Below are 72,089 nucleotides of genomic sequence, written 5' to 3'. Positions count from 1 at the left end.
AAAATGAGAGGATATTTAGTTTGGGTAATTTTTTAAAATCAATGCAATAAGTGCAGATATCTAAATAAATTACAGTATTTTACTAGAAGATGGGTAATCTATATTCTCTGAAGCAGACGTAATTGTTCTACAATTTTTTTAACTTTATATTATTATGGAATGAACCTCAGATTGATGGGAAAGTGAACAAACTGTGGAACATTAATATATTTGTAGCATAATTAATGTGTGGTTGATGCCAGAGGTAAGAATATTAGCTTATAAATGGACACTATGCCAATAATTTATTTAGCTTAGAAGTTTTCATTTATAATCTAATTATTTAACATTCATGTAAATCATTACTACTTGCTGTAGAAATTATAATTATAATTGAGCAACAAGTACATTTAAGACACTTAATTCACAATTTTCCAGTAGATAACATATATGGCCTAACTCAAGACAATTATCATGCACCTCTCCTTTTTGACTATTACAACCAGGATTTGGCAATTTACTGAATATAAATTACTTCAAATTAATAGTAGTCATATATGATTTGCTCCAGCTAACTTTCTAATGTTATAATTTATACTAATGTATTTTTAAAAAATTAACCCTGGTTATATATGTCTTCTGAGAAGGCAATCTTGGCAATGATTGACAGGCATTAGCATGCACAGTAAGTGTATTTTATTTAAATATCTCCCATGTGAATCTTTAGCAATGTTGTGCAGAAGTGCTATTGTAGCCATAATTGTCTATTATATACAGAGAGTAGAGATGGCATTCACTTCTTCCTAAAGAAATCCAAATAGGGAAGATTTCTGCTTATAAAAAAGATGTAATAGACTTATTTTAAACAAATACAGCTAGCTATGCTATTTTATCTGCAGTAATTATCTATAGAAATCTTATGCATAGTAAAGTTTAATATTTAAAAAGTCTACAATTCTTGAATACAGTTTTTGTAATTTTTCCTATTCTTACATGATTAAATATTATATAATAGCCTGTGATAATACAAGTAATTTAAAGCACAAATAACAAAATATTCAATCAACTTTAGGAACTCTTTGGTCAAACCTTATTTTGACACCTGAAATGTCACCAGTACCTAACAATGAAAGTAAATTGGTAACATTTGTTCCAAATCCTCTTACTAAGAAGAGAATGAAACTCAGAATCAAAAGTATGACGTTCAATCCTTTCTGACAATTTATTTAAATTTTCTCTATCAATTTACCTATGCTATAGTACCCAGTTATTTAATCAAACACTAATCAAGGTGTTTTTGTGACAGCATTTTGTAGAGGTAGCTAAGTAAAGGAGATTACCCATGATAGTGCGACAGGGCTCATCTAATCAGTCGGAAGGCCTTCTGGGCGAAACCTCAGGTTTCCTAGAGAAAAAATTCTGCCTCAAGACAGGAGTACCAACTCTGGTTTCCAGAATATAGGCTTGCCCTACAGATTTCAGACTGACCTGCTCCAAAATCACAAGAGCCAAATTTCCTTAAAACAAACTCTCTTTGACATCAGGATACATAACAGGTTCTATTATATAATATAGGACCTCTGTTCCTATGGCTCCCTATTTCCCATAAGGAAAGGTGTTCCTGTCCCAACAGTGGGCAAAAGTGGAGAATTCAACCCAATCTGAGAAGGAGTTTTGTGATGGGCGGGAAATATGCCTGTCCCTTTTGAATATGAACAGGTGTAAACAAGAGTAACTACAAAAGACATCAGATAACTCAGATAACAGAAAGCAAAGGTTGCATTAGGCAGGTGGAAATGCTTGCAAGCATGTTTTGTGTATGCCCAAAACTCTCTAAGTAGTCCAATATTACTAAACCTCAGGGTTTTAAGTTCATTCATTCAACAAATACTCATTGGTTGTTTAATGTGCTGATCCCCTGTTGGCTGACAGAGATACAAACTGGACATCAAGACCTCTGCTCGCATGGAAATTACAACCTAGGGGGAAAGACAATTAATAAAGATATAATTAAATAATGGTTAGTACCATTTAAAAAATAAAATACCATAATGGAAGGATTCAGGTTAGGAGAGCAAGATGGAACTTCTACAGAAGGGCCATAAAGGTTGGAAGATGAGAACGTCAGGAAGCTTCAGGCAGAGAAAACAGCAAACATCAAGGCTCTGAGATAGGAATGTGCCTTCACTTTCAGGGAAAAGGAAGCCAAAGTGGCTGCAGCAGAGTACATAAGGGTCAGTGGTAAGAGATGAAGTTCTAGAGAAAGGCAGGAGATAGATCATGAAGATCCTTCAGGCCATGGAAAAAAATTTCTCAGATGAATTCTAGGTGCAAGGGAAGTGAGTCTAGGATTTTAAATAGAGGAAAACCATAATCCAATTGATAGTTTTGAAGAGATCATTTTTGCCTCTTCTATTCCTTATGGAATAAGTAGTAGAACGTTCTGGAAGCAGAGAGATCAGTTAGGAGATTATTTCAGTGTTCAAGGCATAAGATATTAGAGAGTAGCAGTGTGGCTGGAGATGCATGAATAGATAATAAGATTCATGTTGGAAGTGGAGTCAGTAGGACCCAGTATTTGACTTGGGAATTCCAGAGGTTATCCAATGTGATCACTAAGCTTACCTGAATTAGGATAAACTCCTAGCAAAACTGAGGGTAAAGAGAAAACTTGGGTTCTACTACCAGGATGCCATCTGAGAGGCTTTGGGCAATTATTCTACTCTCTGGTCCTCAATTTCCTCACGTATAAAATGAAAGAATTGACTAAGACAAATTCTAAAGCCTTGCAGAGCCCTGACTTCTCATGAATCTGCAGAAAGGTTAAAACTGCAAGCACATTAAAGAGAGACCTTTTAAATATATCAACCTCAAGAGAAAACGAAGTTCACCAATCTGGTCCTTGCTTTATTTTCATAATAATTCTCTTGCTAGCAGGTCAGACTATACTTAATAAAAGGAGAAGTAGCCTACTATCTATCATTCTGAATCACCATTCATAACACGTGTAAACACTCTCAAATTAGCATATAGGTGATATGTGAGTAATATCAGAAGAATAAACCAGGAGAACTATTCTGTACTACGGTACCCCCAAAAGAGCAACAAAAACCATCATGGGTGAATTCCCACAGTTGACTCTAAACATCAAAAAGGCCATTTAGAGTTTATCTCCTTTTATTAAAAAGTCCAAATATGAAAAAGCGAAACACCTTTGCCATTCTACAAAGTCCAACATTCACTTAAAGCATCAACAGATCCATATTGTGCCCTGCATTTGGAGTGATCTCAGAAATAGCCTGTTTCACTGAGTCACTCAGATGCTATTTTCCAAGAGACATATGCTCTTCTTGTTTCTGGTTTACAGGTTGCTGATTTCTCTTAGCATCCAAAAGGGATCAACACAGCATTAAAAATATAAGCAGTTGTAGAGCTGTACCCAGGAGGATGTGGTTTCACAGCTACACTGTTTTGAGACATATTAAGGATAACTACTTACAGGAGAAAGAACTAAGCAGCACGGGAAGAACAGCATATGAATAATTCTTAGTAAAAGCCAACTTCTTCCTGTCCCTTTTTGGGGGGAATCCCTTTATAAAAACATTTCATCCATGACTCTCAATTTCTTAATCCTATGAACAAATGTAACTCCCAGAACATGCCTATGTGTACAAGGGACTGGAAGATTGAGTAGAGGTTTTGTTTTTGTTTTTTTTTTAAAGATTTATTTATTTATTTGACAGAGATCACAAATAGGCAGAGAGGCAGACAGAGAGAGAGGAGGAAGCAGGTTCCCGCTGAGCAGAGAGCCCGATATGGGGCTCGATCCCAGGACCCTGGATCATGACCTGAGCCAAAGGCAGAGGCTTTAACCCACTGAGCCACCCAGGCGCCCCTCGAGTATTGGTATTTTTTTTAAATATTTATTTATTTGACAGACAGAGATCACAAGTAGGCAGAGAGGCAGGCAGAGAGAGAGGAGGAAGCAGGCTCCCCATGGAGCAGAGAGCCTGAAGCGGGGCTTGATCCCAGGACCCCAGGATCAATGACCTGAGCCGAAGGCAGAGGCTTTAATCCACTGAGCCACCCAGGCACCCCGAGTAGAGGTACTTTTTATTTTTTTTTTTTTCAGCATAACAGTATTCATTATTTTTGCACCACACCCAGTGCTCCATGCAATCCGTGCCCTCTACAATACCCACCACCTGGTGTCCCCAACCTCCCACCCCCCACCCCTTCAAAATTCTCAGATCGTTTTTCAGAGTCCATAGTGAGTAGAGGTACTTTTTAATGGCATATTTTCTCCTGTGAGAAACACTCACTGAGTAGAAATATATTCTTATTTCTATCTGTAAAGAAAAGCAGCATGAAGTAAAGCCAGATGAAGATAAATGGAAAATGGTGGTAACTTGCTCACATTTTTATCTGTAAAGACATGCTTAACTTAAAATATTTTCTGAAAAAGATACTGAGGATAGTATGTGACTAAAAGCAAGAGCATTATACACATTTGGAAAACAGTAATGGAGAAGGACTCTAATATGCTATCAATTTGGAGAATAAACTTAAGATTTCAAAAGGTAGTAAAAATAACTGATTAATACAAGTGATCAATTTCAATAACGGGTCTTTCCTGGAAGTTAGTTTTACAGAGAATGGATCTTGGGAAGGGTCCCTTTAGTCAAGACAGCTCACCAAACAGGTTTTCCCAGTGAAAGCGGTATCTGCAGATTCCCTCCAGCTAATCAAATATAATGTGGAAGTTGAGCCTCAGGGTAAACGGGGTTGAATCTTTTACTGCAATAATGGCAGCACAACTAAACATGCAAATAATTGCTGAAGCAACTGATTAACTCCTTCACTGATCTTAAAGAGCTTTATTTTTTCTTAAGATTTTATTTATTTATTTGAGAGAGCACATGCAAACAAGCACCAGCAGGGGTAGGGGCAGAGAGAGAAGCAAACTCCCCACTGAGCAGGGAACCCAATGCCAGGCTTGATCCCAGAATCCGGGGATCAGGACCCAAGCCAAATGCAGACATTGAACCCACTAAGACACCCAGGTGTCCTCTCAAATTGTTTTATAAAATATTTCAGCAATTCTTAGAATTCCATGTTAGGGCGGTGATAAAGTTTTCTCTCTATATATAAGCATACCAAGGTTTGGACTCTTCATGAAGTGGAATCGACTACTCATTCTAGAGCTGAGTAAATGATCCTGAAATCTGAACTACTGTTTCAGTGTGCTAGCCATAAAATCATGCAGTATTCCCTGATACCTGTCACAAAGAAAAAAGAAACAAAAACAAAACCAAAAACCTCTGCATTTTAAAGTAGGGAACTATATGTTAACAATAATGAATGAGAAAATAAACTTGATATTGTAAAGAAAAAATAAAAATGACTAAATAATTTTTATTATGTGTTAAAAGATATGAACAATTTACAACAGAAGAAAGGTAAATGGTTCATACACAAGAAAAAATGTGAACCTCGCTAGTAATAGCAACTTAAAAATCAAACAAATTGAAACAAGGTACATTTTATCTACAAAACTGACTAAAGTTTTTTTTAAATAATTTTACCACATGATGGCCAAAACAGGTTATAAAACAATATGCATCATATAATTCCACTTGTGTTAATCAACAATTGAACACAGATTTAGAGAGAGACTAAAAGAATTTAGATAAAAAAAAATTTTAGATCAAAATGTTAACCCTGACTTTATCTAGATAATGGCACTTCATTTAAATTCTATATTTTTTATTACAGTTTTTCTCATTTTTCCAAACTTCCCAGAATAAGAAATTTTATGGTGAAAAAAACACTCTTTAAAAATTGGATTAACTTGGGGCGCCTGGGTGGCTCAGTGGGTTAAAGCCTCTGCCTTCGGCTCAGGTCATGATCCCAGGGTCCTGGGATGGAGCCCGGCATTGGGCTCTCTGCTCAGCAGGGAGCCTGCTTCCTCCTCTGGCTCTCTCCGCCTGCCTCTCTGCCTACTTGTGATCTCTGTCTGTCAAATAAATAAATAAAATCTTTAAAAAAATAAAATTAGATTAACTTAACAAAAAATCCAGTCAGCCAAAGCCTATGATGTCATTTATATTTATCAACATTCTTAGATATACATGTTTATCAATACAAATAAAGCACTTTTAATTACGGGAAAAGATATGCATTCCAAGAGGGTAATTTCCATTTGAATATTTACCTCATTTGGTGAAGATCATCCTAATAGAAATCCTCTCAACTTTATGAAGATACATGTTATAAAAATGGTCACTAAAACACTTGCTTACCTTGTTTAAGCATTAAAAACGCTGCAGCTGAATGTGATTCCAAAGATATTGGAGATTTATAAATGTAATGACAAGCTAATATCACCTGGTCAGAGTAAAAAATAAAAATTGTTTGCTTTTTGGCTCTTACATCAGATGTTACTGTCCTAGGCAGAGAATCCCCATTGCTTTTTTGAAATGATAATAGGACTATAAGAGTTCACCTTAAGATGATCTTAAGAAAATAAAGAAAAATGTTCTTAGGCAAACTAAATAAGAAAACTAGGAGATATGATTAAATTACCAGAGGGATTATTTTAAAGATTTTAAGACATTGTAGGTAAATAGATGAAGAGGTTTCCAAATTAAATACATCTTTATGGGCGCCTAGGTGGCTCAGTGGGTTAAGCCGCTGCCTTCGGCTCAGGTCATGATCTCGGGGTCCTGGGATCGAGGCGCGCATCGGGCTCTCTGCTCAGCAGGGAGCCTGCTTTGCTTCCCTTCCTCTCTCTCTGCCTGCCTCTCTGCCTACTTGTGACCTCTCTCTGTCAAATAAATAAATAAAATCTTTAAAAAATAATAATAATAAATAAATAAATACATCTTTATTGGCATAGGTTCAGTATTACTTCAAATTGTTTTTTTAAATGTTGTTCCAGTTCTATATGATAGAAAAAAAAACACTTTATAAATATTAGCATATCACACTGACCACTTCCTTGATTAGTCTTAATAAATGGAATTTTAATATATGCACAGAAGCTCCCCAATAAGATGGATAAGTTGTGATGGTATTAAAAGAAAACAATGCATCTGTCTAAAACGGAAAAAAGTTATATAGACATACATATACACACACCTCAAATTTAGATATGTTCTAACAAAGTATTTTATATCTCACCGGAATCACAGGAATGCAAAATAAAATAATGTTATCATTATATCAAATAGAAAATTGGAATACAAAATTATATAAAAGATTATCTTATATAATTCATATTACATATTATAAAATTTTTATATATTATATATTATAATATATAATTATAATATATTATAAAATATAAATTATATTCTATATACATATAATTATATAAAATATTTTATATAATTATATAAAATTTATATTTTATATACAGTCTGTGTGTTTGTGTGTGTGTGTGAAAGACTAAATGAAACCACCATGTTCACAGGTTGGGATAATAGATATTATGGAGTTTTTTGTTTTTTAATGTGTTAACTTATTCAAAGAATATGTAATGATCATATATTTTAAGTTTTGATTTCAATTCTAGTTACTTAACATACAGTATTATATTAGTTTCATGTATGTAATATAGTAATTGAATACTACCATTCATCACCGTGTGCTCATCATGACAAGTGTACTTTTTTTTTTTTTAAAGATTTTTATTTATTTATTTGACAGACAGAGATCACAGGTAGACAGAGAGGCAGGCAGAGAGAGAGGAGGAAGCAGGCTCCCTGCTGAGCAGAGAGCCCGATGCGGGACTCAATCCCAGGACCCTGGGATCATGACCTGAGCCAAAGGCAGAGGCTTTAATCCACTGAGCCACCCAGGCGCCCCTGACAAGTGCACTTCTTAATCCCCATCACCTATTTAACCAATCCATTCACTCCTCTCCCTCTGGTAATCACCAGTTTCTTCTCTATAATTAAGATTTCTTGATCAGTCTTGTTCTTATTTTTCCTCTTGCTTCTTTTGTTTCTTAAATTCCACATATGAGTGAGATCATATGGTATTTTTTTTTCTCTGACTTATTTTGCTCAGCATAATACTCTCTTGGCTCCAACTGTGTTGTTGTAAATGGCAAGATTCCATTCCTTTTTATGGCTGAGTAATATTCCATTGTATATATATATACCACAACTTCCTCTCCATTCATCAATCCATGGATGCTTTGGCTTATTCCATATCTAGGCTACTGTAAATCATGGTGCAATAAACACAGGGATAAAGGTATCCCTTTTAATTAGTATTCTTCCATTCTTTGGGGAAGTGCCTATAGTGGAATTACTAGATCATATGGCAGTTCTATTTTTAATTTTTTTAGTAACCTCCATACTGTTTTCCACAGCAGCTACACCACTTTGCATTCCTACTAACAGTTTATGAGCATTCCTTTATCTCCACATCCTTGCCAATTATTGTTTCTTATGCAATATGATTTTAGCCATTCTGACAGGTATGGGGTGATATCTCACTGTAGTTTTGCTTTGCATTTCCGTGATGGTAAGTGGTGATGACTACCTTTTCATGTGTCTATTGGTAATCTGTATGTCTTCTTCAGAAAAATGTCTATGTATTCTGCCCATTTTTTAAAGTTTTTATTTAAATTCTAGTTACTTAACATTTAGTGTCATATTGGTTTCAGGAGTAGAATTTAATGATTCATCACTGACATGTAAGACCCAATGCTCATCGCAAGTGCTCTACGTAATACCCATCCCTATTTAACCCATTCCCCTGTCCACCTCCCCTCTATCAACCCTCAGTTTCTTCTCCATAATAAAGAGTCTCTTAGGTTTGCTTTCCTCTTTTTTCCTTTCCTCTAAGTGCATCTGTTCCTTAAATTCAACATATAAGTGAAGTTATATGGTATTTATCTTTCTCTAACTTCTTTTGCTTAGCGTAATATGCTCTTGCTCCAACCACCTCATCTCAGATTGCAAGACTTCATTCTCTTTGATGGCTCAGTAATATTCCATTGTGTGTGTGTGTGTGTGTGTGTACACACACATGCCACATCTTCTTTATCCATACATCAGTGGAGGGACATTTGGGCTCTTTCCATAATTTGGCTATTGTTGATAATGCTGCTATAAACTTTGGGGTACATGTGCCTCTCTGAATCAGTATTTTTGTATCCTTTGGGTAACTATGAAGTAGTGCAATTGCTGAGTCTTAGGTTAGTTCTATTTTCAACTTTTTTTTTTTTTTTTTTAGACTATGAAAGATCACAAGCAGGCAGGCAGAGAGAGGGGGAAGCAGGCTCCCTGCTGAGCAGAGAGCCCACTGCAGGGCTTGATCCCAGGACCCTGAGATCATGACCTGAGCCAAAAGCAGAGGCTTAACCCACTGAGTCACCCAGGTGCCCCTATTTTCAACTTTTTGAAGAACCTCCGTAATTTTTTCCAGAGTGACTATACCAGTTTGCATACCCACCATCAGTATAAAACGGTTCCCCTTTTTCCACATCCTTGCCAATATCTGTTGCTTCCTGAGTTGTTAATTTCCACTATTCTGACAGGTAAGAGGTGATATCTTGTTGTGGTTTTGATTTGCATTTTCTCTGATAATGACTGATGTAGAGCATCTTTTCATATGTTTGTTAGCCATATGACTGTTAGCCAGTCTTCTTCGGAAAAAAAATGTCTATTCATGTCTTCTTGCCCACTTCTTAACTGGATTGTTCTGGGGGGCATTAAGTTTGACAAGATCTTTATAGATTTGGGATACTATCCCTTTATCAGATACATCATATGGAAGTATCTTGTCTCATTCTATAGGTTGGTTACCTTTTAGTTTTATGATTGTTTTCACTGCTGTACAGAAGGTTTGTGTTTGGATGTAGTCCCAATACTTTATTTTTACTTTTCCTTCCTCTCCTTGCCTCAGGAGACATATCTAGGAAAAATGCTGCTCTGACCTATATCAAAGAAGTTACTGCCTGTGTTCTCTTCTAGGACTTTGGTGGATTCCTGTCTCACATTTAGGTCTTTAATCCATTTTGAATATATTTTTGTGTACAGTGTAAGAAAATGGTCCAGTTTCATTCTTTTGCATGTTGTTGTCCAGTTTTCCCAGCACCATTTCCTGAAGAGACTATCCTCTTCACATTGAATATTCTTTACTGCTTTGTTGGAGATTAACTGGACACATAGTTCTGGGTTTATTTCTGGGTTTTCTATTCTGTTCCATTGAACTATGTCTAATTTTGTGCCAATACCATACTGTTTTGATTACTACAGCTTTGTAACATACCTTGAAGTCAAAAATTGTGATGTCTCTAGCTTTGCTTTTCTTTTTCAAGACTGCTTTTGCTATTCTGGGTCTCTTTTGGTTCCATACAAATTTTAGGATTGCTTGTTCTAGTTTTGTGAAAAGTGCTGTTGGTATTTGATATGGATTGCATTAAATGGGTAGACCATTTAGGGTAGTATAAACATTTTAACAATATTTGTTCTTCCAATGCATTAGTACAGAATATCTTTCCATTTCTCTGTGTTGTTTTGAATTTCTTTCATCAGTGTTTTACCATTTTCAGAGAACAGGTATTTCACCTTTTTGGTTAGGTTTATTCCCAGGCACCTTATAATTTTGGGTGCAACTGGAAATGGGATTGTTTTCTTCTCTTTCTCCTGCTTCATTACTGGGGTATAGAAAAGCAACACTGATTTTGTAACCTGCAACTTTACTGAATTTGTTTATCAGTTCTAGGATTTTTTTTGGTGGAGACATTAGGGTTTTCTATATAGAGTATTATATCATGTATCATCACAAAATAATGAAAGTTTTACTTCTTCCTTACAGATTTGGGTACTTTTTTTCTTTTCTTTCTTTCTTTTTTTTTTTTTTTTTTTTTTTTTTTTGGTCTGATTGCTATGGCTAGGACTTCTAGTACTACATTGAATAGAAGTGGTGATAGTGGACAGCCCTGTCTTTTCCTTGACCTTACAGAAAAAGTTCTCAGTTTTCCCGCATAGAGGATGATGTTAGTTAGCTGTAGGTTTTTCATATATGGCTTTTATTATGTTGAGGTATATTCTCTCTAAATCTACTTTGTTGAGGTTTTTAACATGGACGAATGTTGTATTTTGTCAAATGTTTTTTATACTTTTATTGAAATGTTAATATGGTTTTTATCCTTTCTCGTATTGAAGGGATATATCACTTTGATTGATTTGCAAATATTGAACCACCCTGCAACCTAGAGATAAATCCCATTTGCTTGTGGTGAAGTAGTTATTTAATGTATTGTTGAATTTAGTTTGCTAGTACTTTGTTGACGTTTTTTGCATCTATGTTCATCAAGGATATTGCTCTGTAGTTCTTTTTTTTAGTGATGACTTTATCTGGTTTTGGTATCAGGTAATGCTGGACTCATAGAATAAGAGTTTTCCTTTGTATTCTATTTTTTTGTAATAGTTTAAGAATAGGTATTAACTCCTTTCTTTAAATGTTTGGTAGAATTCACCTGTATAGTCATCTGGTCCTGGACTTTTGTTTGTTGGGAGTTTTCTGATTGCTACCTCAATTTCTTTGTTGGTTACCAATCTGTTCAAGTTTTCGATTTCTTCCTGTTTCCGTATTTTTTTTTTTTTGAAGATTTGATTTATTTGACAGGCAGAGTACAAGCAGAGAGAGGGGCAAATGGAGAAAGAGAAGCAGGCTCCCTATGGAACAGGGATCCAATGTGGGGCTCAATCCCTGGACCCTGGGGATCATTACCTGAGTCAAAGGCAGAGGCTTAATCCATTGAGCCACCCAGGCGCCTCTTCCTGTTTCAGTTTTGGTAAGTTAGAGGTTTCTAGAAATTCTTCCATTTCTTCTAGGTTGTCCAATTTATTGACATATAATTTTTCATAATATTCTCTCAGGATTATTTGTATTTCTGTAATGTTGGTTATTACTCCTCTTCCATTTGTGATTTTCTTTCTTTCTCATTTTTTCCTGATAAGTTTGGCTAGAGTTTTATCAATTTCATAGAATTTTCTTAAAACAAACAAACAAACAAAAAAAACCCCTCCTGGTTTCATTGATCTGTTCTATTGTTTTTCAATATCTATGTCACATATTTCTGCTCTAATCTTTACTATTTCCTGCCTTCTGCTGGTTTTAGGTTTTGTTGTTCTTTTTCTACCCCCTTTAGGTGTCAGGTTAGGTAGTTTGAGGTTTTTCTTGCTTTTTGAGGAGTTATGTATTGCTATAAGCTTGCCCCTTAGAACCACCTTTGCTGTACCCCAAAGGTTTGGGACTACTATGATTTCATTTTTATTTGTTTCCATGTAGTTTTTTGTTTCTTCTTGGATTTCCTGGTTGGTCCATTCCATTCATTGTTTACTAGTATGTTACATAACCTCCATGTATTCGTGGTCTTTTCAGATATTTTCTTGGGGTTGACTTCTACTTTCATAGCACTGTGGTTGGAAAAGATATCTGGTATAACTTTGATATTCTTGAATTTGTTGAGGCTGGTTTTGTGAGCTAGTATGTTTTCTATTCTGGAGAATGTTCTGTGTGCACTTGAAAAGGATGTGTACTCTGTTGTTTTAGATTGGAATGTCCTGAATACATCTGTTAAAGACATTTGTTCCAGTGTCACTCAAAGCCTTTGTTTCCTTGTTGGTTTTCTGTTTAGATGATCTGTCCATTGCTGTAAGTGGAGTGTTAAAGTCCCTTACTATCATTCTATTATTATCAGTTCCTTTGTTAATGTTTTATTTATTTGGGTGCTCCTATGTTGGGTACATAAATATTTACAATTGTTAGGTCTTCTTTTTAGATGGTCCCCTTTATTATGCCATAATGGGAATGTCTTCATCTCTTGTTACTTTGTTTTTTAAAGCCTACTTTGTATGATAGTATTGCTACTCCAGCTTTTTTTTTTTTTTTTTTTTTGACATCTATTTGCTGACAGATGTTTCTCCATCCCCTTAGTTTCAATCTGCAGGTGTCTTTAGGTCTAAAATGAGTCTCTTCCAGATAGCATATAGAAGGATCTAATTTTTTTTATCCATTCTGCCACCCTATGTCTTTTGATTTGAGCATTCAGTCCCATTTACATTCAAAGTAATTAGTGATAGATATGTACATATTACCATTTATTACTTGTTTTCTGGTTGTTTCTTAAGATTTTCTCTGATCCTTTCTTGTATCTCTTTCATGGTTTGCTGATTTTCTTCAGTGATATATTTGGATTTCCTTCTCTTTATTCTTTGGATATTAATGGCTTTGATATACAGTTACAATCAGGTTTGTATATAACCTCTTCTACAAATAGCAGTCTATATTAAGTTGATGGTTAAGTTTGAACCAATTCTTCTTTCGTCCCCACATTTTAGGTATATTTTATAATTTATATCCTTTTATGGTGAATTCTTTGAGTTCCCTTTAATATATCTTGCAGGGCTGCTTTAGTGGTCACAAACTCCTTTAGTTTTTGTCTGGGAAAATCTCTCTCTCCTATTCTGAATATTAGCCTTGCTGCCTGAAGTATTCTTAGCTGCAGATTTTTCCCATTCAGCACTTTGAATATATCATGCCATTGCCTCTGGATTTTCAAGTTCCTGTTGAAAAATATCCTGCTAGCCTTATGGACTTTCCCTTGTAAGTTACAGACTTCATCTGGCTTTCTGCTTTTAAGATTTCTTTCTTTATCACTATATTTTGCAAATTTAATTACAATATGTCTTGGTGTGGATCTGCTTTTGTTGCTTTTGATGGGAATTCTCTGTGCCTCTTGGATCTGGATATCTGTTTCTTTCCCCCAGATTAAGGAATTTTTCTATTATTTCTTCAAATTTTCTGCCCCCTTTTTTCTCTTCTTCCGGGACTCTTATACTATAAATGTTATTACGTGTGACAGAGTTCCCTAACTGTATTCTTGTTCTGTATGATTTCTTTTTTCCTTTCGTTTAGCTTGAGTACTTTTCATTACTCTGTGTTCTTGGTCACTTATTCATTCTTTTACTTGTTCCACCCTGCTTTTCATTTCATCAAATCTGTTTCTCATTTCATTTATTGATTTCCTCTATCTTTGCTATGTTGTTCCTTAACTCTATGTTAAGGGCCTCATTCATGTCTTCTACTCTTTTCTCAAGTCCAGTGAGTATCCTTACAATCATTGCTTTACATTCTCTATCAGGCATGTCACTTATTTCTGTTTCACTTAGATCTCTGGCCATGGCCTTGTCCTGTTCTTTCACTTAGGATAAATTTCTCTGTCTTCATTTTTTCTGCCTGTGTATGTTTCTGTGTACTAAAAAAGTCAGCTAGGTCATCTGCCCTTAAAAGTAGTGACTTTATGAAGAGGAGGTCCTGGAGTGCCCTGGAGTGCAGTATCCACTATTCATCAGAACCGGACGCTTGAGGAGAATATACTATGTCTATTGCTTATGCCCACTACTGTGTCTGAGTCACCTTTTCCTTTCAGTGCAGTCTTCTCCCTGAGTCTCTGTTACAGACTATGCTCACATTCTGTGCTGTTAGTGGGACCCTACTGGGAAATTTGGAAGCCAACCAGTGGTATTAGCAACATTTGTGCTGGGCCACTACTCCTATGCCAGATCCCCCAAACTGCTATAGCACCTGGGGGATGCACACCAATGTGGCCAATGTGCAAGGCTGAGCACAATGTGCAATGATGTTTGGGCATGGCAGGGCATGGCCGGGCATGGCCTGTGATGGTGGCTGTGGGTGCTTGGCTGGGCATGGAGTGGTGGCTGGCATGACATCCAGCAAAAGCTGTGCACCAAGTCGTTGGGCAGGGTGTGTATGCAGCTTTAACAGAACTTCCCATGAGCCCTGGGATGAGGTTACAAGTGTCTGTGCATCCCTGTGTCCTGCAGGTGGCTTTACATTTGTGCTGGGGACAGGGAAAGAAAATGGTAGCTGCCAGCTCCCTCCTTTTCAAAGAACTCCCCCTATAGCGTCTGAAATCAGTATGAACTGATCTGTCTCCCCTTTGACCCCGGGGATGTGTAAACTTTCATTGGTATGTTGCCTAATAACCTAATTCTATAAAAACCTCAAAATGTTTCCTATTAATAGCCCTTTCTATATTCTGATATGGCACTTTATTTGGGAAGTAAAGAAATATTAAAATAAGCATAAAAAAGTGATTATAAGCAATGACTCATATCAGAGACACTTGGTCTGACTCCTAATTCTAGGGTCCTTAGTTACCTAGCTCCCCTAACCATCAGCTTTCTAACATGTAAAATGAAAGTAATAATATTACACAATAGAATCAGAAGACTAAGATCATGTATACATAACACTTAAATTACACATATTCTATATAAAGCAAGCAAAACTATACTAACAATAATGAAACAATAGCATTGATTCCTTCCCCCGCCCAATTGAGGGAAGTAATTAAAGAATGCTTTGGCCTCTGAATAATGGTCAAGTTTCTCTGTTTAACATATTTTTATCAGAATAAGTCAAAGGCAAAGAAGAAATTAATCACGAAGTCTGAGGACTGTGCAAGAAGGCAACAAATTACACTATAACTGAATCATGCAACTTAGGTAGAATCGACAGATTTTAAAACCTAATTTTGGGTTGGGGTAACAAGTAGGAAAATATGACTATTACGTAGGTTTCTCTGTGTCTCTACTGAGATCCACAAATTCTCACAACTTATGGTGACTAAACAAGTATGCATCACTGCCATCAAGAATGGGAAATAAAAACCATCAGGATAACTAAACTTGGTTCATAGCCAACAGTAAATATCTCTAAGAAAGGAGGTTATAATTCAGTACTATTCTCTCCTAAGTTTTGATTTCTCACTGAGGTGCCAAGAAAAATGGTTAAATCTGGCAATTCCATGAAACACTGACATTTTCAAGGCATGACAGAATTTGGACCTTCCCAAGTTTCTAAGTCCACATATTGATAAAGAAGCATACCACAAAAATAGATGTGGATAGTGGCAAATCACTGTATTAGAACACTAAGCCTGATTCAATTTCAGCCAGACATTTTATATTCTGCTCAGGCAGTCTGTCTCAGACCTTTACCAAGAATAACATTTCATTAATACTAGGTTGAAAATGGCAGGTTTACCCTTACTGACCCTATATAATCACTGGTTTTGAGAACACTAGGAACACTGTTGATTCTGTATTCCTTATAAGGACTTACTCACTGATAAGTCAGGTTTCTCCTTTAGAATCATACTCATTACAAGAAACCAACATTTCTGAGAAGTCAGGACAATTTGTCTTGCCAAATCTTTAGGACCAGGGATTACAAAAGGACACTTAAAAACACACTCTACCTTCATTAGTCATGTTTTGCTGTTATCAAAAGAAAAACTCTTTTTCTCCTCTTTTGAACAAGTGGTGGTTAGTTTACCTGAATACAGAATAGATTAGCCTGACTAAAACAGAATGACAAGATGGTAGAGATAATACACACATATAAAAGACTGAGCTAAAACTTTCTGGTGTCTTTATCCCAAGTTTCTGGTCAGTCTATAATTTAGAACTAATGTATATAAAAAATGTGCTAAAAATTTTACTCTATACTCCTTAACTGCATGTTCAATCTAGTTACTTAGAGCAAAATTTTTCTTATACTCAAAATTATTTTTCTAAAATAACTTTACCTGTAGGTTGAAAAAAATAAATTTTCTTTGTAACATGGCACAGAAAACTACTCAAAAAATTAAAATATATCTATTGATAGTGGAATAAAATTTCTTGAGTGCCTATTATATGACAGAGACTTTTCTAGGTCCTGAAAACAAAGGTAAACCAAACCCAGAAACCAAGTTCTTCAAACACTCAAAAACCTGGAATCCGGGGCACCTGGGTGGCTCACTGGTTAAGCCTCTGCCTTCAGCTCAGGTCATGATCTCAGGGTCCTGGGATGGAGTCCCAGACTGGGCTCTCTGCTCTGCAGGGAGCCTGCTTCCTCCTCTCTCTCTCTCTCTCTCTCTCTCTCTCTGCTTGCCTCACTGCCCACTTGTGATCTCTCTCTGTCAAATAAATAAAATCTTTAAAAAAAAAAACCTGGAATCCCTTAATTATCCTGGTCATAAAATTTGTCCCTGCAACCCAAATCCCACAGAAAAGCAAAACTAATGATTAGCATGTCATTATAATAAATCTGAGTACTTTAACTCCTATAAGCGTGTCTGACACACAGAAGGTTATACCTAAATATTTGTTGACTGAATATACAAAACAAGAGGTAGCCTGCTATATACAGCAAGAAGTATCAAATATACAGGTTAGATAATTTCTGATCAGAAAAAAAGCAAAGCTAGGTTTTAAAATGTGTAAATGTTTGTTTTGCTAGGTTAGCAGGCAATACAGAAATTATTGGTTCAGTACCTTGGATAGCTCCATGGAGGCAGCCTCTCTAAAGTCCCAGATATACTTTCCTTACTTGTGTCTTCCAACTGAAATCATCTTATCAAAGGATTAAGTCATTTTTATACCAGATTCCACATAAAAACAGAAGACTCCTCAACCCTATGCCCACCTCAACACATATGAAACAAATATGCATACATAGAAGTCTGGCCTGTTTGCTAAAATTCTGTCCTGATCAGGGAATAAACACTTGTCACTTTAGAAAATGGATCCAAGGAATCTTGCTTATATCTTGCTATGTGATAGCTCATCCTAAAAGTGCTTGATTCCCCTGATCTAGAGCAATAGATTTACTTGCAGGATCTTATAAAGTGGCTATTGGAAAGTTGGAATAAAATACACTACCAAACTTAACTCAGTGTCATAGTTTTAAATCAACAAATCTCTGTCTGAGAAAGACTCAAGAATGCTTATGGAGAAGCATGTTACCCCTCCATAAACATTCACAAAGGTGAAACAACCACATGTTACCTGCAACCATAAAGTAATGATAGTGATTTAAAAGTAACAAGAATGAAAATAGAGCTACCCTATGGCCCAGCAGTCACACTACTGGGTATTTACCCTAAAGATACAAATGTAGTGATCTGAAGGGGCATGTGCAACCAAATGTTTACAGCAGCAATGTCCAAAATAGCCAAACTATGGAAAGAACCTAAATGTCCATCAACAGATGAATGGATAAAGAAGATGTGGTACACACACACACACACTGGAATACTATGCAGCCATCAAAAGAAATGAAATCTTGCCTTTTGTAATGACATGGTGAGCAAAATAAGTCAGTCAGAGAAGACAATTATCATACGACCTCCCTGATATGAAGAATTTGAGAAGCAACATGGGGGGTAGGGAAGGAAAAAAATGAAACAAGATGGGATTGGGAGGGAGACAAACCATAAGAGACTCTTAATCTCACAAAACAAACTGAGGGTTACAGAGAGAGGAGAGTAGGAAGAAGGTGGTTGGGTTATGGACATTGGGGAGGGCATGTGCTATGATGAGTGCTGTGAAGTGTGTAAACCTGGCGATTAACAGACCTGCACCCCTGGGGCTAATAATACATTATACGTTAATAAAAATTTAAAAAAATTTTAAGGAATAAAATGGTAGACAGGAAAAAAAAAGTAGCAAGAACTGTAAAATAAGAAGACATTATTTACTATGTCTCAAAACTATACAGAGCTAAAGTAAAACACTGACAAATACAAGATCCTCATCTTTACTAGTTTATGTCTCTTGCTTGCCTACTGAATTCTTAAATCTTTTCTTCTATACTGTAGCCATCATCTTAGGGTGGAATATTCATTTGCATAGTTTCTCCCATGTGAAATCGGAAATTCCTTGATAGGATGTGTCATGTCTCATTCACAATAGCCAACAGTATCCTAGATATAGTAAGTGCTCAATAACTGTTTATTGAATTAACCAACTGAACTCATCTCTGCCTTATGAAACTTCTGTTCTAAGGGAAGTATAAATGGGATCTATCCCAGTACATAACTGTATTACTATAGAGAAAAAAAGAAATGCTGTTGTTTCTAATAGTAAATATAACAAAGAAATTTGAGGCATCTGGAAATATTTACCCCATAAAGAATCCTATGAGACAAAGTAATACAAACCATATCTTGCTGCTGAAAAATCACAGAAGATTTTGTTTTTGTTGTATTTTTAAATCTCCAAAGACTGTATTATGAAGAATGAGAGAAATATAAAACTGACCTCTTGGGGAAAACGTAAGGTCCAAGGAAGAGATTTCCTTTAAAGAAAGAAAAAGGAGGCAGAGAAGAATAAAAATGAGGCAATGGGCAGAGGGAGATAGTGATGGAGGGAGAAGGAGGGAAAGGAAGGAGAAAGGAAGGGAGAGGAAGGAAGCAAGGAAGGAAGGAAAGACGGAATGAACTTGGTGCAGGTCATGAAGGAAGATGCTGGTAAAAGATGGTCCTGGGAGTAACCAAAATTCTATCTTGACAGACAGTGAGAAGGTTAGAAAAAGCAGCAGCATTCAAATTGTGCAACTAGAAAATAAGCTTATTCTTGTCTGCCCATGGGTATTATACAAAATAAAGGAATGGTGAGTATCATTTTGCTTTTGTTTCTTGGGGTTTTTTGTTTTGTTTTTTGGAGAGAAAGAGGAGCTTAGAAAATTGTTTCTTGGGGAAATATTTCCATGATATGCATTGGGAGACTTCACTTAGATTGCTTGCAATAGATTCGCAACTTAAATAATCTCAATAATTAAGATTTTCCAACGGAAATTCACCTTATGTGTTTAGTCTTACCAAATTCAGATATGATGTCAATTTTTATTCTTATATAGGATGTATCCTATGTGAAATTATCCAGTGTTTGAAAGGAGTTATAGGGTTTGGGGCACTCATTTTAGAAAATTAAGTGTTACTAAGTGAGATCCTTTTTCATTTCAGCAGGTTTTCCATTTCACTGGGAATCAATTCCATCTGGTGTTTGTAATCTAGCACTTAAAAGTCATCCTTCGAGTCCTCTGCTCTTGTTTAAACACTAAAATTGTTCAGTACAAACCCAAATTTCCACAAAAGTGACCTTATGGTTCCATTTCATTCTCTCCTCCATCTGCAAAGAATAATTTTGTTTTGTTTTGTTTTCTACCTCAGGAGCACCTAATTTATACATTTTAAGAAAAAGAATTTGAGGGTGCCTAGGTGGCTCAGTCAGGCAAGCATCTGCCTTGGGCTCAGGTCCTGAGCCTGCTCAGCAGGTAGTCTGCTTCTCCTTCTCCCTCTGCCCCCCAACCCATTTGTGCTCACACTCTCTTGCTCTCAAATAAATAAGTGAAAGTCTTTAAAAAGAAAGAAAAAACAGAAACAGACCTTGAGTGCTTTGTTGCCAAGAGCTTCATTATAATAGTTAGAATACTCACCTGTGAATACTAGTTAGTGCTACTGCTTATTAACATATGCTTTTCTAATTCAAATGCAATTAGTCATAGGCTAGTCACTGAATATTTAATATACATAAATTCCCAAACTACCTGTGAACAGAGCTATAAGTTAAAGGGATGTGAGAATCTGAAACAAAGTTTTTTAAAATGTTGTTGCTGTACATTTAACATCATTCTAAACTTGTATCACCTGCTTGCTGTGGAACCAGAAATCATTCTGAAGGTGCCTCCAAGTCTAGATTTTAAACTGAGCTGGAAGTTGTAATAGCCTCACCATGAATGTCTGGTATCTTCCCACTTCCCTAAGGTTGAAAATAATGTAGAAATTGAGATGGAGTCGGGAACAGTAGAATCTTCAAAGTAAAATATAAGTCCAGATACCACAGAGAAATCAATGTCCATTAGAAGCTTCAAGAAAATAAAAATAAAATCTAGAACAGTACTGGCTTGCTAAACATCAAAATGAACATCAGTATTTTTACTAAACTATGAATAAAACATTTAAAAAAAAAAACCTAAGTACTCAGTTTAAAAGTAAATCAAATTTTTGTAATTCTAAAACCACTGATGGCAGTGTGGTGTAAGTTAAATACACTGGACCAAATACTGGGATGTTCTGGACTTTTTCTTTCTATTGTGTTTTTTCTGACATGGACCATTGAAAAACTCACTTAATCTTCCTAGACCCTGAGCTTCAATTTCTTCATTTGTAAAACAAAGAATTTGGACTAGAACCAAACTTGCTTACAGAAATAGGCATTTCATTCCATTTGAACTCAAATTTGACTTGTATTTGAACAGCTCTTAAAAAAAAAAAAACTATGCATCTGTTATGTGTTTTAGGTTTCAGAATTTAAACTAGTTCCTTGTAACATTAATGTGTCTTCTTTTTCTTTCAAATAATTCCAGATGGGGATGAGCTCAAAGACCTGGATCAATGAAAAAGATTATTTAACCAGTTCTAGAAGACCCACCCATTTTCTTCCAAAATCCTGCAAAACTGTAGGAAGTGGAGGATAGGGGTCAGCACAGCTCTGCTGGTTCAAGGTATGATTCTTTCACAACTCCCTTGAGTAGACCAAGGAGCCAGAGTATGCCAGCTGTGGGAGAAAGCGTCCTCCAAAATCATATATCAGAAAACCCATATCTGGGAATATAATTCAGCTGCTGAAATTAGATATAAGTCATCAGAACCACAAAGGACAAGCCATCTGCCTTTCCTCTCCCACTACATTTCACTGTCTTCCATTAAGAGGCAAAACTAGAGCCAGCCTATGTTCAGGGCTGTGGTCCTACCCTGGCAGTCTTAAGAACTTAGTCAAATAAGACACACGATGCTAATAATCTACATTTAGCAACATAAGAAATGAGAAACAGCTCAGGAAAACCCAATGAGGATCCAAACCCTGAGAATGATGTATTTCCTAATCAAATCTATGTTTGTTCCACTGAGACATATTGCTTCTCTTAGAATACAATACCTTAGACAACAATAAGTGATATCGTGAGTGATGGCACTTACAAGCAAGACAGAAGAAATACTGCAAGTTTAGCCTCAAGGAACAAGTGTAAAGAATAGCCTGTATGCTATCCCCAATGCTGTGCACACAGCAGACAGCACTAATCGGTAACAGTAGTCTTTTCTGTAGTACCTGGGTCTCTACTTCACAGTCTGTCTCATCAGGCTGGCCCTACCAACTGATCTGAGTTGGCATGAGAAAGCAAGTCCATTTATCATCTTTCCTAGAGAAGAAAAAATAAATAAATAAAACCTCTGTACGGAGAATCATGAGGATCTGCTCCTCCGCTGGGCTCTACTAACAAGCAGACAGGTAAGGAACTTCATACCACTAAGATCTCCTCACCTTTATTGATAAAGATCTAAATAATTATCTAATTGATAAAGTTCTCCTCACCTTTATTGATAAATATGAGACTATAATATGGGACTATGAGTAAACTCTAAGTTTCTTAGTGTGTTCTAGCCCTAAATATCTATAATATTAAGCAATGTGGAGTATCTATGAATGATGTCAAAAAGTGTGCCTACCATGTATGTAAGTCTAGCAAATGAAGTTACTCATTTAAGTTACAAAATATTATTGTAATTTTTTTTACCTCTTAACGAAGCTGCAGATACTAATTATAAGATTCTTTGTCCAACTGTGGTTGCTTAAGCCAAGAAATATATTCTAGTTCAACACCTTTACAAATGAGGAATCAGAAGTTCAGAAGGATTAACTGATTTGCATAAAATCATGTAGCTAAATCTGCATACCCAGATTATGATTATCAACATCAAGACCATTAGCACAATTATTAGTTTTTACTCACTTTAGAGAGAGGATTTCCAAACTGCAAACCCAAATCTACTAACAAGCCAGTATCTCTCCTCCAACACTATTAGTCTCTAGGCTTTCTTGTTTGTGATTTTTTTATACCTGAATACGTTTATGGTACCTACATTCTTTCTTTCAATTCCTTAAAATTTCTCTTGATTCCTTGTTCAATGAGCACATGTATTTTAGTCATTTTTTCATACTTGCATTTGCAAGTTTCCCAACTTAGAATCACTGAAATGTTCACTGGCGGGTGGTATATGCTTGGCCCTTGAACAACATGGGTTTGAACTGTGTGGGTCCACTTACATGTGGGCTTTGCTAAACACATGACAGTACTTTAGATGTATTTTCTCTTACAATTTTCTTAACATTTTCTTTTCTCCAGCTTTTCTTTATTATAAGAATACAGTATGCAATACATATGACATACAATATATGTGTTCAACTGACTGTTTATCTTATTGATAAAGCTTCCATTTAAGAGTAGACATTAGGAGTTTTAGGGTAGGGGCACCTGGGTGGCTCAGTGGTTTAAAGCCTCTGCCTTTGGCTCAGGTCATGATCCCAGGGTCCTGGGATCAAGCCCCACATCGGGCTCTCTGCTCCACAGGGAGCCTGCTTCCTCCTCTCTCTCTGCCTGCCTCTCCACCTACTTGTAAACTCTATCTGTCAAATAAATAAATAAAATCTTAAAAAAAAAAAAAAAAGAAGTTCTGGGATAGTCAAAAGTTACATGTAGGTTTTCAGTTGCATAGGAGGTTGATGCCCCAACTCTTACACTGCCCTAAGGTCAACTTTGACCTTTCAAACTTCCTTTACTGCACCTTAACTATACTAAGGAAAACTTCACCTAACAGAAGCTCTGTGGAATCCAAAAGGCAGCCATTCACTGCTACCTTTTTGTTTACTGACCTATTTTTCTGTCTGCATGTGATTGCTATATAAGAATCTGTGAGCAGTAATGATTTAACTCACTTAAAAATAATAATATACCAAATGATCTCAGTATGTCACTATGTTTGCTGTCTAATTTTGAATCTAATTTTCAAGTGCTTTATGTTGATTTAATAAAGATGGCAGAGGCATTTCAGTTGTGTATGAAATACAATGGACACAAATTCACCTAGTGACAATACACTTATGGTATTACAATCCAGGACCATCCAAGCAATGGAAACAAAATGAGGTATGACATTTAACATAAGTAAATATAAGTGAGAAGTTAGATATGAAGTTGGGGGATCTGAATTCCACCCTCAACTTTCACGCTAAAGTTATAGACTTGCACAATTGCCCTCACTTCCTTGAGCCCCAGCTATAAAGTAAGAAAGTTCAGCTGCTTTCTAAGATCACATTCATATTTGTTATTTTATGACTAGTACTGCCACAGGAAGCCCCAATACCTCTTTCCCATGGGAAATCTGCGTAATTTCCTCTGGGCCTCTGCGTAATTTTTAACATGGCAGCCTACAGCAGTCTCTGGTCCTGTGCTTACCCAGAATGACTCACTACCAGTCTGGATGCAGAGCCTCCTGTTCTGTGACTAATCCCAAACATCCTAGGCAGGATTTGGTGGCAGCCTGTTTTCAATAAAAAGGAAGAAAACAAAACTTCTGGTCTCCACTTTCAGTATTCCCACCACAAAGTTAAGAACCTATGCACCACTATGTCCTCCAGTGCAAAGGGCCAGGCCGGCTGACACAGGAACACTTTATAAAGCATCTGGAAAAGTCCCACAACTCCATAAAGCAGATGGAACCACACTAAGAAGGAATCTTATGGATTTTCACATTTTCTAACCCAACCCTTTCATATTACATTGAAGAATGGAGTGGAAATGTCAGGAGTAGAAGAAGTAGAGAGAATGCTCAAGCATTCTTGAGCCAGGCCAGTGTGCTCACATGGGGAAAATATGAAAGAATAGGGAGAACTAACCATTTATACTCTCAATGGGTTTGGGTGTGTGGCTCTATAAAGCATCCCAGCATACAGTGTTTTCTTAACATTCACATTAAAACTTTCAGAAATCTCCACGTATTTATTGTTATAGTGAGGCAGTATAATATGAGAGAAAAGTTAGTTGTTCAAAAATTATGTGTCTCCTTCACTTAATGATTGTTGGCCAAGTTAACTTCTTTGCAGTTCACTTTATCATCTGAAAAATGGCACTAAAAATGTCTTTATCAGATTTTGTTGACAGATAACTAATGTTACCTAGCATTACTAGCACCACATGTTTCACACACTCCTTAACATGTTCAAAAGGTATGTATTGTCTGCTCGTCACAATAAATCCTACAAATTTAAGCATCTCTTCAATGTGACTTAATACCAAAGTCAGTCCTTGGAATAATATCCTAAAATGTGCTCACTGTGAAGACTCTCAAAACATTTTCCTACAATGAAGGACACTGTGCCCTCAAGACAGTGAGAGCCATCCTACACTGAAACATTATTGGGGATTTGAGAAGAAACTGTCTTATTTAAACTTGTTTTAAAACAATGAAATAGAAGAATGTTCTTATTTTTGTGAACTCAAGGTGGTATAGGATAGGTTTCAAATCTACCAATTCCTGATGGTGAAGTAGAAATAATACCTGAGAACATTAATCTAGATATAGCAATCTGAATGGACACAGTATCAGCCGCAAAGGTATTACTAACATAAAAATCAGACTTTTGTACACATGTATCTTAAAGGTCCACTTCCACAGAAAGCTGTTGAGCTTTAGTATACTTTAGTATCTACAGCTTTTAGTCCCAAACTGAGAGCAAGCCACATAACACATTTGCAAGGATATTTCCATTTGCAAATGATATCATGGTGGAACCCAAATGAGCCTTTAAGACGACCTAATACAAACTTTTCACTTTACAGATGAGTAACTGAAGGGACGGAAAGGTTATGTGGCTTTTTGCTGAAAGTAAAAAGCAAAAAAAGGCTGAGACTAGGTTAGAATTGAATGCACACCACTAGACTTCTGGCCAGGACTCTTCCCTGGAGCCATGGGGTCTAACTTACACTATATCAGAGGCAGGGTTAAGAAAGACCCACCTTAAAAAAAAATCACTCTACCTTAGAGTGAGCCTATTCTCAAAAAAAAAAAAAAAAAAAAATTCCTCCTATCCTGTCAATATTTTATCTTACTTCTGCACAATTAGTATAGCTTTTTAAATGGTTTTCTTCTTTCATGACTTTTTTGTAAGTATCATTTAATTGCATCCTGTCCACAGGGTTTGTAAGTGCTCAGAAAAAGTAGTTTCAGAAAGATTATACATTGTTCTTCTCTTCTCCATTATCAAATATGTCCATAACTCTAAACATGCTTTTCTCAATAGTTTGGGCTCTGACCTCTGCAAGTAATCTGTCTAGATAAGATTTACAAAAACAAAAATGTGCGATGGCTCTATTTTACTGCAATAAGGTGCTGAGAGTTTTGCCTTAACCTATGGATCACCAAAAATGTTCTCCTAGGAACTAGACCAACTATGAATAATATAAAAAAAAAATCAGCATAGGGTTATTGGGGTCAGGCCAGGGAGGAAGAACAATATTTTTGTTGTTGTATTAAACCAGAGACAGTAACTTCTCATCTCAGATCAATATAAAATATAATCCTAGAATCAAATTATAATGCTTGATTTGGAGAAACTGCTTTGTCAGTGGAACCTCTGAAATGATATATGGAACTATATTTTTATGCACTTTGAGTTTATAATTATCAAAATCAATAAAATTAAATAATTGCCCATGCACTATTTTACACATGGATTAATCACACATAAAATAAATAATGTAAAGTGTTCTTGAAAAATTCAAGGCAAGCTAGATAGTTATAAAATAAATGATACATGAAAGAACCTTAAAAGTTCCTTAAAGGAATGCCATTATTTTGCTGTTATTATTAAGGACACAAACTCTTCAGGATTTTTCATTCTAAAATTTGTATGTAGTAAGTGTCCTGTCAACCCCAGTCAATGAATCCTGTATCTTGGTTAATTAGCAACTTTATGAGAGAATTACTTAGATTCTGCACATAAAAACCAATACAGATGGTCCCAGACTTAACAGTAGTTTGAATTAATGATTCTCAACATTATGATGGTGTGAAAGCAACAGCATTCAGAAGAAACCGAACTTTGAATCTGGACCTTTTCCCAGGCTAGCAATATGTGGTACGACTCTCTGATGATTCTAGGCAGCGTCAGTGAGCTGTAGCCTGCAATCAGCCCCACAATCATGAGGACACACAACCAATACCCTGACAACCATTCTGTTCCTATACAACCATTCTATTTTTCACTTTCAGTACAACAGTCAATAAATTTCATGAGGTAGTCAACATTTTATCATAAAACGGGCTTTCTTTTAGATGATTCTGCCCAATAGCTTATCGAGCACATTTAAGGTAAGCTACACTATGATGTTTGGTTGATTAGGAGTACTAAATGCTTTTTCAACTTAAGATGTTTTTAACTTAGAATGGGTCTAAAATGGGGATGTAACCCCATCATAAGCCAAGCAAGATCTGTATTCCATATCACTGGAGTAGAATAACATATACTTAATAATGATATCGGTGATAATTCAAGCTAATATTTATAGAAGGCTTACCAGAGCTTAGACACTATGTATCTTTACAACTTCATTTTATAGTTAAAAAACTGTGAAGCTCAGAGAGGTTAAGTAACTTGCTCAAAATTTTGCAACTACAAAGTAGCAAATCTAAGCTTGCAATTTAGGTCCATATGACTCCAAAATGCATGTTCTCAACTACTACACTTGCCCACAATTTGATCTTTCATAATGACTTTAACTCATCATTGAGAACACTAATCATTATGAAGATATTCAGAATCACTGGAAAGAGGTAGTACTACTGATAGATTGATGAATCAAATCTTGTGGTACCAGTTTTTCCACAAGGATTGTTATTTGTATCATCTGAAATGAATACGGGAAAAAATTCTGCTCAAAAACAGCATGTTATGGCAAAAACACACTAGATCCAAAATCTTAACACAACACAAATGGTAAACATGGCATTTTCCTAGATGACTAGACACATACTAAATGATGAGGCCTTTCAACATCAGCTGAGCCATCAGAGAAATTTTTCAAAGACAAATCATTCACTGAATCTGACTCAAAATAACAAATACCACTTCAGACTGAAATATTCTCTTTGTCAACCTTCCTGAATATAAATTATACTTTTGAGGAGCACATAAGCAGATATGGCTAAAGTAAACAAACAAATCTAAAAGAGAAAACATAAATTAATCAATTACATTTCTTTTTTTTTTGTTTTGTTTTTTTTGTTTTGTTTTTTTTTTTTGTTTTTTGTTTTTTTTTTAAAGAAAGGGGAGTCAGAGAGAAAGCAGCGAGCCGGGTGGGCAGAGGTGGGGTGGCACGGGGTCTTCTTCTTTTTTTTTTTTTTTTATTTGTCAGAGAGAGAGGGAGAGAGAGCAAGCACAGGCGGACAGAATGGCAGGCAGAGGCAGAGGGAGAAGCAGGCTCCCTGCCAAGCAAGGAGCCCGATGTGGGACTCGATCCCAGGACGCTGGGATCATGACCTGAGCCGAAGGCAGCTGCTTAACCAACTGAGCCACCCAGGTGTCCCAATCAATTACATTTCTATTCTAATTTCAAATAAATTATAATGTTTTATACTACTGCCTATTAGTTTTTATGTTTCTACTACAAACCTTGATTCCTAAAAGTAAGAGGTAGAAAATCATCAAATACTTAACAGGGGAACATAAAAAGTATGGAACATCCATAACTTAATACAGCCATTTTAAAAAATCACATTAAAATAATACTATGGAAACATTTCCAAAATATATTACCCTAAATAAAAATGTTACATATTATTGGACGCCTGGGTGGCTCAGTCAGTTAGGCTGCTGCCTTAGGCTTGGGTCATGATCCCAGGGTCCTGGGATTGAGTCTCACATCGGGCTCCCTGCTCATCAGGGAGCCTGCTTCTCTCTCTGCCTCTGCCTGCCACTCTGCCTGCTTGTGCCTTCTCTTTCTCTCTCTGACAAATAAATAAAATATTTTTTAAAAATGTGACATATTATAATGTAAACATCATACTCAACAGTGAAAAACTGAGCGCTTTTCTTCTAACATCAGGAATAAAATCTCTACACTCACCACTGTTGTTCAACATAGTTCTAGTACTCCTACCCACAGCAATCAGACAAGAAATAGAAAGCATCCAAATTGGTAAGAAGTAAAACTGTCACTATTTGCAGATAGCCTGATGCCATATATAGAAAACTCAAAAGACCACCAAGAAACTACTATAACTGATAAACTAATTAAGTAAAGTCCCAGGATACAAAGTTGATAACTGTTACATTTCTATTCACTGATAACAAAGTAGGAGGAAAAGAAATTAAGAAAACAACCCCATTTACAACTGCACCAAAAATAATAAGATACATAGAAATAAACATAACAAAAGAGGTGAAAGACCTTTACTTCAAAAACTATAAAACAACAATGGAAGAAGTTGGAGATGACACAAATGGGAAAATATTCCATGCTCATAAACTGGAAGAACCAATATGTCCATATGACCCAAATCAATCTACAGATTTAATGGAATCTTTATCAAAATACCTACAACATTTTTCACAGAACCAGAATAATACTAAAATTTACATGGAACCACAAAAGATCCCAATTAGCCAAAACAATCTTGAGAAAGAAGAATTGGAGATATCACAATCCCAGATTTCAATATATACTACAGAGCTGTAATAATCAAAACCGTATGGAACTAAATCATAGTATGATCCAAATTTTGTGTAAATATGAAAAGAAAAAAAAAACTAAGTGTGAACAGCTCAAAATGTAAACAGAGCTCTCATCCAATGATGAAGTGGTCTTTCTTCCTTTTGGTCTTCCTTTATTTCCCACACTTGCTGCTTTCTCACATTCTTTTACCAATATGTATCATCTAAAAAGATCCTCTAAGAAAATTTGACTTGGTTAGTACTATCTTTATTGACACAAGGTAGAACTGAAAAGCACCAATCTGTAATCCTAACTACCCGGATTCAAAGTCTGACTCCATCACTTACCAGCTGTGTAACTGGGTCTTTACTTATGCCAGTCTCATTTTCACAGCCGCTATGAGAATCACATGAGTTAATATATGCAAAGTGATTAAAACAATGCCTGGCACACGGTCAGGACTCAACATACGCCAACTCTTGTAGTTGTTGTTGATGTTGCTAATTCTATTATTGGAGAATACTGATTCAACCAGTGGCCATGCTGCAAAACAGCAACAACAACAACAACAAAATCCCTGTATTTTAATCAAGATAAATATATTATTAAAAACAAATGACTGTCCCAACAAGAGAAATACATCGATGACACAGCCAAACATGTACCGAATCTAAATTATTCTCTACTTATGAAAATAAATTTGAGAATTTTAACAATATCAGATTTTTTCAAACAAACATTGCTATTTTTCTGTTTTTTTTATTCTTATCCCATCATATATCCATGAATGATCCTTTGTATACTTCTCTAGGTTTGCCACAGTCATTCTTTTCTTAAAACAAAATGATTCTATGATTAGGTAAGTAGTTTAATTAAAGGCAACAGAAAATGGATGCTAGCTTTGTGATATATGCAATGTCAACCCAGCAATGTCTATGAGTAAAGGGATAAAGAACTTCACCAGAGCAAAGACAATGTTCAAGGTCCATCATTACCACACCAGAAAAATCTATGGCATGGGCGACTTACTTGGCATTAATAAGGGTGATCGAACCCATCATAAAAAATTCAATGGACATCTCTCTGGTACAGTAACATTCACATATAATTCAGGCTTTCTTTTTTCTTCCTACTGAAATAGAAACTTCCATGATACCAAACCTCCCCTTGTCATGCCAGGGCTTACCCCAAACATATATAATACAGAGCATACACTTTTCCTTGCTATGTCTCCTAAGTGAAAAATAAAACTCAATTTTTTTTCAGGAAAAGGCAAGTGTTACTTTGCCTCCCTACTTCTACCTTAACGCAAAACCACTAAACATCATTGTTTGGCATACAGTAAGCTTTTTTAAGTTAATATTTTCTGAATGAATTAAGCCTTCTGATTTCTCACATTATTCTGAGATGTAAGAAACTGCAAACACATGCTTCCTAGATACAAACTGTGAAGTGTTATTTCTTCCAATCTGAAACATTAGCTCCATATCTAGTCCTAAAGGATGTTTTGAGTGAGAAGTGAGGTAGTCTGCCCAGGTTCCACAGTTTGTGGCCAAGAGGAAAACTACATAGAGTTATACATAACTTCACTGGACATCATGTGATAGTCTTTCCCAAAACAGAATTCTTAAGGTCATTTCTTTGAATATGTGATTAACTACAAGAAACTAGATTTGACCTTATGTTTAAGTAAAAACAACTCAAAATTGTTTTAAGCACACGTAGAAAGTAATTTCTACATTTAATGATTTGATTATGTTGAATCAAATGAAATGATAGAGATTTGAAAACAAATTTGGCAAGGAGACACACCTCAAATATTACCTCTTTCAAATGTTGTTTTACATTAAAACTATGTTTTAGTGAAGAGTCAAAGGCAATCAGTTCCAATATATTGCCTCCTTTAATCCCTATGACACTAGAAGAATACAGGTGTCTTCTCAACTCTCTATCTGGTCCTTCTCCATTGCTTTACAGGCTTGCTGTTCTTTTGTGCACCTGGACTTGTACATGGCTATGGGGGAGGGGTCTTCGCAATTCCATGTTCAATCTTCTGTCCTGTTTGTTGACAGTAAAAAACACATTCATTCTCTGGCCAGTGCTTCAGCTGTCAATCCCTGGCAGGCAACTCCCACTCCCAAACATAGGGCCCTGTGTGTACTTCTGAACCACAATCCTTATCCCCATTTGCCCATTCTAGGTTCATTTAAATGTCCTACCATCTCACTCAAGTTAAAAATGCTTAGCACCAAATTCGCCACATTTCCTTCACTGCCTTTTTAATACAGATTTCATCTTTTCATCAGACTCAAAAAGTCTGTGACAGGCCTTTTTGTGAACTTAACGCAGTGCCATTTTGAGGAGTGAATGAACAGAGTCTCTATTCTCAATAAGAAATTTGCAGTCAAAGGAACTGAAATGAGGGGGAAATGTAATAAAGATAGTTCACATTTATTTGAATATTTCACAATATTGGGGGCTTCCTTGTATTGACTGCCCAACATCTTTGGACATATTCCTACATTTTGGGGTTTTCTCATACTGAAAGTTCAGTTTTAGAAGCCAGAAAACTGAGAGACTACTTTATACCTGGACGCCAAACTAGAAGAACCGGGTTTCTGGCAGGAGTGGTTGGGGAGGCATTTGGTTCTTTAGCTTCCAAAGGCACATACCTGGCATCACAGGTTATGAGAAGCCATGTGATCAGAGAGAAGTCCTTGGGTATGACTAGGTAGCCCCAGCACCAGGCTGTCTGGCACCCTCCCAGAGATTTTGGAAGCTCACTAATATCTGTCAATATGTTCTTCTTTCTGATTAAACTAGCCTATGCATATTCTGGTGTGGGCAACTAAGAGGCCTGTCCAATACTCACATTTAAGTATTGAAATTCTGTTCGTTCACAGAAGCACAAACTGAGCATTAAGAAAAAGTGGTCAATTTCAAAAACAGTTGCATTTATCTTCACCCTAGGCCATTTTAGCATACTAACCTATGTTTGCCCTGCTAGAGAGCCACATAAAATCCATGCTTCCATGAAATGGGAATGCTGAAGCTCTTAGCTCGTATGAATAAAAATTTCACCATGATTAATCAAGAGTATTTAGTGTTTCTTCTGAAAAATAACTTAGAATAGTTAATTAGCTGATAGAAGTTTATAAAAATCTCTTTTCTTTACCCCAAGGGTATATTGAACCAAAGAACTTTAAAATCTAGTTCCCTAAACAGATGTCCCAAGGTCACCAGTAATCAAGGTGTTATGGTTATGAGTACAAGAGACCAGTCAGTAGCATGAGCTCTAGTATCAGGAGATCTAAATTTGAATCCCAACTCTATCACTCATTAATTTTGTCACCTAGAATATAAGCCATGTATGTACACATCAGCTTCTTCATCTGAAAAATAAAAATAAAAATTATAGGACCTACTTCAAATAAGTTTTTAAAAGTATTTCCGCTACAGAAAAGATACGGAAGGTGCTTAGCACACTGACCAGAATATATTAAGTCCTAAGTATCATCCACTGGGATGTCTAGTAGCTTCACTGGCAATCATGATGACAATGATACCATAACAATGCAAGGGAGTCTAGCATGTAACACATTTGACTAAGCCCTGTACTAGTAGTCTATTATAGTAGAGTCTTTTAATATTAAACATCTCAGTTCTTCCAAATGTCTTCTCTTGTTCATTCAGGGGATTATTACTTCTGATTCTAAACTGCCCACTCTCCTTGCCTGAGAAAAACGCACCTGGGGATAAGTTGCCTGACTGAAAATCTGTGCAGCTCTCGATGGGCTGTTTTTTGCTTTGTGCCTGAAAACAGCTTTTCTATACCAGTGGCCCGTTGAGGGTATTTTGGCCTCAGATTAGAAGGACAGTGAGCTACTGCAATGGCATTTTATAGAGAGCCTCAGAGTTTCCAAATATTCATTTTTAGCCAATGTTTCCAGCTGGGGTCCATTTCCAGTGTCTAGGGGAAAACAAATATTTGTCTTGGGATTGTAGGGTTCCAAGCATTTTGCAAATGTTTTCACCTAATACTTCCCACGGAAAATATCACCTCTGGTAAACGTTAACTTAAAAAGTAAGTTGTTTGTTTAGCAAAAAAACTGTTGTAGTAAAAACACAATCTTGTAAAGTATTTGCAAGCATATATGCGGGTTTTTTTCACCATTGTAACCGTGGTCATGACGCGCTTTGGTTTGATACCTCAAGTTTCCTTTGTTTAACATCATCTGTTAAAAAATGGCTGTCAGGCCTTGTTTAGTATTATCACCCCTTTGAGAATCAGATGTATGTTGTCTACCATTTCCTCAGAAAAAGAAATTGCCAGATACATAATGTATGTCTGCCTACAGAACAACGATGCGTGGCTAACGATTTAAAGTTCTATTTTAAAATGCATAATAAATTACCTGTTTATTGGCATTCTGTTCATCAGAAAACTCCAGAAAGCAGTTTTGTGCCAGAACAATGACACATATTCAAAATAATGACCCTGCCTCTGTGACCCCTTGAATCCACCTGCGGATATCTGCCTTCAAGCCTTCCTACTCAAAGCACAATCCTTGGACCAGCACCATCATCATCACATGGGAGACTGTTAGATATGCAGAAGCCTGGCCCCCAACTCTCCAACCCACACCTGCTGAATCAGAATGGGAACTTTTTTGTGTACTTAGTTATTTATATATGTATTTATTTATCTTGTATTATGTTCAATTAGCCAACATATAATACATCATTAGTTTCTGCTGTAATGTTCCATGATTCATTAGTTGCATATAACACCCCGTGCTCATCACAACATGTGCCCTCCTTAGGCACTTATAAGAAGATACCCTACTGATTCCTATGTACATTAAATCTTGTGAAACACTGCTTTGGGTGTATGAACAGTCCTTTAAGAACCTCTGGTCTCCAAGATTCTTTCAGTGTTGAGTCACAAGTTAAATTCTAATAGTGCCTTCTAGAAGCCCCCAACATAATGTATATGAACAAATACAAATTAAATGCTAACAATTTCTTCATTTTCTCAACAAATATTTACTGAGCATCCACTGTGTGCCAGGCATTGCTCCAAGGCTCCATCCTCATTCTACAGGGGAAACACAGATAAACAAGTATGCAAGTAAAAATGTAATCTGTCAGATGCTCATTAGCGCTATGATGTAAAACAGAGCAAGATGGATATGACAGAGAATGCTGGTGGTGACCAGAAAAACTGTGGGTAAGATGGCATCTGAGCAAAAACCTGGAGAAAGTAAGGAGTGAGACTTGTACTACAGGAAAGAAGAGCTTTCCAGTAGATGGCGAAGTAAAGTAAAAACCCTGAAGCAGGAAGGTATTTGGTGCATCTGAAGGTTCAAGGAGGGGGTCACTTCTGGTGGAGTAGAAAAACAAGAGGGAGCAGGTGAAAGCAACGAGGTGGGATAAGGGTGGTCATGAAAGTACTAACAATCACTGACCATGGGTACCAATTGCTTACAACATGAGGAAGAACGGTGTGACAAGTCCAGATGGGTTCAGTGGAGGGGAAGACTGCCCCCTCTCTACCACTCAGTCAGGGACAGTCTGAGATTTTGGTAGGGGGTTCAGAGCCTTTTTGAAATACAACTTACTCCCATCAGAAAGCAATTTATTCATCTTTATTTTGGGGGGGAGGGATTTAGGGTTAAAATATAGTTGTTAAGGACCTCTGGCAAAAACCAGATTCTGTTTCAGAGGGTCTGGCACATACTTGGCAGGAAACACACTAAACTGGAATGAAACAATAATCCCATGGCTGGCTATAATTCAGAACCCTATCTTGGCTACCTTTTTAGGCTTATGTTCATAATTATTCTAGACCACATTTCGACAGTATCCTAGCCATCTTGTCTGAACATCTGTTTCAGGAACTCTTCTGCCTTTGGCCAGTGTGTGCTCTCATTGCAGACAGCACACCAGACGACCAGCGCCGTCCCCTTCATATTGTGCATACACATCTTGCGTTTTTGAGTCTATGCCAAGTTCCTGTTGGGAGACACAAGGTTTTGGTAACCAGGGATATGTGCTTCTCTTGTTGCCACATGTAAACCACATGAAAGGAATCATGACTCTATTGCTTAAGAAGTAATGCCAGTAACTGTAAAGATCAGCCTAGCCTACAAATAACGGCTATCAATTTGTACAACCTTTGTACATGGGATAATCTAATCCATGCTAATCTCTCTCTGTTATGGCAATGAAGATGCTATAATCACTCCTCACACAGAAAGGTTTCAATCACATTAATGTTTCATGTCAGCTCTATCTTAAAATATTTCCTTTTCCTCATCCAGCATGAAAAGTGAATAAATCTGTCTATGCTGAATGAGCCTTCCCAGGATTCTCGATTTAATCTAGCCAAAATGGAATTTACCAGTCAAAATATCTAAATAAAAACAAGGACGAAGGGAGGCCACTATTCACTCAGAGAAAGGTTTAATCCGCCTTAATAAAATTAAATTACAAAAAGAAAAATCATGGGATTATTTACAGAAAGTTTCCTTTTCCCACTCAATTATTTGTAGCATATTGGAGCCAGATAGGACCAATGAAGGTCATCATTTACAGTGAGAAAATGGTGGCCGAAGGAGGCAAAGCGATCTTGCTCAAAAATGAAACACTCTGTGGTGACAGAAAAAGCACCAGACCAAGGTCCTTCATCATCCAGATAGCCTGCCACCACACACACACTCCCCAGGTCTGTCCTAGGGGGACATAGGAGGAAGGAAGCTTCTCTGATTTGTTCCAATATATTTTCATATATATCATTAACTGTGGGGGGTGGGGCGACCACCCATAGTTAAAATGGCAAGAACCACTGCTAATCAAAAATCAATTAGAAATGAAGATAAAGCATTTTTTGAAATTCTAATACAAGTCGATAGGTAAATCAGATTTGATTTTTCAAAATTTAATTCTCACAACTCTCAAGAACATGTCTCTTGTACCACAGGAGGCACCCTTCTAATGTTAGTGAATATTTCTAAGGAATCACCTAGTCCCTCTGTTCCATATTTGACCTATTTTCATTCTGCAGGTGGTTGCTATACAGAGATGGAAAACGCTGCCAATCAAAATCTGACTTTGTAAAACTTTAAACCTTTTAGAAAAGCAATCAGCACAAAATGTGGCTTCACACCTGTGACCGAAATTATATGAAGGAACAAAAAGTGCGAAGAAAAGCTAGAAAAGCTAGCTAACCCAAATTAGTATTTATATTTGCAAACTTCAGAAAGTTGTGTCAACCAGTAAATTATTTCACAAGATGTGTCAGTGCATAAAGTATATGACCGGACATCCAAAACATGATAAACATTTAAAAATCCCATTGACAGATCCCCATAAATCCTCTGCTTATAAGTCATCATCAGAAACTCTTGTAACTAGCATGGCTATACTTTCCCAGTACCTAGCAATGATCCTAGGATATTACAAGATACCTGCATATCTACTTTTGTATCATTCTGGTGCTGATGGATTTTCTTGGGTTCTGGTTGTTCACATTGGTAATGCTCAACAAAAAAGAGTACTGTACTAGCAAGAGCACTTTGGTTCCTAATGACCATAGATAACACATTCCATTTTCAGTGATCTGCCCAGTAGAATCTTATATATGTTGAAAGATCCATTCACAAACATAGCCCTCTCATTTTACAGACTAGAAAACTGAGATGTTTAATGATTTTCCCAAAGGCTATTATAGTTTGTTCATACAAATCCAGGCCAGGAACTTGGGTCTCCTGGCTCCTTATCAGCTGCTGTTTCTACTGTGTCAAACTACCTCCTCTATGAGTCATCCCCTCACTGTAGGATAGAATCTTACTTTATCCTCCAAATCCAATTCAAATGGCCTACATTTCAACTCATCCATAATTGCTAACTTGAATAAGAAGTTTAAAAGCAACTGCTTCCTCTATTATACTGGAAATTCTGGCTCAATGACTACAAATGTCTAGCTCACAACACTGTACAAAAAGCCAACCTATCTATCCATAATTTTCTTTTTTTCCCCTTTTTTTCCTTTTCATTTTTTGTACCCTACTGGGTTATCTCTAAGCAAGCATTTCCAAGGCTGTGTGGCACAGGATAAACCTTGCATCCTGTAGAAAGAGAACACATTCACTAACCCAAGGCTTCTGATTCAACTCAAACCTGTGGCTTATTTAGGATTTTTAGGTAATATCTGCACCTAAAAACAGCCAATGTCTTACCCAGTGAGCACACAAGCAATTCTTCCTACCTGTTTCTTTGCACACACAGCATCTCATTTAACGTTGATCATACCCTAATGTGGCCAAGAAAAATCCACTTAACAGATGAGAAAAATCAAATTCCAAGATCCTTAATAATCTGCCAAGATCAAACAGATAGCAAATAGTAAAGTCAACACCTGAGTTCACCATCACACAAAAATGTTCCTTAAGAATATGCCCAAGAAAGGGACACCTGGGTGGCTCAGTAGGTTAGGCCTCTGCCTTCAGCTCAGGTTGTGATCCCAGGGTCCAGGGATCGAGCCCCGCATTGGGCTCTCTGCTCAGAGGAGAGCCTGCTTCCCCCCCCCCGTCTGCCTCTCTACCTACTTGTGATAGATCTGTCAATAAATAAAATCATTAAAAAAAAAAGAATATGCCCAAGAAAGAGCCCCCACTGATTCAAATTAAAACCACATTGAGATACCACCTTACACAACTTAGAATGGCCAAAATTAGCAAGACAGGAAACAACATGTGTTGGAGAGGATGTGGAGAAAGGGGAACCCTCTTACACTGTTGGTGGGAATGCAAGTTGGTGCAGCCACTTTGGAAAACAGTGTGGAGATTCCTCAAGAAATTAAAAATAGAGCTTCCCTATGACCCTGCCACTGCACTACTGGGTATTTACCCCAAAGATATAGATGTAGTGAAAGAAGGGCCATCTGTACCCCAATGTTTATAGCAGCAATGGCCACGGTCGCCAAACTGTGGAAAGAACCAAGATGCCCTTCAACGGATGAATGGATAAAGAAGATGTGGTCCATATACACTATGGAGTATTATGCCTCCATCAGAAAGGATGAATACCCAACTTTTGTAGCAACATGGACTGGAAGAGATTATGCTGAGTGAAATAAGTCAAGCAGAGAGAGTCAATTATCATATGGTTTCACTTATTTGTGGAGCATAACAAATAACATGGAGGACATGGGGAGATGGAGAGGAGAAGGGAGTTGAGGGAAAATGGAAGGGGAGAAGAACCATGAGAGACTATGGACTCTGAAAAACAACCTGAGGGTTTTGAAGGGGCGGGGGGTGGGAGGTTGGGGGAACCAGGTGGTGGGTACTAGGGAGGGCACGTATTGCATGGAGCACTGGGTGTGGTGCAAAAACAATGAATACTGTTATGCTGAAAAGAAATAAAAAAAATAATAAAATTTAAAAAAAAAAAAAAAGAGCGAGCTCCCATTTTCCAGTAGAGGAGACACTCTTCAGGTCTTGTCCTTTCCTGGTATCTAAAGGAAAGAGAGTAAGTGGAAGAGATACTGATAAATCTAATAAGAATAATGCTTCAATTACATATGTCTTCTAAATCAACCTCCAAACCATCAAGCCATAATACAGCTTCCTCAACAGCAGCCATTCTAAGCCACAGTAACGCAACTCCTCCTGCATATCCACTGTTCTTACGGTAGTAAAGCTAGACTTTCCACACACTAGCTCCCCAGGAAGCAAGAGTTTCCCCATGTGTAAAATGAAGTCCATAACAGCAGTGCTTAGGGTTGTTAGCAGAATTAAATGAGTTACTATATGTAAAAACCATTGAATCATGCCACATAGTACACTCTGCAAATATTAGCTGCTAATCTTATGATTATCTCTATCCTTACAAAAGTAACAAGCCAGGCAACAGTGCATTTCTTTGTTTTGGGCTGATCATTCAGCTTAATAGCAATTATTTAGCACTGACTGGATGTAAAGATCTATAGCAGGAACTGAAAAAGGACTAATAAAAGGAAAAAACAGATCCACTCCTAGTCCTATGGGGATTGGCAATGCACTTGAGGGAATGCATGAGAGCAAGAAAATTGGCAAACAGAGACGTTTCATGCACTGCATGTATAATGAATGGTGTGACGGTGGTGACCAGGGAGAGGCTGGCTGACTTCACAAAGTGAGCATGGTTGCCCTGGACCACAGGAGGGCTGTGTGCCACAGCAGAGTGAAGATGATGGGATTATTGCAGACAGATGAAGGAACAAAAGCTCAGCAGTGGCACTGGATAATATAAGAGAAGGTTTACAGGAACGTGAATAAATAACTTGCTTTGTCAACCAAAAAGTGCTCATGTTGAAGGTGATATGATTTCCAGTGTGGATAGCTGATACAGTTTTTAACCAACTGACGCCCAAAACCTACAGACCTCTCTCAAGTTTTGGCTCTTAGAGGGAGCAACAGAGCTAAGATGTTGGGGACACAGGAGCAGATGTGCCACCCCCCCCCAAATCACATGGCACTTGGGGCTCTGTGCTGCTGTTGCCCAACTCTGTGACCTTGGACTACCACTCCCTGGGCTTCCTCACCTGTACAATGGGGCTAATAGCAGCTGTTCCCCTAACAGGGTTGTTGTGAAGATGAGATGAATTAAATGACAAGTTCCTGAAAGAGTACCTGGCACCTCAGAAGTATTATGTAAGTGTTTACATTATCTTAATGAGCTCATTGTATCTATGCTGTTCTCTGTCTTGCTCTAACTCTGATTACTTCATCTGAGACAGCCAGCCAGTAGGCAAACTTGTAGTACTGCATTAGCTTGGCACGGTTGCAGGGATTTTAGAAGTGGTCTCACAACAGAAAATAAAGAAAAATAAAAGGGAAGTGGGGCGTGTACATTTAAACCCAGTCCCGACAAGAACAAAGGTGGGAGACACAGTTTCTCTGTTTCTTGCCATGTTCTCATGCTCACTCAAGCAGGGGAGTTAGTGGGGTTTTTTCCCACCCTTTCCAGCACAGAGGTCTGAGCATCTAAATGCAAGTAGGGCATACTTAGTACCCTTCACAACATCCACAGAAACCCACAGGAGCATTCTCAGACTGCAGACAAGATCCCCAGCTGGGAATTAGGAAGCACAAGGACATCTGTTTCTCCATTTATCTATTTTTCATTTTGCATGGACATAGTCCAGTGGATCTCAAATTCATGGCCTACAACCCCCTGAGGGCTTTGACCAACCCCTGGAGCAGCCCATCATCTTGCCACAAAAGGATAAAATAAAACAGAAAACCTAAACAAACAAAACCCCCAAAAATGTGAACTTCTAGCTCACTTTACAGAGTGTGCCCCCAGTCAGCTATGTACACTCAGACTAGGGGGACATTATGGATTGCCCACTCTGTGGTTGGCTTTATTAGTTCATTTCATTCCCCCAATAATTTATGAAGGAGGTAACATTAGACACATTTTAAAACATGCAAACTAAAGCTTAGCAAGTTGCAGAGAAATGTTTTATCTTCTAATAACTGGCAACTGATAAGGTTTGGGTCTGACATCAGGCAGATGTGACCCTCAGTATACGAACTCTTTTCTTGTTCAACAAACACATGTCAGAATCCTCTTTAGTACTAGATACTATTATATGGCGATACTGTTATATGGAGATACTGTAAGAGAAATACAATATCTTGATCTCAGAGAGTTCACATCCTAAAAAGGAAGACAAAATAAAGCAAGAGGTATAAGATGATCTTGGGTGGAAAAATCATGAAGAAAATTGAAGCTTAACTGTGGACAGAGTGTGACAAGAGTAAGGGCTGCTATTTTACATATGGTGATTAGGGGAGGCCTTTTTGAGGAAGCAGCATTTAGAAAGACATGTAAATGAAGTGAGAATCAGGCAGGCAAAGATGGAGGGCGTAGGGAGTGTCCCCCCAGAGGCGAGAGCATGCGTAAAGGTCCTCAGGCATAGCGAAAGAAAAGCAAGAAAACCAGTGTGATTTGGGTAAAGCAAAGAATAGGGGCAGTGGTTGGAAATGAGGCTGGAAGTACCAACTTGGGCCAGATCACACTCAGTTCTGATAGGCTATGGCAAGGTATCTGCATTGTGTTTGATTATAATAGAAAACCACAGGAGAGTTTTGCACTGGGAATAATATTCTCAAAAGAACTGTATTTTTAGATCACTCTAGCTGCTGTCTGGAGAACGGACTATAAAGAAGCAAGAGTCAAAAAGGGGCAAGTTAAGAAGTCAATTTAGTAGTTTTAATGAGAGATTACGACAGTTTGGATTGGGTTTGTAGCTGGACTCACGGCACTTTTTGAAGGTTTTCTCCCTGGTACAAAACCAGGGTGGTCCTTAAGGAATTCTTCTGGAAGAATTCTCTCAAAACCCAGTCTGAGGAACATTGAAACCAAGGATGATGGGATATCTTCAGTCCATCACAGCCCTGACTTAAACTCAATGTTATCACTCGTGGGACAGTGTATCAACCATGTAATCTAGCATTAGGACAACGGTGAACATGAAGCCATGCTGACAATATCATTTTAACCTTTGTAAAAGGTGAAAGGGCTCACTTTCCTTTTACCCATCCACCAGCCAATTCCAGAGCAATTTTATCTAGCTACATAGACAAGTTTTTAATTCTCAACTTGTTTAAAAAAAGAATCTTTGGTCTCCCACATTTCTGTAGGCTTCTCCACAGTTTATCCTGAAACGGAATATTCACAGTGGACATTGCATGCAACAAATCTGTTCCTTCTCCCAGACAAAGCTCTTTGATGTACCCAAGTGCTATCGACACTACCTTTTTTCATATGAAAATATGAGGTTTTAGAGAGATTTAAAATACGTGGATGAGCAGGGTCATCAGCCTTGCAATTCTATGTTACAACCTACAGGTGGTTTGTTGGATCTTCAACAAATAATGATGTGACCCCCACATCCAGTCTAGAACTTGTTATATTTGTCATGATAGCAATCCGATCAGCTACACAGGTGTGTTTGTATTTGCCTGATTCTGCTGATGAGGACACAGAAAGCATCCTCATGATGGCATAGGGAATTAGAGGCAAAAATCCAGTACGGAGGGGCGCCTGGGTGGCTCAGTGGGTTAAGCCTCTGCCTTCGGCTTGGGTCATGATCCCGGGGTCCTGGGATCGAGCCCCGCATCGGGCTCTCTGCTTGGCAGGGAGTCTGCTTCCCTTCCTCTCTCTCTGCCTGCCTCTCTGCCTACTTGTGATCTCTCTCTGTCAAATAAATAAATAAAAATATAAAAAAAAAAAAAATCCAGTATGGAATCGAGGTCTTCTTACCTCCACACCAGAACTCACTTGATCAGATCATCTTATTTTCAATGTGACATCTAACTACCCAGGGTCAAAAAAACACAAAGCAAATTTTATTCCTTAAAAAACATCTATTATAAGAGAAAATATACTATCAGCAGATGCAATGATGGTTGAGAAAAACTCAGGAAAAATAGATCTGCGTTACTCCTCAAATCCATGTTAAACCTGTCCCCAAAGTTAAATATGTAGCCCTTTAAAGTGTCAAATTAAATACAGATCAAGCCCTTACTATGTAGAGTCCTGATTATGGAGAACTAGAAGGGATGACTTACATGGGAGAAGCAAAATAAACAAAAAAAAAAACCAGAAGCACAAATGTATATGTACAGAAGTATGAAGAGAAACAACTCAATCTTTTTTTTCCTGGAAATATTTTAATTCATTTTTATTCATTTTTTATTATCATGTTCAACTAGCCAGCATATAGTACATCATTAGTTTTTGATGTAATGTTCAAAAATGCATTAGTTGCACATAACTGAACAACTGAAACTTTAAAGAAAACTTCTTGGGGAAGATTTAGCAGTTTTGAAAGCTTAGCTGCTTTGAAAAAGGAAGAAGATGGGAAATAGTTTTTCTCAGTGCTGAAGAGAAAATAACCCAAGTAGAATGAATGAGTTGTGTGTACCAAGACTCACAAATCGGCTAACTCTTTTATGTACTCAAGAAATTAAGCAAAATAATGAGTGATTTGTAAACCATGAGCTATAATCATGAATAATGGTCTTTGGGTAAGTTGTACAAGCTGGGGATGGCTATCATTCAGTGCAAATATCCCTAGAAAAGCAGAGAATAACCACTGGAACACATTAGCATCTGAATCAACGTAATGTTTACACCTAATTTTGCACTGTGCTTGCATTCTTCTGCCCAGTATGCTGAGAAGAAAACTGGTGGAGGAAGGTCGAGTATAAGAGAAACACTAGGGGTGCCTGGGTGGCTCAGTGGGTTAAGCCGCTGCCTTCGGCTCAGGTCATGATCCCAGGTCCTGGGTTCAAGCCCCGCATCGGGCTTTCTGCTCAGCAGGGAGCCTGCTTCCTCCTCTCTCTCTGCCTGCCTCTCTGCCTACTTGTGATTTCTCTCTGTCAAATAAATAAATAAAATCTTTAAAAAAAAAAAAAGAGAAACACTAAATGAGGAGCAAATGCTTTAATATTTACTCTCCATTGGCACAAAGGACCCCAGCACCACCTAAGAAAAGGAGTCACAAACTATAGCCACGGACCATTCTTTTAAGAACTTTGAGTTTGTTTTGGGGTTTTGTTTGTTTGTTTGTTTAGAACTCAGGCATTCCTCCTGTTTTTATAAAGCTATTACCTGTCTGTTTTCCTGTAATTCTTAGAATATTCTTGACACGTTAAAAAAAAAATTGATGTACATATTTTATTCAGCTAAAAACTAATCATTCTAGTGATCTTTGCAAACTGTTAATCGGTTCTTTATCCTTCTTCTAACTCATCCCATGTGGAGTTAAGATGTAAGAGACATAATACATATTGTCAGAATTCAAGTAACTAGGAAAGAAAATGGTAGAAAGTGTAATCTTAGTAAGAGTCAAAGCGGGGAAAAAAAACAAAAACAAAAACAGATATCCTTCAAGGACTGAATGGATAAACTGTTACATGCATTTGACAAACTACCACTCAACAATCAAAACACACAACAACTTGGACAGACCTCAGGGTGTTATACTGAGGAAAAGAAAGCTAATCTCAAAAGGCTGCAAAGAAATCACTCTATTTACCTAACATTCTTGAAGTGACCAATCTTTAGTGATGGAGACCAGTGGCTGCCATGTACTAGGGCTTGCGGGGAGAATGTGATGATAAAGGAGTAAAAGGAGAAAGCTTCTTTGGCTAGCTGAAGAGTTCTGTATGCTGAATGTGATAATCACAGGACTCTATACATACAGTAGAATTTCATAGAACTATATACCCTCCCCCTCCAAAAAAGAGTACAAGTAAAAACTAGTGAAATCTAAATAAACTCTATAGTTAAATACTATTAACTAAAAGAAAATACTATTATCAAGATTAATTTCATGTTTTGATAATTTTACTATGGCTATAGAAGATGTTCTCATTGGGAGAAGCTAGGCAAAAGGGACATGGGAACTCTCTGTAACACTTTTACAACTCCTGAATCTAAATTATGCCAAAAATTTTTAAAAAGTGTTTTAATAAGCATATGACTTCATTAACCCCCTTTCCTCAGGCCATTGCAATACCAAGCCATAAAGTTGCAGAAATTTGACTTTTAGTAAGATAAATAACAAAACAGGAAAAATATTTCTACTATAAGTATTTTGAATTTAGGTGTTTACTAGACATTTGGCTATAAATAATTTCATATTGAGAGTTCCCTTTCATGTGTACCTTTCTAAATAAAGGCACAGAGAGGTATGATGTCAAAGAGACAACCAAATGTCCTCCTGGAGAGTCAGGAACTTAACCTAGATAACTTCCAACCGATCCCCAAGCTTCAAGAACTGCATTCTATTCCCAAGATGATTTCACATGTTCCATTTTATTTTTATCCTTAAAACTATAAAATATAGTTTTCCTTCCTCTCCTTCAAGCAGATGTCAACACCTATTTCTTGGGGATTCTCTCTCTCCAGTGCTATGTCTGCCTTGGGCCCTGGAAACAAGCACGACAGTTTTTCTTGTAAGGGCGTGCTGCTTCTCACTAAAGAGAAGTTGCAACAATACCAAGTACTTTATAAAATTTCAATATTACTGTCCTTGGTCTATTTTCTTAGTTCCTTTTCCAAATATCCACAGTGACTTTCAACTTTCTTCTTTGTGGTGATCCTCATCCCCAGCCTTCTCCATCACAGGAGAAGCCAATTATAAATTAGCACACCAATGGTGCCTTAAGTAATTTACAAATGAGGAGATGCCAGCCCCTATTTGCCCCTACTTGGAGAGACACGTCTTCAACATTGGCCCCTCCTTTCTCTTATCCTTAAATATACACTTTCCCATTTCCCTAGCTACCATTCTTGAATCTTTCCTAATGCGGCCCTCTTTTTTCCTTGACTCCAATGAAAAATCCTATCTCAGTGTGGGCAGTATGGATAGCTGACAAGCCAAAGACAGTGGACAAGCTGTGACAGAGACCTGGAAGCCATGCCCTTCGGAAAAGTGGCCGTCTGGCAATTCAGAATAGGTGGTCACATGCTTCATAGAACAAGTAATCAGCTTGAGCTGCAGCTGTCTGGGAGCTTTGGGTGATAGGGATAGTTGTCCTTGTACTATCGTGAACTCCAGTTACGGAGGAGTTCAGGTTCAAGAGGTTAGATGGGGGCTCCTGGGTGGTTCAGTGGGTTAAGCCTCTGCCTTCGGCTCAGGTCATGATCCCAGGGTCCTGGAATAGAGCCCCACATTGGCTATCTGCTCAGCAGGGAGCCTGCTCACACACCCCCACCCCCCGTGCCTGCTGCTCAGCCTACTTACAATCTCTCTCTCTGTCAAATAAATAAAAAAAAGATATTTAGTTTTTTCCACTATTATTATAAAGTGAACTCTCAGTCATGAAGAGAAATGTGATGAGATGTTTTCTAGGATTCCTTCCATTCAAATTTACAGATTTCAGTTTCTCTCTAAATTTGTCAGATGTTTCTTTCCATTTACTTTCCAATTCACTTTATGTTTTTCTTCTTTTTAAATACCAGATTCCAACAACTAGATCAAATGCCTAACATCACATATCCACCAATAAATGGTGATAAAATCAAATAATAATTAACTCAAAATCATTACAATGCTTTGCACAGAACATTCCATAAACATCATCTCAATAAATGTCGAGTGACTACATAATTCATACACCTAAAACTAGTCTTTGTATAAAAGAAAGGATTACATAAATAGCCTGGCAACCATATTAAAAAGGAAAAAAAAAAAACTCCATAAAGGAGTCTTAACTACAAGAAGTTTTTTTTTTTTTTTTAACAAAAAAGTGGGGCATATACTATAACAACAGAGTAGAACATTTGAAAGTGACATCAGGAAGAATTCACTACTTACGGCTGGTATCATACTATACTGTGTATATAATACACATCATATACTTGCATAATATACTATATTTTAATATAGTATAATAAGCTCTATATACTATACAGAGTATATGAAAGTAATAGCAACTGTAAGTATATACAAACATATATATGCTTAATTACACACACATATATACATGCATAATTATATTTCTAAATATCTATATAAACTTAATTTATTTATATCATAGTAACATATTATATATGAATTATATATATATACATGTATACATAAATTAAATTATAGAACTATTGACATAATTATATCCCATTTTTAAATTTTTTTTATTATGTTATGTTAGTCACCACACAGTACATCGCTCTTTTAAAAAATTTCATTTCATTTTATGTTTTTTTCAGTGATCCAAAATACATCATTAGTTTTTGATGCAGTGTTCCATGTTTCATTGTTTGCATATAACACCCAGTGCTCCATGCAATATGTGCCCTCCTTAATACTTATCAACTGGCTAACCCATTCCCTCTACCCTCATCCCCTCTAAAACCCTCAGTTTGTCTCCCAGAATACATAGTCTCCCATAGTTCATCTTCCCCTCCAATTCCCCCCCTTCATTTTTCCCTCCCTTCTCCTAATGTCCTCCATGCTATCCCCTATGTTCCACAAATAAGTGAAACTATATGATAATTGACTTTGCTTGACTTATTTCACTCAGCATAATCTCCTCCAGTCACATCTATGTTGATGCAAAAGCTGGGTATTCATCCTTTCGGCTGGCTGAGTAATATTCCATTGTACATATGGACCACATCTTCTTTATCCATTCACCCGGTGAAAGGTATCTTGACTCCTTAGTTTGGCTATTGTGGACATTGCCACTATGAACATTAGGGTACATATGGCCCTTCCATCTGTATCCTTGGAATAAATACCCAGTACTGCAATTGCTGGTCATAGGGTGCCTCTATTTTTAATTTTTTGAGGAACCTCCACACCATTTCCCAAAATGGCTGTACCAACTTGCATTCCCACCAACAATGTAGGAGGGTTCTCCTGTCTCCACAGCCTCTCCAGCACTTTTTGTTTCTTGCCTAGTCAATTTTTGCCATTCTAACTGGTGTATGAATCACAATGAGGCTTTGATTTTAATTTCCTTGATGACTAAGGATGATGAACATTTTTTTCATATATTTGTTAGCCATTTGTATGTCTTCTTTTGAGAAGTGTCTGTTTGTGTCTTCTGCCCATTTTTTGACTTGATTATTTGTTTTTGGGTATTGACTTTGAGAAGTTCTTTATAAATCTTAGATATCAGCCCTTGGTCTGTAGTGTCATTTGCAAATAATTTCTCCCATTTTGTAGGTTGCTGCTTTGTTTTGTTGACTGTTTCCTTTGCTGTGCAGAAGCCTTTTAGCTTGATGAAGTACCAAAAGTTAATTTTTGCTTTTGTTTCCCTTACCTTTGGAGAAATGTCTTGAAAGAATTTGCTGTGGCTGATGTCAGAGTGGTTACTGCTTATGTTCTCCTCTAGGATTCCAATGGATTCCTGTCTCACATTGAGGTCTTTCATCCACTTAGAGTTTACTTTGTGTATGGTGTAAGAGAATGGTTGAGTTTCATTCTTCTGTATAGAGGTGTCTAATTTTCCCAGCACCATTTATTGAAGAGACTGTCTTTTTTCCATTGGATATTTTTTCCTGAATTGTCAAAGATTAGTTGACCATAGAGTTGAGGGTCCATATCTGGACTCTCTACTCTGTTCCATTTATCTATGCATCTGTTTTTATGCCAGTACTATGCTGTCTTGGTGATCACAGCTTTGTAATAGAGCTTGAAATCAGGCAATGTGATGTCCCCAATTTTATTTTTTTTTTTCATTTCCTTGGCGATTTGGGGTCTTTTCTGGTTCCATACAAATTTTAGGAGAATTCATTGAAAAATGCTTTTGGTATTTTGATCAGGATAGCATTGTAAGTATATGTTGCTCTGGGCAGCATAGACATGTTAGCAGTGTTTATTCTTCCAATCCATAAGCATGGAATGTTCCATCTTTTTGTGTCTTCTTCAATTTCTTTCATGAGTGTTGTGTAATTCCTAGAGTAGAGATCCTTTACCTCTTTGGTTAGGTTTATTCCAAGGTATCTTATGGGTTTTGGTGCTACTGTAAGTGGAATAAATTCTCTCATTTCTTTTTCTACAGTTTCATTGTTAGTGTATAAGAAAGCAACAGATTTCTGTGCATTGGTTTTGTATCCCATCACATAACTGAATTGCTGTATGAGTTCCAGTAATTTGGGGGTGGAGTCTTCTGGGTTTTCCACATAAAATACCATGTCATCTGTGAAAAGAGAGAGTTTGACTTCTTTGCCAATTTGAATACCTTTTATTTCTTTTTGTTGTCTGATTGCTGTGGGTAAGACTTCTAGTACTCTGTTGAACAATAGTGGGAGAGTGGGCATCCTTCTGGTGTTCCTGATCTTAAGGGGAAGGCTCTTTGAGAATGATATTCACTGAGGGCTTTACATAGATGGCTTTTAAGAAATTGAGGAATGTTCCCTCTATCCACATATTCTGAAGAGTTTTAATCAGGAAAGGATGCTGTATTTTGTCAAATGATTTTCTGCATCAACTGAGAGGACAATGTGGTTCTTCTCTCTTATTGATTTTCGGATGTTGAACTACACTTGTATCCCAGGGATAAATCCCACTGGGTTGTGGTGGATAATCCTTTTAATGTACTGTTGGATCCTATTAGCTAGGATCTTGTTGAGAAATTTGGCATATATATTCATCAGGGATATTGGCCTGGAATTCTCCTTTTTGATGGGGTCTTTGCCTGGCTTGGGATCAAGGTAATGCTGCCTCATAGAGTCTGTAAGTTTTCCTTCTTTTCTATTTATTGAAACAGCTTCAGGAGAATAGGTATTATTTCTTCTTTTAATGTTTGGTAGCATTCTCTAGGGAATCCATCACGCCCTGGACTCTTATTTTTTTGGGAGGTTTTTGATCACTGCTTCAATCTCATTACTGGTTGTTGGTCTATTCAGGTTGTCAATTTCTCCTGTTTCACGCTTGATAGTTTATAGGTTTCCAAGAATGCATCCATTTCTTCTAGGTTGGTTAATTTATTGGCAATATAGTGGTTGATAATAATTTCTGAATATTGTTTCTAGTTCCTGGGTGTTAGTCATGATCTCTCCCCTTTCATTCATAACTTTGTTAATTTGGGTCCTTTCTCTTTCCTTTTGGATAAGTCTGGCCAGTGGTTTATCGATCTTATTAATTCTTTCAAAGACCCAGCTTCTACTTTCATTGATGTGTTCTACTTTATTTCTGGTTTCTAATTCACTAATCTCTGCTCTAATCTTATTTCCCTTCTCCTGCATGGGTTAGGTTGTTTTGATTCCCCAGTTTTTTAAGGTGTAAAAATATTATGTGTATTTGGGATTTTTCTATTTTTTTGAGTGAGGTTTGGATGGCTACGTATTCACCCTTCAGGACCTGCCTTTGTCATATCCCATAGGTTTGGGACCGATGTGTTTTCATTCTCATTGGTTTCCACGAATTGTTCAAATTCTTCTTTGATTTCCTGGTTGATCCAAACATTCTTGAGCAGGATAGTCTTTAGCTTACAACTGTTTGAATTTCTTCCAAACTTTTTCCTATTCTTGTGATCCTGTTTCAAAGCACTGTGGTCTGAGAATATGCAGGGGATAATCTCTATCTTTTGGTATCAGTTGAGACCTGATTTATGACTCAGTATGTGGTCCATTCTGGAGAAGGTTCTATGTGCATTCAAGAAGAATGAGTATTCTGTTGTTTTAGGGTGGAATGTTTTATATATATATATATGTACATATATATATATATATATATATATATATATATGTGTGTGTGTGTGTGTGTGTGTGTATGTGTGTGTATGTGTGTGTGTGTATTATTATATATTATATATATATAATCTATCCCATCTGGTCCAATGTGTCATGCAAAGCTTTTGTTTCTTTGTTGATTTTCTGCTTACATGATCTGTCTTTTGCTGAGACTAGAGTGTTAAGATCCCCTACAATTAACATATTCTTATCACTATGTCTCTTTATTTCGGTTAACAGTTGACTTATGGAGTTGGCTGCTCCCATGTTGGGGGCATAGATATTTACAATGGTTAGATGTTCTTGTTAGATAGACCCTTTAAGAATGATGTAGTGGGGCGCCTGGGTGGCTCAGTGGGTTAAGCCGCTGCCTTCGGCTCAGGTCATGATCTCAGGGTCCTGGGATCGAGTCCCGCATCGGGCTCTCTCCTCGGCAGGGAGCCTGCTTCCCTCTCTCTCTCTCTGCCTGCCTCTCTGTCTACTTGTGATCTCTCTCTGTCAAATAAATAAATAAAAATCTTTAAAAAAAAAAAAAAAAGAATGATGTAGTGTCCTCTGACTACAGACTTTACCTTAAAGTCTAATTTGTCTGATATGAGAATTGCTACTCCAGCTTTCTTTTGTGGTCCAATGGCATGAAAGATGGTTCTCCATCCCTTCACCTTCAGTCTGGATATATCTTTAGGTTCAAAATGAGTCTCTTGTAGACAGCATATGGGTGGGTCCTGTCTTTTTATCCAATCTGCAATCCTGTGCCATTTTATGAGAGCATTTAGGCCATTCACATTGAAAGTGATTATGGAAAGATATGATTTTATTGTCATCATGTTGCCTGTGAGGTTCTTATTTCTATAGATTGTCTCTGTAAATTCCTGTTCTATATCACTCTTGCAGTCTTTCTCTTTTATAGAACCTCCCTTAATATTTCTTGCAGGGCCAGCTTAGTGGTCACATACTCTTTCAGTTTTTGCCAGTCTTGGAAGCTTTTTGCCTCTCCATCCATTTTAATGACAGCTTTGCCAGATAAAGTATTCTTGGCTGCATGTTCTTCTCATTTAATACCCTGAATATGTCTTGCCAGCCCTTTCTGGCTTGCCAGGTCTCTGTGGACAGGTCTGACATTATTATGATGTTCCTTCCTCTGTACCTAAGGAATCTCTTCCCCCTATCTGCCCTTAAAATGGTTTCCTTGTGAATTTTAAAATTCACAAGTTTTTTTTTTGTATTTGTTAAATTATTTAAAATTTTTTATTTTTTCAGCGTAACAATATTCATTATTTTTGCACCACACCCAGTGCTCCATGCAATCCGTGCCCTCTCCAATACCCACCACCTGGATCCCCCAACCTCCCACCCCCCACCCCTTCAAAACCCTCAGATTGTTTTTCAGAGTCCATAGTCTCCCATGGTTCACCTCCCCTTCCAATTTCCCTCAACTCCCTTCTCCTCTCCATCTCCCCTTGTCCTCCATGCTATTTGTTATCCTCCACAAATAAGTGAAACCATATGATAATTGACTTTCTTTGCTTGACTTATTTCACTCAGCATAAACTCTTCCAGTCCTGTCCATGTTACTACAAAAGTTGGGTATTCATCCTTTCTGATGGAGGCATAATACTCCATAGTGTATATGGACCACATCTTCCTTATCCATTCGTCTGCTGAAGGGCATCTTGGTTCTTTCCACAATTTGGCGACCGTGGCCATTGCTGCTATAAACATTGGGGTACAGATGGCCCTTCTTTTCACTACATCTGTATCTTTGGGGTAAATACCCAGTAGTGCAATGGCAGGGTCATAAGGAAGCTCTAATTTTAATTACTTGAGGAATCTCCACACTGTTCTCCAAAGTGGCTGCACCAACTTGCATTCTCACCAACAGTGTAAGAGGATTCCCCTTTCTCCACATCCTCTCCAACACATGTTGTTTCCCGTCTTGCTAATTTTGGCCATTCTAAGTGGTGTAAGGTTACCACTCTCAATGTGGTTTTAATTTGAATCTCCCTGATGGCTAGTGATGATGAACATTTTTTCATGTGTCCGATAGCCATTTGTATGTCTTCATTGGAGAAGTGTCTGTTCATATCTTCTGCCCATTTTTTGATATGATTGTCTGTTTTGTGTGTGTTGAGTTTGAGGAGTTCTTTATAGATCCTGGATATCAACCTTTTGTCTGTACTGTCATTTGCAAATATCTTCTCCCATTCCGTGGGTTGCCTCTTTGTTTTTTTGACTGTTTCCTTTGCTGTGCAGAAGCTTTTGATCTTGATGAAGTCCCAAAAGTTCATCTTCACTTTTGTTTCCTTTGCCTTTGGAGACATATCTTGAAAGAAGTTGCTGTGGCTGATATGGAAGAGGTTACTGCCTATGTTCTCCTCTAGGATTCTGATGGATTCCTGTCTCACATTGAGATCTTTTATCCATTTTGAGTTTATCTTTGTGTACAGTGTAAGAAAATGATCGAGTTTCATTCTTCTGCATATAGCTGTCCAGTTTCCCAGCACCATTTATTGAAGAGACTGTCTTTTCTCCACTATATATTTTTTCCTGTTTTGTCGAAGATTATTTGACCATAGAGTTGAGGGTCCATATCTGGGCTCTCTACTCTGTTCCACTGGTCTATATGTCTGTTTTTATGCCAGTACCATGCTGTCTTGGTGATCATGGCTTTGTAGTAAAGCTTGAAATCAGGTAACGTGATGCCCCCAGTTCTATTTTTGTTTTTCAACATTTCCTTAGTGATTCGGGGTCTCTTCTGATTCCATACAAATTTTAGGATTATTTGCTCCAGCTCTTTGAAAAATATGGGTGGAATTTTGATCAGAATGGCATTAACAGTATAGATTGCTCTAGGCAATATAGACATTTTAACAATGTTTATTCTTCCGATCCAAGAGCATGGAATTGTCTTCCATCTTTTTGTGTCTTCTTCAATTTCTTTCATGAGCATTCTGTAGTTCCTTGAGTACAGGTCCTTTACCTCTTTGGTTAGGTTTATTCCCAGGTATCTTATGGTTCTTGGTGCTATAGTAAATGGGATCGATTCTCTAATTTCCCTTTCTGTATTTTCATTGTTAGTGTATAAGAAAGCCACTGATTTCTGTACGTTGACTTCGTATCCTGCCATGTTACTGAATTGCTGTATGAGTTCTAGTAGTTTGGGGATGGAGTCTTTTGGGTTTTCCATATAACGAATCATGTCATCTGCAAAGAGAGAGAGCTTGACTTCTTCATTGCCAATTTGGATACCTTTTATTTGTCTTTGTTGTCTGATTGCTGTTGCTAGGACTTCTAATACTATGTTGAACAAAAGTGGTGAGAGTGGGCAACCTTGTCATGTTCCTGATCTCAACAGAAAGGCTGCAAGCTTTTTCCCATTGAGGATGATATTTGCTGTGGGTCTTTCATAGATAGATTTTATGAAGTTCAGGAATATTCCCCCTATCCCTATACTTTGAAGCGTTTTAATCAGGAATGGATGCTGGATTTTGTCAAATGCTTTTTCTGCATCAATTGAGAGGACCATATGGTTCTTCTCTCTTCTCTTATTGATTTGTTCTATCACATTGACTGATTTGCAAATGTTGAACCATCCTTGTAGCCCAGGGATGAATCCCACCTGGACATGGTTGATAATCTTTTTAATGTGCTGTTGGATCCTGTTTGCTAGGATCTTGTTGAGAATCTTAGCATCCATATTAATCAGTGATATTGGTCTGAAATTCTCCTTTCTGGTAGGGTCTTTGCCTGGTTTGGGGATCAGGGTAATGCTGGCTTCATAGAAAGAGTCTGGAAGTTTTCCTTCTGCTTCAATTTTTTGAAACAGCTTCAAGAGAATAGGTGTTATTTCTTCTTTGAAAGTTTGGTAGAATTCCCCAGGGAATCCATCAGGTCCTGGGCTCCTGTTTTTTGGGAGGTTTTTGATCACTGCTTCAATCTCGTTACTAGATATCGGTCTATTCAGGTTGTCAATTTCTTCCTGGTTCAATTTTGGGAGTTTATAGTTTTCCAGGAATGCATCCATTTCATCTAGGTTGCTTAGCTTATTGGCATATAACTGTTGCTAATAACTTCTGATGATTATTTCTACTTCCTTGGTGTTAGTTGTGATCTCTCCCTTTTCATTCATAATTTTATGAATTTGGGCTTTCTCTCTTTTCTTTTGGATTAGTGTGGCCAATGGTTTATTGATCTTATTGATTCTTTCAAAAAACCAGCTTCTAGTTTCATTGATACGTTCTACTGTATCTCTGGTTTCTATCTCACTGATCTCAGCTCTAATCTTGATTATTTCCCTTCTTATGTGTGGAGTTGGTTTGATTTGTTGTTGATTCTCCAGTTCTTTAAGGTGTAGAGACAGCTGGTGTATTCTGGATTTTTCAATTTTTTTTAGGAAGGCTTGGATGGCTATGTATTTCCCTCTTAGGACTGCCTTTGCTGTATCCCATAGGTTTTGGACTGAAGTGTCTTCATTCTCATTGGTTTCCATGAATTGTTTCAGTTCTTCTTTGATCTCCTGGTTGATCCAAGCATTCTTAAGCAAGGTGGCCTTTAGTTTCCAGGTGTTTGAGTTCCTTCGGAACTTTTCCTTGTGATTGAGCTCCAGTTTCAAAGCATTGTGATCTGAGAATATGCAGGAAATAATCTCAGTCTTTTGGTATTGGTTGAGTCCTGATTTGTGACCCAGTACGTGGTCTATTCTGGAGAAGGTTCCATGTGCACTTGAGAAGAATGAGTATTCTGTTGTTTTAGGGTGGAATGTTCTGTATATATCTATGAGGTCCATCTTATCCAGTGTGTCATTCAATGCTCTCGTTTATTGATTTTCTGCTTCGATGATCTATTTCTGAGAGAGGTGTGTTAAGATCTCCTACTATTAATGTATTCATATCAATATGACTCTATCTTGATTAACAGTTTTCTTATGTAATTAGCTGCTCCCATATTGGGTGCATAGATATTTACAATTGTTAGATCATCTTGGTGGATAGTCCCTTTAAGAAATATGTAGTGTCCTTCTGTATCTCTGACTACAGTCTTTAGTTTAAAATCTAATTTGTCTGATATGAGAATCGCTACCCCAGCCTTCTTTTGAGGCCCATTGGCATGAAAGATGCTTCTCCATCCCTTCACTTTCAGTCTGGGTGTATCTTTAGGTTCAAAATGGGTCTCTTGTAGACAACATATGGATGGGTCCTGTCGTTTTATCCAATCTGCAACCCTGTGTCATTTTATGGGTGCATTTAGGCCATTCACATTGAGAGTGATTACTGATAGATACGTTTTTATTGACATCGTGTTATCTTTGAAGTCTTTCTTTCTGTAGATTGTCTCTATATTTCTGTTCAAAGCTATTCTTAAGATTTTTCCTCTTTTATAGTACACCCCTTAATATTTCCTGCAGTGTCAGCTTGGTGGTTGCATAGTCTTTTAAGCCTTGCTGGTCTTGGAAACTCTTTATCTCTCCATCCATTTTGAATGTCAGTCTTGCTGGATAAAGTATTCTTGGCTGCATGTTCTTCTCATTTAGTGCCCTGAATATATCTTGCCAGCCCTTTCTGGCTTGCCAGGTCTCTGTGGACAGGTCTGACGTTATTCTGATAGGCTTTTCTCTGTAAGTAAGGAGCCTCTTTGTCCCAGCAGCTTTCAAGAGATTATATCTACAATTATGATTCCTCAATTTGACTATCAGGTGCCTTGATGTTTTTCTTGAATCTATAATCTTGGGTGGAGACCGTTTGGACTCTAGTACATGAGCGCTGGTTCCATTCACAAGATTGGGAAAATTTTCATGAAGAACTTGTTCCACTATGTCTTCTAGACTTCTTTCTTTCTCCTCCCCTTCAGGGATTCCAATAATTCTGACGTTGGAATGTTTCATGGCATCATTTATTTCCCTGATTCTGTTTTCATGGCTTCTAAGCTGTTTGTTCCAGGCTTCCTCCTGATCCTTTCTATTTGTTTGTCCTCCAGATCACTAATTCTATCTTCTGTCTCAGTTACCCTAGCTTTGAGAGAATTTAGATTAGATTGGAACTCATTGAGAGCTTTGTGAACCTCTTCCCTGGTAGCTTTCAGCTCAGCCCTAACATTGTGAACATCTTCCCTGGTCACTTTCAGTTCGGCCCTAATCAATTCTGTTTGGTCATCCATGGCTTTCTCCAACCTAGCTATTGCCTGGATAATTGTTATCCTGAATTCTCTTTCCGACATATTGTCTATGTTGATAGTTGTTAGCTCTGTTGCAGAAGGCCCATCCTCTGTATTTTTCTTCTGTTGGGCATTCCTCCTCCTAGTCATTTTGGTGACAGATGACTGAACAGATGTAGCTGGATGTATCGACCGTGGTGCAGTCAAGGTGCACCCTGGAACGCTTCTGAGCAATCAGGATTCCCCACCCAAATGAGAGAAAAAAGAAAAGAAAAAGAAAAAAAGAGAGAGAGAGAGAAAGACATGAAAAAAAGGGAAGATAAAAGAGAAGGTTCAGCCCAAATTGGCCCCAAGGTAAGATTTAGGAAGTATACAAACAAAAACAGACAAACAAAATGATAAACGTATATGACAAGAGAGAAAAAAACATATTTATATATATTTATAAGCAAATAAAGGAAGAACCTTATCAAAAAGAACCCCAAGTATAAGATTTATATACTATCAGGACAAACACAAAAACACAGAAACACTGGCAGAAGAAAAAGATGGGAGAGTGGTAATAAATTCTCAGTGTGGGCGAGGAAGGTTGTTTTGATTCTTCCTGGATGTATCTTGATATCTTTGTTAAAGGACTCAACTTTCCTAAGATAAAGGGGAGTTAAAAATTGGTTAAAATTCACAAGTTTTACTACTACATGCCTGGGCATTGGTTTATTCTCCTTGATCTTGGAAGGTGTTCTCTCTGCCTCTAGGACATGAATGCTTATTTCATTCCCCAGATTAGGGAATTTCTCAGCTAGGATTTGCTCAAATATATATTCTAGTCACTCTCTCTCCACCGTTAGGGATCCCAATAGTTCTGATATTGGAACATTTTATGACATCATTTATTTCTCTAATACTGTTTTCATGGATTCTAAGATGTTTGTTCCAGGCCTCCTCCTGATCCTTCCTTTCTATCAGTTTGTCTTCTAGATCACTAATTCAATCTTGTTGTTAGAGTATCTAGATTAGATTGGATCTCATTGATAGCATTTTTAAGTTCTGCCAGATCAGCTCTCACTTCTGCCATTAGAGAATGTATGTTGCCACTAATGGTTTTCTTCAACCTAGCTATTGTCTACATAACTGTTACCCTGAAGTCGGTTTCCAATATCTTGCTTATATCCATGTCCGTTAGTTCTGTGGCAGAGGTCAGTCTCTGAATTTTTCCTCTTTTGGGGGTTCCTCCTCTTAGTCTTTCTGGTGAGAGGTGGTTGAGGGAATATACAGAGTCCAAATTATTGACCACAATCCAAGCAAGACGCATCTGTTTTATACGGACCTTATAGTTGTTGGCCTCTTGTTCTTTCAGCCTGTCTTCTGGGGGAGGGGCCTGCTGTGCTGTTACTCAGGTAACCCTGTTTGGGCAGAGTTGCTTTGTCCCATGTTGGGGCAGGAGATGGGCTGAATGAAAACTGGTTTTAGGGGGCTTTTGTTCTCTGGGGGCTTTCCCTGGCAGCTTTCTGTGTCTCTTACAAGAGTCACAACAGAATTGACTGTATCCAAACTTCTGTCTCAGAACAGAGAGATCACAGTCTGTTTTTCAGTAAACACTAGGCCACAGTGTCTCCATTTTTGTCTGTGCTGCTAAAAACCACAATGTCTTAGGTTGTGTGCCCCAAAGCAGCACTCTCAGCCCTCGCTTCCAGGTCCACACACATCTCTGCCCTTTGTGCTTCTAAAACTGCCAGCCATCCCCAGATCACATGTGTGTCCCCACAGCTCCAGGTTTCAGTCTGGCCTAAAGTCCTTTCCCCACTGCTACCAGTCTGTGATTCTGTGCCCCATCTCCAGTGCAGGAGGTTTTTGTGCTCCGGTGGCACAGGACTCCAGAGGCTCCCTCCCCCTTCCATTTATCTTCCCATATCTGCCCACAGAATTGTGGCTCCCTATTTCATACCTCAAAACCAACTGCTGGAGATATTCTGTTTGTAGAGATCTGGATATATCTTCTTACATCTCAGGCTGATTTCAGGGGTGTTCAGAGTGGTCTGGTAGATATCCAGCTCAATTCAGGGGACAGGTTGAAATAGGGTCCCCTACTCCTCCACCATCTTGCCCCCCCTTCTATATCCTAACTATATTTAAATATAACAACTGATATATATAAATGCTGATCCAACTCAAACATATACAAGTATATGCAGCTGTGATTTACATATACATATTATATATAAAAATCTCAAAATTCACATTCTCAAGGGCTCCTTTAAGAGTACACGGTTCAGTTATAACACATATGCTGACCATTATAACCTTTGAAAAAACCTGGAAACAGTTCTGAACTTCATGGCCTTTTTAGAAAATCTTTTTTTTTTTTAAAGATTTTATCTATTTATTTGTCAGAGAGATAGAGAGAGTACAGGCAGGCAGAGAGGCAAGCAGAGACAGGGGTGGGGGGAAGCAGGCTCCCCGAGGAGCAAGGAGCCCGATGTGGGACTCAATCCCAGGAAGCTGGGATCATGACCTGAACCAAAGGCAGCTGCTTAACCGACTAAGCCACCCAGGCATCCCTAGAAAAATCTTTTTATCCTAGATCTAGATGCTTTCACTCAAGAAATAGCTACTATTGGTTCCCAACCTTGACTGCATAATAGAAACACCAGGGAAGCTTAAAAAAAAATTGAGGTAAAATTCTTATTTTATTCATTTGTGGTTTTTTCTTTATGTTTTAGGTTATATTTTGGAAATTTTTAACATATGCAGGATAGGACCACCTCACAGAGCTTCAAAATTTATCAAATTTTGACAATCACATTTCATCAATAGGTCTGCTGTTTTTTGGCCGGATTAATTTACAGAAAATCCCACACATCATGTTATTTCATAAATAAGTATTTCTGTATGCTATTCTCATTTTTATTAAACCATGAGAGACTGTGGACTCTGAGAAACAAACAGGGTTTTGTAGGGGAGGGGGATGGCGAGGTATTATGGAGGGCACGTACTGCATGGAGCACTGGGATGGTGCATAAACAATTCTGGAACACTGAAAAAAATTAAATTAAATTAAATTAAAAATATATATAAAACTACTAGCCTTGACAGAAATTTAAAGTTGGAACAAATTTTTAAAAGCTCCTTAATATGATGTAATAGCGGGGCGCCTGGGTGGCTCAGTGGGTTAAGGCCTCTGCCTTCAGCTCAGGTCATGATCCCAGGGTCCTGGGATCAAGCCCCACATCGGGGTCTCTGCTCAGTGGGGAGCCTGCTTCCTCCTCTCTCTATGCCTGCTTCTCTTCCTGCTTGTGATCTCTGTCTGTCAAATAAATAAGCAGAGAGCTTATTTAAAAAAATATTTTAAAAAAATTATGATGTAATAGCTATTCCCTATGCAAACTTCCTCAATTTTTTTTCAAAGATATCTTTTTAAGTTTGGTTTGTTTGAATTAGCATTGAAAGTCTATATGTAGCTTTTGGGTTTTACATCACTTAATTCTCTTTATTCTACAATAGACCCTTCCTTTCTAGACTAGATGGTCTGCTCCCAAGTCATGATTTGCTGGACAAACCAGGGCATATTTCCTGTATCGTGACCTATATTCTGATGTGTCTAGTTATTTCTCATGGTGTCATTTAACATGTTCCTCTATCCTCAGTATTTCCTGAAAACCACTAGGAGCTTAATTAGATTCCAGTGCAATTTTTCAGGCATGTATATTTCATGGATGGAGTTGTTTACTTCCTGTTGCAACAGCATGAGACTCATAATGTGTGGTTGGTCCACCAGTGGTGCTGTTAAGATCAACTAATTGGCTCGGGGTTTCCAGCCTGACCCTTTTGTGATTAAAGTCCATCAGCAACAGTTCACCTAATGGTTTTACCCAGTTTGTGGTTTGCCTAGATGGTGGTATTTTTTTTTTTTAAATGCCAGTCCTCAGTACCTGTGCCTTTAAAAGCACCCCAGGTTATTCTAATGTGTAGCCAGAATTGGAAACCATTAATATACATGACTATGACACACCCTTGGGGAAATAATTTAGCTACTAGGAATGGTAGAAACCACTAGGACTTGGAGCCCCCACACCAGAATGAATATAGTCATTTAATCATTTTTAAATTGGACAAAAAAAAAGTCATTTGCAGAAGAACAAATGTGTGTATCAGAAATTTAATGGTATAAACAAATGTGCTCTGATGTGTATGTGTCTGCTGTGCCCTTCTACAGCTGATCCCTACATAACATGCCTGCTGCCTTCAAAACCTGCTTCTTGATTAGATCTGCTCCAGGGGAAGGATTTAAACAAGATGAAAAACTGCCCTTAACTTTTTCTTCACACCCTCCAGTGATCACAATTGCAAAGAAAGCCACTCTGCAGGAAAACACTTGTTTAACTCCTAAAGAATTATTATATCCCACTACGGGGCTTTCTCAAAAGAACCCTCTGAGACCAGATCAAGTTTAAAACTGAAATCTATTTTGAAAACTAACAATGCTTATAACAGACAAAAGTGAGAGTCCTGGAAACTTGTCTTTTGCATACCTTTTCTTTCTAGAACCCAAAGTCACTTAAACACAGCTTTGCATTTGCTTCTCCTCCCTCATTCCCAGCATCAGTCTCTCTGGACCCTTCCTATTCCTTTCTATAATGAAATTCATATTCGTTATACCTCATTCTTCATCATTTTCACAGTGTTATTCTGTTTACCTGGTCAAAGGTATCAACTTACTAAACTGATCTGCTAAACTACACACAGGAAAGATGTAAAGGGTCACTTCAGTGGAGGTAACAATGGGCATTTTAAGATAATCTGCAAACTGAAGCATTGCATTAGCTGGAAAAACCCTTAGTGCAACAGAGAGACACAGCATAATACAAGGGAAAATATTCTGAGATCATGAACTCCATTCTCCATGGCTCTGTCAGTTATTTTATTTAGGAAGGACATTTAACCTCTCTGTACCTCAATTTTCTCTCTTGTGAAATAGTACATTTGGGTCATTCACAATTTAACCAGAAACTGTTACGGTTCTATGAATGGTCAGTCCAAGCCTAAGAAATGATTGCTATTACAAAAGACCACCTAAAATGTATTCTCTTTAAGAAGAATATAGGGAGACACTATACTCATAAGGGATGAGTTGCCACAGCTATTAGAGACACTAAAAAACCTCAAAAAAGGCTTAGCAATTAAAAATTCCTGTCAGAGACACCTGGGTGGCTCAGTTGGTTATGCAGCTGTCTTCTGTTCAAGTCATGATTTCAGAGTTCTGGGATAGAGCCCCGCATCGGGCTCCCTACTCAACAGAGAGTCTGCTTCTCTCTCTCCCTCTGCCTGCTGCTCTACTTACTTGTGCTCTCTAGCTCTCTGTCAAATAAATACAGAAAATCTTTTAAATAAATAAATAAACAAACATTCCTGTCAATTACAGAAATATTCATTCATGAAATAGCATGTTTGGGATTGCTTTAAAATATTTCAGCAAAAAAATTATCATAAATGGGAAAGTAGATGAAACAAATTTGGCCAACTGTCAAAAAAAAAGAAAAACTGTTAGAGCAGGGTGACAAGTACTTATTCTCTCTAGTTGTATATCTGAAATATTTTATAATATGAACTCTTAATCCCCCAGCCCAATCGTGCAATACCCCATGGTTAGCACCAAACAAAAGTTCTTCATTTGGAGTTAGTGGAGTTGTTTGGTTTCCAGAGGAAATAAAACAAAGTCTAGCAATAATTATGTGAATTCCAGTATATTCCATAAAATGTCGAGTTCTCTTATGACAGTGTCTTTCTCCTCACTGAGATAGTATGTGTGCTCATAGAGTGAGCTAATTCTGAAGAACACAAGTTCACTATCATTTATGATAAAACAAGAACATCAAGGCTCTATGTAAGGAGGAGAAATTACACTTAAGTTTCCCAAAATGCATATCTGAAAGACTAATTCTAGAGCAATCCCATCAGAAAGCATAACATGAGAATATACGGTTAATACGTGTTGAATCAGATTTCACAAGTGTAAAGTGCTCCCCGAAAGCTTACCCACGGGATCAATATATTCACTCTTTTTGGTCATTTGAACAATGTTCAGCAAGTCACCACTGCACTGAGCTAACATTCCAGTAGTCTTAACAGATAATGTTCCAATAACTTTCCAGAGAGCTTAAACAGTAAAATAATTCAGCTGATCACCATAGTAACTCAAGATTAGGTGGATATTTTTCTATTCATCTGAAAAGCTTGGTAAATAAAATTATTCTAAACTGCATATAAACTGCAGTTCTGCTTCACTCTAAACAGCAGATATGGTCCTTTCAAGACTATAAATAAACTGAATTATTACCTTCTACACAGGAGAAGTCAGCTACCTAAACTGATTATTAAAATGAATAATTTTATAAGGTACATAATTTCAAGCAGAGAAATTCCCACCAGCTTACCGAGGTGAAGACATTAGATGGGGTAAAGAAGTAACTCCTTCTTTCTCTTCCTTCACTGTTATGAATTTCTGATGCAACGGGTTATCTGATTTGATGAAAATGTATTCCAGAAAGATAGACTCCAGCCCTGCCATTTCTTAAATATGATAGGAAAGATAGGTGAAGATCTCTGCTTTGTTTCTGTTGTTGTATTATTATTATTGCAAAAGAACTGGGGAATTTGGTCCATGTCAAATACAGAAAATAAGTACAATAATTTGTATTTAAGTATATACTATTTGCTTACAAGAATTAAAGCTTTCTTGAACTGTAGGTATTCTTTTACATACTGAACGTGATAAAAATGCACAAACATCAAGATTGAGGATATATATCCCAAGTGTGGAATGTTCAATGTTTTCTGTTAAACAGAACTAAGTTTTCTTGATAAACCAAGAAAATTAGTGAACACAGATGGAATTCTGGTACATGCAAAATAAAAAGCACAGGAAACCTGAAATATCCATGGTATAGGAATATAGGATTCTAGTTTACTCAGAATGGGCACTTGATAACTAAATGTTCTGCCACAAATCTTAACAAAATACTCAACAGGTATTTGCGGTTTTTTCTAGTAAATGGAATCAACTGCCTCCGATCAACTGATCTATTTCTGGCCTCTAAGCTACACAATGGCACAAGGCCTGCTATGAAGGCTCTGCAAGTCATGCAGAATTTCTCTTCCTTCTTAAAACAAAGTCCATCTGAGAGTAAATCACCCAAAACAAAACAAAACAAAACAAACAAAAAATTTCATCCCCCGTTTAAGACATAAATCTAATAAGTGTTTGAAAACATTTATGTGACAGTCCTTCTTGATCCTTTAAGACAAGAAATAAAAGTTCCTGGGAGGATAGAAATGCTTCACTGGATGCCAGACGACTGTTTAAAGCAAAGGTAAGTAAAAACATATGACATACCATGTTCCACTCCAAGGTGTAAGATGATAACAAGTGGCAATCTATTAACCAGTAATCGTCCCTTCAAATAAGTATTTAAATCATTTAACAGAAAAACAAACTCAACTAGATAAAGTCTACAGCATTGTTCAAGGTAGAAAAATTATTAAGCACAGCAGTTTTCACATTTTCTAAATTAAAAAATTAAGACATGATCCAACACTGAGCTGGACTGTTTCAATGAGAAATAATATCTTGGGGGCACCTGGGGAGCTCAGTGGGTTAAAGCCTCTGCCTTCGGCTCAGGTCATGATCTCAGGGTCCTGGGATCAAGCTCAGTGGCAAGCCTGCTCCCTCCTCTCTCTCTTCCTGCCTCTCTGCCTACTTGTGATGTCTGTCAAATAAATAACATCTTAAAAAAATAATAATATCTTGGAAAATCTGTGATGGGCGGCCATTATTCTTTGACTTAGTCTACCAAAGCATTTGTTTGTTTTTCATGAATTTATTCCACTCAGATTTCTTAGGGGCTGCAGCACAGAAGTTTGCTGCTCTTCCCCTAAAGAGGGTCCTGAGTAGGGCTCAGCCTTCTCTAGAAAACTTTGGCTCCTCAGAATCTGATAGGTCCACCCTACAGACACATACACTCTTCTCTTTCCAAAGTGGTTATCATTCCAATCTTTCTGGACATAGTCTAATAATAGTAAAGGAACTGATCTATGATATCTTGGGATACAACTGAGACATGGTAGGTGGAATTGTCATCTACCCCTTCTTCTCCCACCTGAATATTAATTTATCCTTCACCATCCACTACATGTCTCCGAATCTCCATAAAAGTTTCCTTAGTATTATTAGTACCATAATCTGTTTTCTTTTTCTTGGTGCTAGATGTACTAGATGTACACTTGACTCTTGCTTATTCCTGAATGGGGAATGCAAGTTTAGTACAGTCCACTGTTTGTGCATTTTGCAGAGAAACTTAATTTTTCCTCTTTGCCAAATCACTTACTGTGGCAAAGCAATAAATGATAAAGACTATCAAGTACTAGGGAAGATGAATAGTCTAACATTAATTACTTAGTTCATATCTAAAAATCAATAAGCATCTCTTCTATCAATTCATCTAATCATCACTGTAGACATGTAAGGTAGCTATTTTTCCCCAATTTGCAAATTAAGCAACTGAGATTCAAAGAGAATATGATCACATTCATCAAGAAGTAAATAGAAAAAAAAAAGGGAAAAAAAAAAAAAGAAGTAAATAGAACCAGGAATAAAATCCTGGCCTTATAGCACACCTGAGCTCCTACTTCTCTTCCATGGTAGAGAAAAGAAAATTTTTTCTATTCTCAACATTGTCACGAAATTTAAGGTGGAACCCTTTGGCAAAGTACAAAGATGAACATGGAGAGACGTGAAAACACAACATGAAGAAGTTGCAAGAGTTCTCAAGGTTAAAAAACTAAGATACAGAAGTACTTGACAAACTTCAATATTCACTCATGATGAAAATGCTAAAAAAATAAATAAATAAAAGAATTAAGAGCACTTTCTCAATTTGATTTAGAGCATCTATTAAAAAACCTACAGCTAACATGATAATTAGTGATCCAAGAATGAGTGCTTTCCCCCTAAGTCAATAAGAAGACAAACATTTCCACTATCACTCTTATTCAATATAGTGCTGAAAATTCTAGCCATTCTAGCCAGTGTAATAAGGCAAGAAACCAAACCAAAACAAAACAAAACAGAAAGAAAGAAATAAAAAGAATAAAAGCCTAATGAAAACCAAAGATCTAAATAGATGGAAAGATTTTATATTCATACATCAGAGGACTCAACATAGTAAAGATGTCTGTTCTTTCCAAATTGACATACAAATTTAATTTCCATAAAAATCCCAGCAAAATATTTTGTAGAAAAAAATCTGATTATTCTAAAATGAAATATGGAAAGGTAAAGGCATTAAAATAGCTAAATTTTTTTTATATAAGTATGAAATGGAAGGAATTACTGTACCCAATTTTAAGACATGTATTACATAATCAAAACTGTGGTATTGCCAAAGGAATAGACAAACAGATCAATGCAACAGAATAGAAAATGCAAAAATGGATTCACACAAATATATTCAACTAATCTTGACAAAAATGTAAAAGGACTAATGAAGAAAAGATAGCCTTTCCAACAAACCATGCTGGAGCAATTGGACATCTATAGGCAAAGGATAAGAAAATTGACCTTAACTCTCACAGTTTATACAAAAATTAACAAAAAATTGTTTACTAAGATATAAAACATAAAGCTATATAACTTAAAAAAAAGGCAGAAAGTCTTTTGGGATAAAAACTAGGTAGAGCTATTAGACTTCAAACTAAAAGCATGATGGGGCACCTGGGTGGTTCAGTTGGTTAAGCAGCCGACTCTTGGTCTCAGCTCAGGTCATGATCTCAGGGCTGTGAGATGGAGCTCAGCACAGTCAGCTTTAGATTCTCTCTCTGCCCCTCCCCCGGCTCAGGTTTGCTCTCTCTACAAATAAATAAAATCTTTTCTTAAAAAATGAAGAAAAAGAAACTGAAAGCATGAATTAAAACAAGAAAAACTGAAAACGGGACTTGGCTAAAATTAAAACCCCTTGCTCAAAAAAGATCCTATTAGGAAGATAAAAAGACAAACTACAGAGGAGCAGGGCAAGTGTGGTACAGACAGGAGGAGACAGAGAGCAGTAGAGTCCAAGGCTTTCTCCTTGTTGTGAAACCTGTATCATGGAACGTCATGATGCTTCTCATGTAGAACATGTAAAGAGGAGGAGAGGTTGGCTTTGGAGAGCTCACAACCAGGGGAATTGCTGAGGGCTCAGAGCCCAGCCCTGACTACTAGGAAGCCTACAATACAATGAACAAATTGAGCTTAAAAAAAAAAAAGACAAATTACAGACTGGAAGAAAATACTTTCATACAACATCTGACAAAGAACTAGTATTTAGAATAGGTACCTTCAAACCTCAACAGTAAAAGAAAAAAAGAGAGAAAGAAAAAAGAAAACAGTATGATTAGAAAATGGGCAAAATATATGGACAGACATTTCACTGAAGAGGATATACAGATGCCATATAAGTACATGAAAATATGTTCAACATCATTAACCATTAAGAAAATGAACCTTAAAACCACAATGAGATATATCAAGACATACCTATCTGAAGGCCTAAAATAAAAAATAGTGACAACACCAAATGGTAGTGAAGATGCAGAGAAGCTCAATCAACCATGTATTATTGATGAGAAAAATGGTACAGCCTCTCCAGAAAATATTCTGGCAGTTTCTTAAGAAACCAATCATGCAACTACCATATGACCCAGTGACTATACTCCTGAGCATTTGTCCTAAAGAAATGAAAATGTATGTTCACACAAAAACTTATAATGTTAATAGAAGTTTTATTTGTAACAACCATAAATTGAAAACCCAGACATCCTTCAACAGGTAAGTTAACGGAGGTGCAGCCATGCCCTGGGCTACTAGATGGCAATTAAAAAGTAAATAAACAAACCATCTAGATGAATCAGGAGAGAAATATGCTGAGTGAAAAGCCAACCCTGAAAGGCTGCATACTGTATGATTCCATTCATGTAACAATCTTGAAATGACAGAATTCTAGAAAGGGAGAACAGATTAGTAGTTGCCAGAGGCCAAGTAGGAGATGACGGCAGGAGAAAAGTCCTTACGGCTATAAAAGCTCAAAAGGAGGGATCCTTGTGGTGATGGAAATACTTTATATCTTGACTGTGTAAATATTGGTATCCTATTATGATATTACATCATAGTTTTGCAAAATGTTACCACTGGGGGAAACTGTATAAAGGGTACACATGATCTCTGTATTTTATCTTACAACTGCATGTGAATCTATAACTAGCACAAGATTAAAAAAAATTTTTAATTCAAAAAAAGGAGGAGGAATAAACTACACAAAAAGAAAAGGATAGACCAGATCCAAGCAAAGGAAACAGCATGTACAATAGTTCCTGTCCTTTATCCTATCTCTACGTTTATCTTCTATATACATGCAGCAATTCAGAATTACCTATTTTGAAATACCTCTGTATCCATTTCCTCCATTTTTACCACTAGTGTCCTCATCTAAATCTTCATACTTTTGTACTTGGGTTCATCTTATTATTTCTACTGAAATAAAGTTTCTAAACAGGGGGTGGGGACAGCTACAGAGGGGGTGCTCTACATCAGAGTGTGCTCCCAATTATTTTGGATCCAGTTTGTGAATGCAAGAGATACAGTAAACTGTTACACAATTTTAAACTGTGTTGCCAAAATGTTGGATTTTTAGGAAAGTGGTTTTTTTCTAACTAAAATGGGGTCAGGATAATAAAATAATGGTTTTCAAGATGTCTGCAAAATGTCACGTACATTTTTAATAGATGTATAAGAGTTATACCCAATCTAATATTTTTCATATTTTACCAAGTAGGATGTTAGCCATTTGTCAAATGAGGAACTTCCTGTTATTCCAAGTTTTCTGAGATGAACCTTTATTTTTTTCAAATGTTTTTCAGCATCTCCTGAGATAATCTTATGATTTTTCTCCTCTCTTCTAGTAAATATGATAAATTACAGTGACTGATTTTTTTTTAAAGATTTTATTTATTTATTTGACAGAGAGAGATCACAAGTAGGCAGAGAGGCAGGCAGAGAGAGAGGAAGGGAAGCAGGCTTCCTGCTGAGCAGCGAGCCCGATGCGGGACTCGATCCCAGGACTCTGGGATCATGACCTGAGCCGAAGGCAGCGGCTTAACCCACTGAGCCACCCAGGCACCCACAGTGACTGATTTTTAAACAGTAAATGAAGATCGCATTTCTTGGTAAACATATATTATTCTTTACACGTATTGCTAGGTTCAATTTTCTGATGTTTTATTAAAGAATTTTGTGTCTGCCCTCTTCAGGTTTGGGTATCAGGTAGGGCTAGCCTCATAACATATTGGAAAATGTTACCTCTTCTGTCAATTCCTTAAATAAAGATTGGTATCACTTTTCCTTTTTTTCTCCCTTTAAATGGACAGAGAATAAACTAGCAACATAACCTGGCCCAGGAATTTTCTTTGTGACAAAGTTTTGATAATTATTACATTATGTGATCTCATTACTTCTATCCAATATTGTAAGTATAAGTCCTAGCCAGAACAACTGCACAAGAAAAATATTTTTATTTTTATTTTTCTAGATTATTTCTTTATTTATTTGATGGGGGGAGCACAGAGGGAGAGGGAGAAGTAAACTCCCCACTGAGCAGGAAGTCTGATGATGCAGGCTTGATCCCAGGACTCTGAGATCATAACCTGAGGTGAAGGCAGATGCTTAACTAACTGAGCTATGTGGGTGCCCCAAGAAAAATATTTTTAAAGCATAACAATTGTAAAGAAAGAGAAAGAAACTGTCTATATTTCCAAAGGACATAACTGTAACTGCACACAGAAAGTCCTAAGAAATATACTTGGCCTATTGGATCTATTAAGTCAATTCAGCAAGGTTGGGATACAAAAATAAACTTTAAAAATCTACTTTATTTTTTATACTAACAACAAATAAAGAGCTAAATTAAAATTCAATATAATTTACAATAATATCAAGGAATATGAAGTACCTAGCAATACTTTCATAAGATTCATGAGACCTTTCACTGAAAACTATAAAATACTGGCAAGAGAAATTAATGAAGACAAATAAATTGAGAGATACAATATACTCAGGGGTTAGAAGACTCAATATTGTGATGATATTGATTGACTGAATTTATCTATACACACAAAGCAATTTCAATCAAAATTTTAGCACACTTTCTTTAAAAATGATAAATAAGTGTTAAATTTATGGGGGGCAATATTGCCAAAACATCTTGAAAAAGAAAAGGCTGAAGAACCTATATTAGCTGATTGTATTATTAAGACAGTGTAGTACTGGCATAGAGAGAGAAAAATAGACCACAAAATAGAGAGTCCAAAAGGAGACACACTTACATAGAAAACTGATTTTTGACAGAGGCATAAATGCAATTTAATGAGAGGAGAAATAGCTTTTCAACAGATAAGTGGACATCTGCATAGAAAAAAAATTCATCTTGACCCAATCCTCATGATATACATAAAATTAACTCAAGATGGATTATAATGCTAACTGTATAAGTTAAAGCTCTAAAGACCACAGAAGAAAAGATAGGAGATTATGCTCATTAACTTGAGGCAGGCAGTGGTCTCTTAGAAAGAATGCAAAAAGCTCTACCCATAAGAGAAAATACTGATAAAATGACATTCATCAATATTTAAAACTGTTTTTCAAAGGACAACCTTTAAGAAATTGAAAAAGGTACATACTGGGAGAAAATATTCCCAACACACATATTGGACTCATATCCCTAACACGAAAAGAACTGTGGTGACTACTAAGATAAGCCAATAGAGAAATGGGTGAAAGATGTGGGCAGACACTTAGGCTCATAAAAGATACATGAGTGGCCAATAAGCACAGAAAAAAGATGCTCAACCTCATTAGGCATCTGACATGCCAAGTAAAACCACAATGAGTTACCACTACATATCTATTTTTTAAAAACTATATCAATTCATATCTTAGGATATAGAACAGGTGGAACTCTCATTCACTGAGATAAGGATATTGTGAAATGGCACAACCAGTTTGGAAAGTGGTCTACTTTTTACGACGTTAAATATGCACCTGGCTTTTGATCTAGCAAATCCATTCCTAAGTACTTTCCCCAGAGAAATTAAAACATGTTGAAACAAAAAAGTTGTACATGAAAGTTCATACCACCTTCATTCATAATATTCCAAAAGTGGAAATAATGCAATATCCATTGTACGACACATTCATACCACAAAACACAAAAAGAAATGAACTATGCATACGTCCAACAATTTAGATTAGTCTCAAAGTATTATCCTGAGTTAAAGAATCCAGGCACAAAATTGTACTTACTGTATGATTTTATTTATATGAAATCAAGAAGAGGCAACACGAAATGATAATGATGGGAATAAGTGGTTTACCCTGTAACTGGGTTACAAGGAAGAAGTGTGAGGGGCATGAGAAATTTTCTGGAGTGATGAAATTGGTATCTTAATGGAGGGAGTACCCTTAATAAGTGTGTATATCTGTCAAAACTTACTGAACTGAATATTTTAACTTTAAATTTTATTGTATATATAACAATTGTACCTCAGTAAAAAAGCATTAAAATATCATGTGTTGATAACATAGGACACAATCTCTTCTCTCCCCTTTTTGTCTCCCTCATATCCCCACTGCGGGGTCCTCCTATATGGCACAGATAGAGGAAAGCAGGAGTTAAAATAAGGTTTCTTCAAACCCTACCTTCATGTAGAATTCCAAATTGGATTTCCTGAAGTCTCGCTGTGCATCTTTCTAGGCTGTTCACAAGAACACCAGAGAAACTGTGTATTATTTTCTCACTTTTTCAGAATCATCCTCTGTACAAATGACCATTTTATTTTAGAATATAACACGGTGGAATATAAAAGAAATTTCCAGATTTAGTGGAGTTATTTCTTTTTTTTTTTTTTTTTAAAAGACCTCCAGTAACACTATAGCCACCGTTTTGTTGTGTTTTTTTTTTTTAAAGATTTTATTTATTTATTTGACAGAGAGAGATCACAAGTAGACGGAGAGGAAGGCAGAGAGAGAGAGAGAGGGAAGCAGGCTTCTCGCTGAGCAGAGAGCCCGATGCGGGACTCGATCCCAGGACCCTGAGATCATGACCTGAGCCGAAGGCAGCGGCTTAACCCACTGAGCCACCCAGGTGCCCTAGTGGAGTTATTTCTTAGACAATGTGACAACTTTTAAATGATCTGAAACAACAAGA

This window comes from Lutra lutra, chromosome 2 (assembly GCF_902655055.1).
Source record: "Lutra lutra chromosome 2, mLutLut1.2, whole genome shotgun sequence".
Taxonomy (NCBI): Eukaryota; Metazoa; Chordata; class Mammalia; order Carnivora; family Mustelidae; genus Lutra; species Lutra lutra.
This window is presented reverse-complemented; position numbering follows the sequence as displayed.